Source organism: Electrona antarctica, assembly GCF_951216825.1.
Source record: "Electrona antarctica genome assembly, chromosome: 5".
NCBI classification, from domain to species: domain Eukaryota; kingdom Metazoa; phylum Chordata; class Actinopteri; order Myctophiformes; family Myctophidae; genus Electrona; species Electrona antarctica.
The window spans coordinates 58,228,243-58,300,331 of record NC_136810.1 but is presented as its reverse complement, the minus strand read 5'-3'; the positions used below and the strand labels follow the sequence as shown (position 1 = coordinate 58,300,331).

The window sequence follows — 72,089 nt, the reverse complement described above, 5'->3', positions numbered from 1 at the left end:
CCTTTTCCACCGTGCTTCAACCGGTTCGCTTCCTTCCCCCCCCCCCCCCCGCCCCCCCCTCCGCTTAAACCCATTTAGACCTGACGATTCTACAAATCATGACAGTTTTCTGAACAACCTATGTTTCTATATGTGACTAAATTTGACTGAGGGACTGCCATTGGATTTTTTTGAATTTTCGTTTTTTCATGTCATATGAAAGCAGGGAATCATAGCTTCAAATTGACATATTGGTTGTTCAGTTTGACCCACCAGTTTTGGAGATATGGCTTATAGAGTTAATGTCTTGCAGAAAACAGTGAGTTGAGAAAACAGGCTTGAAAGGTTCACTTCTGTGGTCTCTAACATTACACCTAGCTACATGTTTGGGCATTTATTTCATATTTACATGTCGATTTCAGCTCTGACACTTATTTCAGACATGCTCTAGTATGTGAAGAGTCTGCCTGTGCTATTAACTAATTAAAAAAAAAAAAAAAAAAAAAAGTTTTTCTCTGGTGAAAAGCTGTAATTTGCGCGATGGCAGTCTAATCTGGTCACATATGTCAGTGGTGCTCAACCTTCTTCATGTCAAGGAGCCCCAGAATGATCTGTATTTGGCCGCGGATCCCCACCTGAAAATATATAGTTCCAGGGACCCCCCCAGAAGCAAAGATTTGAGTTAAAAACGTTCACTGTGAAAGAATATATATTAAAAGATTTGCACACATGTTCACGATTTTTCTAAAATATTAGACCTACAAGCTCGTAGCGCGGCACTCAGTGCCGCGCTATGAGCTTGTAGATCTGCTATTTTCCAACGGCTAAAGTTTAAAACAATGGTTAAAGTGGTTAAATGCTATAAGGCGACACATGATGCGACCTCGGGTCTAAATGGGTTAACATCGAACCAGTTCAGAGTGTTTCCACTGAAAATGAATTGATTCAGAACCCTAAAAGCGTTGCTTTCAGAACTGGAACCAAAAACATGGCCGCCAGTTCCGTGAAAGCACCCCGAGGTTCCAAGAATCTAGAGCGGAAGCGGTTCTGGAACCAAAGTTCTTTTTTGGTGGAAAAGGGGCCGTAGATCAGTGCACGTACCCCCATCTGAAAATAGGTTGTGGCAGGGACCCCGAGAAGATAATATTTGTGTTCTAACTGTGAGCTTGTACATCAGCTATTTTTTGAATAGCCAAAGTATAAAATATAGATAAAGTGGTTAAACGTTTTGTTATGCTATATTAACGTTTTTTTCTTGGGGGGGGGGGGGGGGGGGTGATGATGATGAAATAAAAAATAAACAGTGCAAATAATTCAATATCGATCTAAATAAACAAATCCTAACACTTTAGAGCACGTCATGTCATTCATAACTGTGTGTGTGTGTGTGTGTGTGTGTGTGTGTGTGTGTGTGTGTGTGTGTGTGTGTGTGTGTGTGTGTGTGTGTGTGTGTGTGTGTGTGTGTGTGTGTGTGTGTGTGGTGTGGTGTGGTGTGGTGTGGTGTGGTGTGGTGTGTGTGACCACCACCGCAGGAGATCGAGCGTCTGAAGAACGAGAAGCCCACGTGGGAGCGCCACACGCGCTGGGAGGGCATGAGGACTGTGTTCGGGGGCCGGCCGTCTCTGCTGTGGATCAACCCCTTCGCGGGCCTGAGACTGCGCCGCGCCGGACGCTCCAGGAGGAGCGGAGTGGAGTTTGCCGTCTGAGCGGCGCCGGGAACGGAAGCCAGCCGGCCTGGCCGGGCCGGACGGACACACACACACTCACATCCTCATCCTCCTCCAATAGAGCGTCGCAGTCCCGCCCCCTACCATGGACCAGGAAATGAATCCCAATGCATTTTTCCCATAGACATTTCAAAAAGTATTTATTTAAAGACGGTTACGCCACGGACAAAGCCAACTCGAGTCGTGACAACTCATGACGACACAAACAATATTTTGGACCAAACAAATAATTACAAAGAAGAAAAACAACAAAAAAAGTGTTGTAACCTGCCGTTTTGTTCTTCTTTCTAATTATTTGTTGTCATGATTTGTCACGACTCGAGTTGGCTTTGTCCGCGGCGTAAACGTCTTTAAATAAATACTTTCTGAAATGTCTATGAGGAAAATGAACGGAGAATCATTTCCTGGTCCAGGGTAGGGGGCGGGACTGCGACGCTCTATAGCTGCCTGTGTGAGACGTCTTTCTTTGCACCGATTCGAAAGAGGAGAATGTCGTGCACGTCCGTTTGATGCCGCCGGTGGTGCAGGACAGGATGAGCAAACCGGTTTTTAAAAGTGGACAAAAGTCTAGCGCGACAGCTTAGCTCTGAAAAATACTTTTACTGCCGCAAAAAGTGTCAGCACTGCACAGGTACAACAACAACAATGTTTCGGCCTTCCTCAGGTGAGAAAGAATTGTGTTTGGCTGTACTGTACTGTGAAAAAAGTACTGCCCTAGCAGACAACCTGGCACTCTCCCAAGTTAAAACAAAAATCCTTCTAGGTGCAAGGCTCGAAGATATAAGTTGAGGTGAAGAAATTGATTGATTGATTGAAAATGTTATTAACAGTTTGCAGAATTACAGTACATTTCAAGCACAAACTCAATACAAAGGCTGTTAACTGTGAGTGGACGACCCAATTAAGCATTACACTTGTTTACAACAGGGTCCACCATGTTCAATTCATCAAAACATTTAGAGACGTACAAATAGACACTTCTATATAGACAAAGAACAGTACAGGAATTCATCATAATGGAGGTAAAAAGGGAAAAGAAACATATACAGTGAGGGGAAAAAGGGGGGGGGGGGGCGGTGGGGGGGAAAATGCCAGCACTCATTGTATGTCCTTTTGCATGATTTTATGAGTGCTGGCAGTTTCTTCACCTCAACTGTACTGTACTGTACTGTACTGTACTGTACTGTACTGCACCTGTGATGTACTAGGCATTTCTCAGAGCTAAGCTGTTGTGCTTAGCTGTTGTCCTTTTTTTTTTGCACTGATGCCATAATCACACCAAACAGAACCTAAGCCACTGGTATCGTCCTCCGGAGTGGCACTGTACAGATATTTATGCATACGCACTGCAGTTCTGAAACATTTAAAGATGAGCGGTCTTTCGCATTGCTGGTCTCATTCTGCAGGGCAGGGGGGGGCGCGTGGACCGACGCGTCTGGTGGCGTTCACCTTCGCTACAGCTTGGAGTTGTTGACAAATTGTTTGACTTCCACCGTCCTTGTCTTTAGATGGATGGATCAATCAATGGATGCCTGTCTGTGTCGGACAAGAGACGAGGCCGCAAGCGAGTAGCATTTTAACCCATTCAGGCCTGACGTCGAAATTTAAAAAAAAAAAAGTTTTCTAAATCATGACAATTTTCGGAAAGATTTGAGGCACATTTTAACGATTTTTCAAAAATAGCAGACCTACAAGTTCATAGCGCGCCACTCGGTGCCGCGCTATGAGCTTGTAGATCTGCTATTTTTCAATAGCTAAATTATAACAATGTTTAAAACACCAAAACGGGTTCCCGCCCAAAAATGGGTTAATGGTTAATGTGGTTAAACGCTAACGTGACATGGATGCGTTCCAGGTCTCAATGGGTTAAACACGTCTCGCACCAATACATCCAATCACAGTTAAAGACAAGAAGTCGCCTCACCGCATAATGAAGCGTATGTGAACTTTTTACTCGGACAAGAGGCTCCTCAGACAAGCGTCTGATTATTCACTTTAGAAGACACTGGTTTGTGCTTTCTTCGGAATGTGAGCTGAAGTGGCTCCGTTTTGACTGTCTGGCACAATCCCATATTTATACCACCGTGTATTACATTATTATCTCTTATTGCTGGGGAATCATATTGCTCTTATTCAACTTTTTTACCTTATAGGACCACTCCATTTTCAACCCATATCATGCATATAATAGGTACCCGTCATAAGATGGAATAATGTCTGTCTACTCCCTCTGTGTCTCAGAGGAGGTGCTGTGGACAGTTCAGAAACCTGTCTACTCACTCTGTGTCTCAGAGGAGGTGCTGTGGACAGTTCAGAAACCTGTCTACTCACTCTGTGTCTCAGAGGAGGTGCTGTGGACAGTTCAGAAACCTGTCTACTCACTCTGTGTCTCAGAGGAAGGCTGTGGACAGTTCAGAAACCTGTCTACTCACTCTGTGTCTCAGAGGAGGGCTGTAGACAGTTCAGAAACCTGTCTACTCACTCTGTGTCTCAGAGGAGGGCTGTGGACAGTTCAGAAACCTGTCTACTCTCTCTGTGTCTCAGAGGAGGGCTGTGGACAGTTCAGAAACCTGTCTACTCACTCTGTGTCTCAGAGGAGGTGCTGTGGACAGTTCAGAAACCTGTCTACTCACTGTGTCTCAGAGGAAGGCTGTGGACAGTTCAGAAACCTGTCTACTCACTCTGTGTCTCAGAGGAGGTGCTGTGGACAGTTCAGAAACCTGTCTACTCACTGTGTCTCAGAGGAAGGCTGTGGACAGTTCAGAAACCTGTCTACTCACTCTGTCTCAGAGGAGGGGCTGTGGACAGTTCAGAAACCTGTCTACTCACTCTGTGTCTCAGAGGAGGGCTGTGGACAGTTCAGAAACCTGTCTACTCACTGTGTCTCAGAGGAAGGCTGTGGACAGTTCAGAAACCTGTCTACTCACTCTGTGTCTCAGAGGAGGTGCTGTGGACAGTTCAGAAACCTGTCTACTCACTGTGTCTCAGAGGAAGGCTGTGGACAGTTCAGAAACCTGTCTACTCACTCTGTGTCTCAGAGGAGGGGCTGTGAACAGTTCAGAAACCTGTCTACTCACTGTGTCTCAGAGGAAGGCTGTGGACAGTTCAGAAACCTGTCTACTCACTCTGTGTCTCAGAGGAGGGGCTGTGAACAGTTCAGAAACCTGTCTACTCACTGTGTCTCAGAGGAAGGCTGTGGACAGTTCAGAAACCTGTCTACTCTCTCTGTGTCTCAGAGGAGGGCTGTGGACAGTTCAGAAACCTGTCTACTCACTCTGTGTCTCAGAGGAGGTGCTGTGGACAGTTCAGAAACCTGTCTACTCACTCTGTGTCTCAGAGGAGGGCTGCGGGACTGTTCAGAATCCTGCCTAATAGTGGTGACATAATCGGCAGGCAGGACATTTCGAACACTATTTCAAACTCTTATTTTGTACTATTAATATAGTGTAATAATAGAACAATAACTTCTATTTGAGCGTTATTTTCAATGGTGTCATTGGTAGGCAGGTTCCTAAATGTGACCGGGTCTGGCAAATAGGGCCTCATCTCGACCAGAGTAATTTTTCAGTTTTTTACAGATTATTAAAGTACAGAATGTAAGCTTTCATATGATGTATCATTCAATGAAATTGGAGATATGACCATTTTAAAATGATTGTGCCGTTTTACCCAAAGCTGAGAAAATCCCCTTTGAATGTTCACAACATTTCAACACCTAGAGCTGGCTAGCCTACTTTGACTTATAAATGTATACATTTAATTTGCCCAAATCAATAATCTGTTGGAATGAAAACTTTCTTCAACATTCAAGCTGTGTTAATATGAAAAAAAACGAGACGAGGACCATTTTGCTAGACCTGGTCACAAATGTCCATAGCAGCAATGAGACACAGAGCATGGGTAACATGGCAACATGGGTTACCTAAAGATACGTTTGAAATTGGGTGAAGTGCTAAGTCTGCTTAGTGTGTTTTACCTCCAGTGTGTCGACTCGAGTGCTTGTATTAATGTGAAGATCATCATTTCATTAGATCAGTGGTAATAATAATCAATGTAGGGCAGAAGGACTTAAAAGTGTGACCACGATATCTTTACAAACAACAAAATTGCGTGTTTGGATAAGTTATAATGCCATAATTGAGCAATGTACGTACGGTACCCTCCCTGTTTTATGTGTGTTTTATTTAGAACTGAATTGAGGGGAATCGAGGGAGATGAAATCTTTTCCGATTTTCCATTACTGTACCTTGTTGAGTCATATCGGAAATATTTCATATATTTTCTCTTTATCTCAATGTTTCATTTAATGGACCCAGTTTAGAACTCTGGGTACCCCGGACTGGAGTGAAGATCAAGTAAATTGTTTTATTTTTTATTTTATTTTTATGTTAAATTATGTTTTTTTTCTTTTTTTTTAAATGAATCATGATCCAAAACATTATGCTATTGTGATGATCCAGCCGAAAGAGATTGAACCTTGTAGGAATTTGGGGGTTGGCATCAAACCTTAGACGTGTGTTATTTTAACAAACCATTACCTCAGCAAATGAAATCATACAAAGTGCCAGGAGGGACTGGTGTCTCCAAGTCTCTGAGCTCAAAATTAGTGGAATTACGTTATATTCAACATGGAACTCTTTATTTCACCGCGATTCAATTTGTTTTGATACAATGAATCCTGTACAATGATTACTGAATTGTTATTTTAAATAATGCATTTAAAGTTCTGAGCAGATTTACTTTTATGAAGTGCCATACCGTTTTTTGAATTGGCCAAAACTGTATCGACGCTGTTGAATCCTTAATCACCTTAATAGTGATGCAGTTTTACTACCCTAAATGGTAAATGGTAAATGGTGCATTTATATAGCGCCTTTATCCAAGGCGCTTTACATAGATTGTGCATTACATTCACCCATTCACACACACATTCATACACCGATTGCGGCAGAAGCCATGCAAGGTACCAACCAGCACATCGGGAGCAATTTGGGGTTCAGTGTCTTGCCCAAGGACACTTCGACATGTAGACAGGAGGAGCCGGGATTCGAACCGCCGACCCATGGATCATTGGACGACCTGCTCTACCTCCTCTACCTACAGTCGCCCTATACACTGACACCACGGCGCGTAAACAGCGCCTCAAACTGTGACTCCGCCCACAAACGGGGGAAGTTGTGATGTTCGCTCGTTCACTGCAATGCAATTTGCGGCATTTTCAAAACAATATTGAGCAGAGTAGCGATTATCAAACGTATTTGCAATGCCATACGTTGAAAGATCTGTTGCCCGTGGACAAGGCACGCTACCTCCGCAAGTTAGATAGCATCGGCATAGATGTTTGTCCGTATGTGATTAAGGATTAGACCAAGTTGCATTGGCAGCCATAGAAAATTCCGGGGTAAATTCTTACCCCTGATGTGACGTTTTTGGGCGTTCCTGTCTAGCGTTAACCTGACTCCGCCAGATGGGGCAGCAGAGAGTACACTGGGTTCCCCCTCCTGCTCCCATCTGGGAACTCTCAGGCAGACTTGATGCCCGGCCACAAAACGGCCTGGCCAATCAGCTGCCTTGATCCCGCCTATAGCTGCTGCTGATTGGCCAGGCCGTTTTGTGGCTGGGCATCAAGTCTGCCTGAGAGTTCCCAGATGGGAGCAGGAGGGGGGAACCCAGTGCACTCTCTGCTGCCCCATCTGGCGGAGTCAGGTTAGTCTAGCGTGGTGTCAGTGTATTCTTGGGTTGTATTTTCAATCTATCAGCCACTTTGTCCTCGTGGCCTAAACGGTTGTTTTGTTGCCACCCCATGAGCTGTACAATTAAATCACCTCACTGGAACATGTTTATGCCATTAACCCATTTAAGCATTGTGTTATACTTTAGCTATTTAAAAATAGCAGATCTACAAGCTCGTAGCGCGGCACCGAGTGCCGCGCTACGAGCTTATAGGTCTGTTATTTATTTATTTTTAATCGTGAAAATGTGGCACAAATCCTGACAGAAAACTGTCAGGATTTAGAAGACATTTTATAAATTTCGGCGTCGGGCCTTAATAACCTAATTGTAGTCTAGTTATTTCTAACAGCTCAAACAAAACGACTTACATAATACCAGAGAGGGTCGTGTAAAAAAAAAACGTATTGGCACTGATGGTATCTTAGATTAGGTGTGATTCTATTTGATGCAGAAACGACATTGCCTTGTATTTGGTGCAACTACGTAACATTAGCGTCATCTGGACTGTGACACACGCACCTCAGCGGTCCAATTGAAGTGACTGGAGTCACTTGAATATGACATCATGATGTTTACTGTGATTTTGGTAAGATTACATTTAAATATCACAAACACCATGTAGTAGTACAAACTCCTGTAACTTTAATAAGCATTTTTTTTTTTTTGTATTTATTGTGAATCGATTTTGAATAGTTTGAATCGATTTTTTTTTTTCCCCCACACCCCTTACCCAGGGCCCTATACAATAGAGGGTATGCGTGTGACATCATCATCATACCAGGAAGTTATGCGGGAATGCGTAATGTGTGGCAAAAAACTACTTTCTGGCCTTGACAGCCCATACATCCAAACAGAAAAGTCCTATTTCATTGCATGAAATGACTTTAAACAACATTAAATTCACTTTGTCACTCGATCTGCCATTCACTATATGCATGCGCATACCCTCTATACTGTACCTTACCTTTCCCTCTACACCAAAATAATATCCTTTGGCGAAAATAGCCGATCTACAAACTCGCAACGTGTGCGTGCATGTACTGTAGATGTGCTACAGTTGGGTGCCACCGATATTGTCCCTTATCATTTGACCCATTTAGGCCTGACCTCAAAATTTAAAAAAATCCTTCTAAATCCTCCAGTTTTCTGAAATAAATATTTTCACGATTTTTCAAAAATAGCAGACCTACAAGCTCGTAGCGCGCCACTCGGTGGCGCGCTATGAGCTTGTAGATCTGCTATTTTTCAATAGCTAAATTATAATGTTTAAAACACCAAAAGGGGTTCCCGCCCAAAATGGGTTAACTGTCCTTTTGCGCAGATCACGCAAACCTCAGCAAAAAGAAAAGGACAATATCGATGGCCTCCAACTGTATGTTCAGCCCGGAATAAGTGTTCATGTCGGATGGTTATTTCACCCGAGTGTAGAGGAACACTGGAGGTGGTTTTGTGTGCATGTGCTTCTCTCACAGATACTCCATGCTGCACCTTTTACACAAAAGGGGACATGGTAAACTGTCTCCCCCTGGCCAGCCGGGGCACCTGATGGAGGTGAAAGGAACTGGTTGGAATAACGTGTTCCTTCCACGCGCTACGTCCAACCAGGGGAAACTCCCCCCCTGTCAGGTGTAAAGGAGCAACTTGGACACTCGGGCATGAAGGAAGCATGAGTTCAAGTCCGTTGCTCGATCTCCCCATGTCCCCCATATATGGGGACTAGGTTGGCGGAGGGTGTGTAGAGCCCAGGATCGAATTAGATAATTGACACAGGGGTGAAAAATGGGTTACAAAATCGTGGGATAAAAAATTATAAGAAGAAAAAAAAAGGGACATGGTCTGCATTTATCTATCTATCTATAGAGCGTCGCAGTCCCGCACCCTACGAGGACCCAGGAAATAATTCCCCGTTCATTTTCCTCATAGACATTTCAAAAAGTATTTATTTAAAGACCTTTTAAGCGTCGTACAAAGCCAACTCGAGTTGTGACAAATCATGACAACAAACACATTTTATTGGGCCAAACATAATACTTAGAAGAAAATAACGGCAATAACACGTTTTTTTGTTGTTTTTTCTTTTTTGTAATTATTTGTTTGGCCCAAAACATTGTGTTTGTTGTCATGATTTGTCACAACTCCATGTTGGCTTTGTCCGCGGCGTAAACGTCTTTAAATAAATACTTTTTGAAAAGCCTATGGGGAAAATGAATTCACTTCTGGGTCTCTCGTCGTCATGAAAAGGGGCGGGGCTGCGACGCTCTATAGAGCCTTCGTCCGAAGACATTTACAGTGACTGTGCATAACATGCAGTACACCTATGTCGGGGGGCCGGGGGCAACGGTGCATGCATGCAGCATCTATTAGAGGGGTTACGTTTATTCTTGCTCAAGGACACTTTGACAGAAGGCCTGGCCTCGAACCGGGAACCTTCCAGTTCCGAGGAGGCCGCGCTATTCTCTCACACCGATTTGTGTAAAGCATTATTCAACACAGCCGCCAAAGGGGTGTATATGTGTTTGTTTCCGACGTACTCAGTTCGACAGGCATTAGTCCGACACCCTACTACCCCTAACCTAACCGTCACAGGGAAGCCACAGCCGAGTCTTAACCGGCCACGCATGTGTCTTAATCGGCAACGCATAGCGGGAGCCATGGGTGAGTCTTAACCGGCCACGCCCAAATAGACCTGACCGATTCAAAAAAAAAAAACTATTTCATGTCAAGGAGCCCCAGAATTATATGTATTTGGCCGCCGACTCCCATCTCGAAATATGTTGTTCCAGGGACCCCCCCAGAAGCAAAGATTTGAGTTAAAAACGTTAGCTGTGAAAGAATATATTCAAAGATTTGCGCCACATTTAAAAAAAATCAAAAATAGCAGACCTACAATCTTGTAGATCTGCTATTTTTCAATAGCTAAATAACACAATGTTTAAAACGCCAAAAGGGGTTCCCGCCCCAAATGGGTTAACGCATCTGTCGGACTGTTCGTCAGACCGACGGTATGCGCCCCGCCGAACAAGTAACTAATCACAGCAGCTTCTTCTCATTTAATTTCTATCCTAAGGAATTGGAGTTAGGAGACTGGAATAAGACACATTAACCACTTATAAGGCCTATTCATATTCAAAAAAAGAGCAGATCTGGCCCGGACGGTTAGCTCAACCGTCTGGGCACCTAGGCTGCTGAGCCAGCCTGACGGCGTGCCGCAGGCTCGACTCCCGATCCCGACAGCCTTTGCCCTTAGAGTATATATGAATAGAGACGGCACCGGATATCTCCTCCCATCCACTTGCATTAAGTTGCTCAAAAGCGCATGAGGCGATTTCACTAAGGAACAGAGTGCATTCTGGGATGGATTTGCCCCAAACTCATGAACGCGCTGGCCGTTGACTATCATTGCACGCGTTCACGTATGAAACAGCAGCGTTCACGTATGAAACTGCGTTCACGTGTCATCGTGAATGTGCACAATGATAGTCAACGGACCAGTGCGTTCATGAGTTTGGCCCAGCGCTGCAATACCAAATTCGGCCACTATGTCCATTTCTCCTCAGGGTTTCCTCCGGGTGCCGTCTCTATTCATATATACTCTAAGCCTTTGCCGCGTGTCTTCCCCCCCATCTCTCTCCCCATTTCCTGTCAGTCTACTTTCAACCTATCAATAAAGGCAGAAAAAGCCAAAAAAGCCTATTTTGGAAAATATTCATCAGTGAGTGACCCCTCATAGGAAAGGGACGGTCGGGGTCAAAGAAAGTGCTTACAGAATGTACCGGAAATACATGAGTTTAAATTGACCTGTTTGTTTTGAGTCCTTTTCATGCTGTTCTTTGACCGTTTTGTGGGCAGATAATATTAAATGAACTTTATTTCTACCTCTCTAAAATCGGTCTCAGAGATGATTGCTACTGATTGATTGTACAGTTGGAGGCCATCGATATTGTCCTTTTCTTTTTGCTGAGGTTTGCGTGATCTGCGCAAAAGGACAGTTAACCCGTTTTGGGCAGGAACCCCTTTTGGTGTTTTAAACATTATGTTATAATTTAGCTATTGAAAAATAGCAGATCTACAAGCTCATAGCGCGCCACCGAGTGGCGCGCTACGAGCTTGTAGGTCTGCTATTTTTGAAAAATCGTGAAAATATTTATTTCAGAAAACTGGAGGATTTAGAAGGATTTTTAAAAATGTTGAGGTCAGGCCTAAATGGGTCAAATGATAAGGGACAATATCGGTGGCACCCAACTGTATGTTTGTGCGTCACCAGTTTGAAGTGAATGGCTATGAGAACACTACAAGATCCGTTTGAACCCATGAACCCAGTGAATGGCTATGAGAACACGACATGATACGTCTGAACCCATGAACCCAGTGAATGGCTATGAGAACACTACAAGATCCGTTTGAACCCATGAACCCAGTGAATGGCTATGAGAACACTACATGGTCCGTTTGAACCCATGAACCCAGTGAATGGCTATGAGAACACTACATGGTCCGTTTGAACCCATGAACCCAGTGAATGGCTATGAGAACACTACATGGTCCGTTTGAACCCATGAACCCAGTGAATGGCTATGAGAACACTACATGGTCCGTTTGAACCCATGAACCCAGTGAATGGCTATGAGAACACTACATGGTCCGTTTGAACCCATGAACCCAGTGAATGGCTATGAGAACACTACATGATACGTCTGAACCCATGAACCCAGTGAATGGCTATGAAAACACTACATGATACGTCTGAACCCATGGCTATGAGAACACTACATGATACGTATGAACCCAGTGAATGGCTATAAGAACACTACATGATACGTCTGAACCCATGAACCCAGTGAATGGCTATGAGAACACTACATGGTCCGTTTGAACCCGTTTAGACCTGAGGAAGATTCTACTTTAATGTCTTCTAAATCCTGACAGTTTTCTGAAAAACCCTATGTTTCTATGTCAGTGGTTCTCACAGGGTTAAAACCCTATGTTTCTATGTCAGTGGTTCTCACAGGGTTAAAACCCTATGTTTCTATGTCAGTGGTTCTCACAGGGTTAAACCTTATGTTTCTATGTCAGTGGTTCTCACAGGGTTAAAACCTCATGTTTCTATGTCAGTGGTTCTCACAGGGTTAAAACCCTATGTTTCTATTTCAGTGGTTCTCACAGGGTTAAACCCTATGTTTCTATGTCAGTGGTTCTCACAGGATTAAAACCCTATGTTTCTATGTCAGTGGTTCTCACAGGGTTAAAACCCTATGTTTCTATGTCAGTGGTTCTCACAGGGTTAAAACCCTATGTTTCTATGTCAGTGGTTCTCACAGGGTTAAAACCCTATGTTTCTATGTCAGTGGTTCTCACAGGGTTAAAACCCTATGTTTCTATGTCAGTGGTTCTCAAACATTTTCATGTCAAGGACCCCCAAAAATATATGTAATTGGCCGCCAACCCCCATCTGAAAATATGTTGTTCCAGGGACCATTTGGTGTCTCAGCCCCACTCTACCTCAAGTATTAGTATTATTCATGTTATCAAGTACACAGTAGTAGATGATAGTAGTTATCTGCGGTGTTGTTTTTGTCGACTAAAACTAAGACGAAAAATGTCCTTCGACTACCCTTTTTCACTGACGAAAACTAAATGAAAACTAAGCTATAATGACTAAAACTAAGCTACTGTAAATGTATTGACAATTTCGTCGACAGATAGAAACTAGACTAAAATGTTAGGAAGGAACTAGTGTACAAGAGATCCAGTATAAGTCATTTTATACATGGTTGCATGCTGAAAATAGCCGATCGGCTAGTGTAAAAAAAGTGTAAAAATGAGCCATTACGACGGCTTCAAGACCCGCCCAAAATACATTTTAGTCGACTAAATCAACTGTAGATTTAGTCGACTAAAATCTCATGGCATTTAGTCGACTAAAACTAGACTAACACTAAAACATTCCAGGCGACTAAAATATGACTGAAAACTAAATTAAGTTTCGTTCCAAAGACTATGACTAAAACTAAACTAGAAATTTGCTGCCAAAAACAACACTGGTTATCTGCTATACTGTTACTTTGGAAACAACTGCTGGCCCTTCAGACATACAGGACAGGTCTCAGCGGTGGAAAGTAACCATGCAGGCAGTGGCGTGCACAGACATTTAGAGGGGCAGGTGCTCAAGTTAAAAAAGGGCACCTTGTGCAGCGCGTGGAACCGGCCGGTTGCCTTAATCTATTTTGGGCGGGAACCCCTTTTGGTGTTAGCATTATGTTATGCTTTAGCTATTGAAAAATAGCAGATCTACAAGCTCATAGCGCGCCACCGAGTGGCGCGCTACGAGCTTGTAGGTCTGCTATTTTTGAAAAATCAAAAAAAAGAAAGAAAAAAAATGTTTTTTTTTTGTTTTTGTTTTTCAAAAGGGCACATTGCCAAAAGGGCAGGGGGTGCTCTAGCACCCCCTAGTGTCTATCTGTGCACGCCACTGCATGCAGGTATATGTTCACTTAACCGATTTAGCGCCATTCACATGGAACACGAGAACCTATTCTTTAGAACCTCTACGCCAAACACAGCTTTCTCGGGTTTGAATTGTTTAATCGCTTTTTGATCTGTTTCGATCGGTAGCTGATCTTGCTACCGCTAACGATATTCTGGGACAACAACAACAACACACAACCGGCCATTTTGAAGATGCGCGCGTATCCACTTCCATTCTAATCTCAAAAACGACATTGCGGGGACAGAATCTGGGCCAGACAAGCGTTTTCAACGGCCTGTAGCAGGCGCTGTGATACTCGCGGTCGGCTTTATCCACCATCGACCGAGAGAACAACAACCGGTGAAGACACCACACACATCAGTTTGTCACAGGAACACAGAATTACGGATATTTGGATCTTCAAAGTAAGAGTCACGCCCGATAAAACCCTGGCAGTACGCGATCAAGAGATGGATTAATGGTAGCGGTAAATGGGTCACTTAAGTACTGTACTTGAGTACAACTTTGAGGTATAGAGCGTCGCAGTCCCGCCCCCTCGAGAGACCCGGAAAAGAATTCCCCGTTCATTTTCCTCATAGACTTTTCAGAAAGTATTTATTTAGACGCCGCGGACAAAGCCAACTCTTGTCGTGACAAATCATGACAATAAACACAATGTTTTGGGCCAAACAAAGAATTAGAAAGTAGAAAAAAAACGGCAGGTTACAACACTTTTTTTGTTGTTTTTCTTCTTTGTAATTATTTGTTTGGTCCAAAATATTGTGTTTGTTGTCATGATTTGTCACGACTCGAGTTGGCTTTGTACGACGCTTAAAAGGTCTTTAAATAAATACTTTTTGAAATATCTATGGGAAAAATGCATTGGGAATTATTTCCTGGGCCTGGTGTCGTCATGACAGGGGCCTTGACAGCTCGTACATCCAAACAGAAAAGTCCAATATAATTGCATTAAACGACGTTAAACAACGTTAAACTCACTTTGCCACTCGATTTGCCATTCGATTTGCCATTTACTTTATGCATGCCCTCTATAGTCTGACTTTACTTGATTATTTTCCAGTTTGTTCAATACTGTATTACCTGTGCTCCACTACATTGTAATTTTTATTAGTAGCCTGCTTTATTGCACTACACTTTACTTGTAGCTTGTATGAGTATTTTTCTACATTTTGCTATACTTTTACTTTTACTATAGGCTACTTCTATCCACACTGCAAGATTTTAACATGGTTAATTATTCTCCTTGGATTTTTGATATCTCTAAATCAACAGGGGAAAAAAGGGCTGTGTGTTTACTCTCAGCAGCTCCTATATATATACCAGCTCCTCAACCAACCCCACCAGACCAGGCGTACAGTACAGTACAGTACAGTACAGTACAGTACAGTACAGTACAGTACAGTACAGTACAGTACAGTACAGTACAGTAAGCATGCTGCTGCCTTATTCTTACACCGTTATACTGCTGCTTATTAGCATTAGTCATAGTGGCTGGACACGCAAATCTGAGCCCCAGTTGGAGCAGGCGGACCAGGGCCTGTTCAGAGGCTCCGACAGGTACCACTTTGCCATCGTGGTCCCGGCCACACACATGGAATGCTTCTGGCACTTTGCCCACCAGAGTGGAAACTTCTACCTGACTTACATGGTAAGAAAAACTCACTGATATTACGAGGTCGCGGTAAATGGTGGCATTTTATAGTGCCTTTTTATCCAAGGCACACAGCTTAAACAAGTACTGACCTTCAAAGTGAATGCCCTTTCTATGGCTACAACATTTGACGGTTTTGTGTTCCACAGCATTACATGGCAAATGTTTAGTGCATTTACCTCCTTTATATAGGGCTTAAGTTGTTAAACTGTTATACTCCTTTTGCAGCCCCCCCCCCCCCTCCCCCTGGAACCCCCTCAAGGACCCCTGGGGTTCCTCAGACCCCACTTTGATAACCCAAAAAATGTCTTGGACTGCATGGATTTGATGAAAAATCCACAATCGAAGTAATTACACAGTTACAATTTTGTGTGTGTGTGTGTGCGTGTGCGTGTGCGCGTGCATGCGTGCGTGCGTGCAGGTACAGTGGGTGACAGGGATGGCCACGGACCGGCGTCTCATGGTGTCTATCACGTCACCAGATGGTTTCCTAGTAACGACATCCAACGATGCTGTTGGTACGATCAACTTTGAGACCAAAGAGACAGGTAACAGTAGTAGCCTACTAATAGCAGGCGCAGCCGCCTGTTTCATTACAGACAGGTAACAGTAGTACTAATACCAGGCGTAGCCTCCTGTTTCATTACAGACAGGTAACAGTAGTACTAATACCAGACGCAGCCGCCTGTTTCATTACAGACAGGTAACAGTAGTACTAATAGCAGCCTCCTGTTTCATTACAGACAGGTAACAGTAGTACTAATACCAGGCGTAGCCTCCTGTTTCATTACAGACAGGTAACAGTAGTACTAATAGCAGCCTCCTGTTTCATTACAGACAGGTAACAGTAGTACTAATACCAGGCGTAGCCTCCTGTTTCATTACAGACAGGTAACAGTAGTACTAATACCAGGCGTAGCCTCCTGTTTCATTACAGACAGGTAACAGTAGTACTAATAGCAGCCTCCTGTTTCATTACAGACAGGTAACAGTAGTACTAATACCAGGCGTAGCCTCCTGTTTCATTACAGACAGGTAACAGTAGTACTAATACCAGGCACAGCCTCCTGTTTCATTACAGACAGGTAACAGTAGTACTAATACCAGGCGCAGCCTCCTGTTTCATTACAGACAGGTAACAGTAGTACTAATACCAGGCACAGCCTCCTGTTTCATTACAGACAGGTAACAGTAGTACTAATACCAGACGCAGCCTCCTGTTTCATTACAGACAGGTAACAGTAGTACTAATACCAGACGCAGCCTCCTGTTTCATTACAGACAGGTAACAGTAGTACTAATAGCAGCCTCCTGTTTCATTACAGACAGGTAACAGTAGTACTAATACCAGACGCAGCCTCCTGTTTCATTACAGACAGGTAACAGTAGTACTAATACCAGGCGTAGCCTCCTGTTTCATTACAGACAGGTAACAGTAGTACTAATACCAGGCGCAGCCGCCTGTTTCATTACAGACAGGTAACAGTAGTACTAATAGCAGCCTCCTGTTTCATTACAGACAGGTAACAGTAGTACTAATACCAGGCGTAGCCTCCTGTTTCATTACAGACAGGTAACAGTAGTACTAATACCAGGCACAGCCTCCTGTTTCATTACAGACAGGTAACAGTAGTACTAATACCAGGCTCCTGTTTCATTACAGACAGGTAACAGTAGTACTAATACCAGGCGTAGCCTCCTGTTTCATTACAGACAGGTAACAGTAGTACTAATACCAGGCTCCTGTTTCATTACAGACAGGTAACAGTAGTACTAATACCAGGCGTAGCCTCCTGTTTCATTACAGACAGGTAACAGTAGTACTAATACCAGGCTCCTGTTTCATTACAGACAGGTAACAGTAGTACTAATACCAGGCGCAGCCTCCTGTTTCATTACAGACAGGTAACAGTAGTACTAATACCAGGCGTAGCCTCCTGTTTCATTACAGACAGGTAACAGTAGTACTAATACCAGACGCAGCCTCCTGTTTCATTACAGACAGGTAACAGTAGTACTAATACCAGGCACAGCCTCCTGTTTCATTACAGACAGGTAACAGTAGTACTAATACCAGACGCAGCCTCCTGTTTCATTACAGACAGGTAACAGTAGTACTAATAGCAGCCTCCTGTTTCATTACAGACAGGTAACAGTAGTACTAATACCAGGCGTAGCCTCCTGTTTCATTACAGACAGGTAACAGTAGTACTAATACCAGGCGTAGCCTCCTGTTTCATTACAGACAGGTAACAGTAGTACTAATAGCAGCCTCCTGTTTCATTACAGACAGGTAACAGTAGTACTAATACCAGACGCAGCCTCCTGTTTCATTACAGACAGGTAACAGTAGTACTAATACCAGGCGTAGCCTCCTGTTTCATTACAGACAGGTAACAGTAGTACTAATACCAGGCGTAGCCTCCTGTTTCATTACAGACAGGTAACAGTAGTACTAATACCAGGCGTAGCCTCCTGTTTCATTACAGACAGGTAACAGTAGTACTAATACCAGGCACAGCCTCCTGTTTCATTACAGACAGGTAACAGTAGTACTAATACCAGACGCAGCCTCCTGTTTCATTACAGACAGGTAACAGTAGTACTAATAGCAGACGCAGCCTCCTGTTTCATTACAGACAGGTAACAGTAGTACTAATACCAGGCGTAGCCTCCTGTTTCATTACAGACAGGTAACAGTAGTACTAATACCAGGCGTAGCCTCCTGTTTCATTACAGACAGGTAACAGTAGTACTAATACCAGACGCAGCCTCCTGTTTCATTACAGACAGGTAACAGTAGTACTAATACCAGGCGTAGCCTCCTGTTTCATTACAGACAGGTAACAGTAGTACTAATACCAGACGCAGCCTCCTGTTTCATTACAGACAGGTAACAGTAGTAGTACTAATAGCAGCCTCCTGTTTCATTACAGACGGGTAACAGTAGTACTAATACCAGACGTAGCCTCCTGTTTCATTACAGACAGGTAACAGTAGTAGTACTAATAGCAGCCTCCTGTTTCATTACAGACGGGTAACAGTAGTACTAATACCAGGCGTAGCCTCCTGTTTCATTACAGACAGGTAACAGTAGTACTAATACCAGGCGCAGCCTCCTGTTTCATTACAGACAGGTAACAGTAGTACTAATACCAGGCACAGCCTCCTGTTTCATTACAGACGGGTAACAGTAGTACTAATACCAGGCGTAGCCTCCTGTTTCATTACAGACAGGTAACAGTAGTACTAATACCAGGCGTAGCCTCCTGTTTCATTACAGACAGGTAACAGTAGTACTAATACCAGGCGTAGCCTCCTGTTTCATTACAGACAGGTAACAGTAGTACTAATAGCAGACGCAGCCTCCTGTTTCATTACAGACAGGTAACAGTAGTACTAATACCAGACGCAGCCTCCTGTTTCATTACAGACAGGTAACAGTAGTACTAATACCAGGCGTAGCCTCCTGTTTCATTACAGACAGGTAACAGTAGTACTAATACCAGGCATAGCCTCCTGTTTCATTACAGACAGGTAACAGTAGTACTAATACCAGACGCAGCCTCCTGTTTCATTACAGACAGGTAACAGTAGTACTAATACCAGACGCAGCCTCCTGTTTCATTACAGACAGGTAACAGTAGTACTAATACCAGGCGTAGCCTCCTGTTTCATTACAGACAGGTAACAGTAGTACTAATACCAGACGCAGCCTCCTGTTTCATTACAGACAGGTAACAGTAGTACTAATACCAGGCGTAGCCTCCTGTTTCATTACAGACAGGTAACAGTAGTACTAATACCAGACGCAGCCTCCTGTTTCATTACAGACAGGTAACAGTAGTACTAATACCAGACGCAGCCTCCTGTTTCATTACAGACAGGTAACAGTAGTACTAATACCAGACGCAGCCTCCTGTTTCATTACAGACAGGTAACAGTAGTACTAATACCAGACGCAGCCTCCTGTTTCATTACAGACAGGTAACAGTAGTACTAATACCAGACGCAGCCTCCTGTTTCATTACAGACAGGTAACAGTAGTACTAATAGCAGCCTCCTGTTTCATTACAGACAGGTAACAGTAGTACTAATAGCAGGCGTAGCCTCCTGTTTCATTACAGACGGGTAACAGTAGTACTAATAGCAGGCGCAGCCTCCTGTTTCATTACAATTTACAATTACAATTCAGGCATTTTGCGGACGCTCTTAATCCAGAGCGATTTACATTAAGCAAGAACAAAAAGCATGGCGATACATCACATATATAACTAGAAAAAGTGCCCTTCTGGGCACAGGTCTCCACCAGGAGGATAGGAGTGTGTGTGTGATGTTTGGCAAAATGTTTAGGAGCAATATAAACGTGTGTGTGTGACGCGGCTTGGCCTGTTGTAGCGCCACCATGAGGCTGATTTGAAAACTATCAAGTGACATTTCTTCCAAAGCCTAGTGGGAATATGCATGCACAATCGGACGCTGCGTTGAGTAGTTGTGGCGATTTGTACAAGACGGGTACAAAGCGGGCTACTACTGAAACGTTTATAAGCCAATCATAGCCAATGAGGGTGGATTATGAGAAATCAAACAAACCCGTCTTGATCACATGACTATGAAGAGCATGTGTACCGATTTGGATAAAATCTGAAGGAGTGATATTAGAAAATGTGTTTTACATATGTCGGCTTCCTGGTGGCGCTATAAAGAGCAGATGTGAAAAATTCCAGGCAAAGATTTTTCCTTGGCCTCTAGGGAGTTGGCATACAAAGTTATCCACAGATCCGTGCAGTTAGAAGTAAAAACACTTTTCGGCCAGTTATAGCGCCACCATGAGGCTGAGTTGAAACTATTCATGTGGCATTTCCTCCTCGGCCTAGTGGGAATGTGCGTGCACAATTTCACGGAAATCACACGATGTGTTCATGATTTGCAGCATTTTGTTTGAAACTGAGCACTCCTGCGAACTTTGGAAGCCAATCTTAGCCAATCAGGATGGAGTCTGAAAAATCTGAAAGACCCGTTTCGTTGAATGGCTCTAGAGAGACTGTGTACCAATTTGCGTGATGTTTGGACAAAATCTGTAGGTGTACTGTCCAAAAACGTGTTTTGCATAAAGAGGCCTCCTGGTGGCGCTATAACAGGCCATTCTGGAATTTTTGGGGCAGAGGTTCATCGTTGGCATCAAGGGAGTGTGTGTGCAAAATTTGGCATCGACCGGGTTAACGGTGCCGGAGATTAGCTGTTCACAGACGGAAGGACGGACGGACGGACGGACGGACACACGGACGGACGGACGGACACACGGACGGACGGACGGAGTGCAAAACATACTCTCTCCCCATGCCTTCGGCCTGGTGGAGACAAAAAGTAGTTATCATGAAACATGCATAAACTAAGAACGTAACAGTGGAATATCTATATAATGAAACTATATGTATATAAACTATACATATATACTATACTATGCTATACATATAGTACTATGAAGTGCTATGACTACATACAATGCAATTCTAGTGCTGTCTAGTGCTGCTACCGATGAATCAAAATAGTAAAAAATGGCAAATAAGTTTAGGGATAAGGGATAAGGGTGGCGCAAGATGGAGCCCTAGTATCTACAAGCGCTTGTAAATCGCTTATTTACGGCAAAGAGATCTAGTGTGTATAGAGGGGAAAAAAGGGGAGAACATGTACAAACCCCTGGGGTCTGTACATGCAACGTGGTTTAAGTGGTTAAAGTGTCTGCACACTGTCTGCAATCCTGTGTCGGCTGTATTGCTTCAGTGATGTGTAACATTCTGGGTCATTTTGACCCTTTGTCTGACGGCGTCTTCCACCTTCCACTATAGGATTCTACCAGCTGTGCCTTGGTAACTTCCACAACAGGTTCGGGGGCGTGAGGGTCTTCCTGAACTTCGGCGTCTACTACAAGGGCTTTGAGGAGACCAAGAAGCAGACGGAGAAGGAGGGAGCAGAGCTCAACAACACTTTATCCAGTATTGAGGTTTAGTATGTTTATTTACATTGTGTCATTGTGAACTCCAGCAAAGAGTGATTTCTTAATTTGAAGCTCTATAGAGCGTCGCAGTCCCGCCCCCTACCAGGGCCCAGGAAATGACTCCCCGTTCATTTTCCTCATAGTCATTTCAAAAAGTATTTATTTAAAGACCTTTTAAGCGTTGTACAAAGCCAACTCGAGTTGTGACAAATCATGACAACAAACACACTTTTTGGGCCGAACAAATAATTAGAAAGAAGAACACTTTTTTTGTTGTTTTTCTTCTTTGTAATTATTTGTTTGTTCCAAAATATTGTGTTTGTTGTCATGATCTGTCACAAGGTCTTTAAATAAATACTTTTTGAAATGTCTATGGGGAAAAATGCATTGGGAATTATTTCCTGGGCCTGGCGTCATCATGAAAAGGGGCGGTACTGTGACGCTCTATTGTGTAATTTTTTTTGGTAAATACTTGGAAAAATACTAGAACAATCCTGTTTCTATTTTGACACAAATGTTGACCTGAAAAACCTTTAATATGCGGGCCTTGAACTACTTAACCGGTCTTTAATTTTGCCCTTCACTAAATCCCACCCCAAAAAGCGATTGTCCAATGCCAATCCAAATAGTTTAGCAACGGTTGCTATGCAGGTCAAGCTTTCTTTGCTGCTAACGTGCCTATTGGACAAGGATGGGTTGGGGGAGGGACTTAGTGAGGGGGCTAACTGGATGTTATCTGTGTTCATCAGTTGAGCACCGTGAAGCTGCAGTACCAAATCGTCCACATGTGGCGCTACTACAACTACGCTCGGATGAGGAGGGGGTCGGACCACTACCTGCTGCTGTCCAACAACAGCTATGTGATGTGGTGGTCCGCGGCCCAGAGCGCCGCCATCGTCCTGTCTGGATGCCTGCAGCTCTACTGCCTCAAGAGGCTGTTCCACGCTACTACGGACACCCACAGACCCACATGCTGAGGCCACCGGACTGGAGTGGAGTGGACGTGTCGAGGCCTTAAAGGACCACTTCACCACTTAACCTATCTTCATATAATTGGTCCTCACTAATAATCATGATAAAATGGCACGATTGTTTTCTACTCTGTGTCTCATAGGAGGGCTGTGGGCAGTTTAGAATAACAATCTTGTTTTTTTAAACAAGATTGTTTTACAAAAATGTTTAGATTTTCATTATCGTGAGAACGATGGCTTCCATTTTCGCATTGCAACTTTTCAGGACTAGAAAGCCTGCAGTTTCTATTAGCTTGTATTCCCCATCGATGATGTCACTGGAGGACGGTTTCTGAACGGCCCACAGCCCTCCTATGAGACACAGACCGAGTAGAAAAAAATTGCGCCATTTTTTCATGATTATTAGTGAGGACCTATTATATGAAGATTGGTTGAAAAGTGGTGAAGTGGTCCTTTAATTCTTCTTGTCTTCTTGTAGAGCAATGCATGGTCTACTCTAGAATACTACTAAGATGATGATGATGATAACATAACATTGATATTAAAAAGAATGTATGTCAAATAAATTACTTTCAATTCATTCAAGACACATTGTATTATATGTGACCTGCATGGGCACTAAAAAGGCCCGGAAACAGAGCCAGACTGTACGCCACTATAACGATACACACAAGGCAGCATTTAAAGTATGAGGTATAAAGTACAGCAGTTTAGTTTAGTTTAGTTTATTTGCACGATAAAAACAGTACAAAAAAAGGGTAGCATCAATAAAAGAGAAATATGTGCACGTGAGAAAAGAAACCCATGGAGGGCTTATATGTGGTTCTCACCAAAGATAATATACAAATATTAAATAGACAAAGTAATCAAACATAGGTATGAAAAACAACAAAAACTAAATATAGCTACAAAATACATTATTTACACTTGTGAAGTGTGTGTGATGTGTGTGTATGTGTGAGTGCGTGTGAGTGCGTGTGTGCACGTGCACGCTTGCACGCACGTGCAAGCGTGAGTGTGCCTAAGTGAACATGCATGTCTGTCTGTGTCTGAGTATGCACAATAAAGCTACATTATGTTAGAATCAAGTGGAGAAAGTTGCTTTGAGAGACTGGCCCTCAATCTATGTTTAAAGTTACAGAGTGAAGATGAGGAGTTGGCAATAAATATGTGTGAATTAAAGAGTTTAAAGACTTTTATGGAGAACTGGCTAAGAGTGGTACGGCTGAAGGGAGGATGGATATTATCAGATTGTCTAGTATTATAATCATGAACTTGAGAGTTGGTCTTAAAATATTCTTTGAAGGGTGTAGGAAGCATATTTGGAAGGTAAGTGCATTTGTAGATGAAAGAACAGGACTGTACAATGTTAATGTCATAGATAGACAATACATTTAGATCTTTAAACAGAGGAGCAGATGGAGCCAAATAGTCAGAGGTAGCTATTCTTACACATTTCTTTTGAATAATTAATCATTTGTGTAAATTGGATGGATATGTCAACAATATGGCAATACATGAGATATGGATACATCAAACTGTAATAAAGGGTTAAGAGGCCTGATGAACCAGGCCCCTAATTCTTCCGATGATACCAAATGATCTTGAAACTTTGTTGGTTACTGTATGTATGTGTTCTTTCCAAGACAATTTTTCATCCACCAGGATTCCTATAGAACTTGGTGGATGACTGAGGTTATATATCTTTCAGGACCTTTCACTGCTTTGTCTCAACCATTAGTCTATGGCTCTGGTCTCAGCCACCGCGGTAGATATTTTGACATTCGTTTTTTTTTTTTAATGTTGCCACTACTGTTGGAGCAGCCATAAACTACACAGGTTCATCCCGATGTTCTGGGCATCTTTGTAATGTTAGTGTTAGTAAAAAGCAGGTAAAAGAGTAACGTTTGAGGCAGACTAACATCAGTCACTTTTCCATTCACTGTAGTAGAAGGAGGTGCGGGTTTAAACCGCAGATATGTCGTCTCCGCCTACAGGAAATACGTTGTCTGCGACCATGAGACCCGTTTCTGAATAGGTCTATAGGAAAGCTCAACTCACTACATATATTCACAGTTCACACACGCACACACGCACGCACACACACACACACACACACACGCACGCACACGCGCACACACAGGCGCGCAGATAGGGGGGGGGTGATCAACCCCCTCAGTTTCATGAGGAGAGGGGATTTTCGCACACGCAGATAGCCCCTGAATATGTCCCCCCAGTTATAAAATGTTATCTGTGCCCCTGCACACACACACACACACACACACACACACACACACACACACACACACACACACACACACACACACACACACACACACACACACACACACACACAAAAAAAAACATTGTGTGCAGTGCATGTATTTTTGCCCTGTTATTACTGTATGGGGCAGCAGTACGGCGCATTCCAGTGTTATTTGGGTGTAGTTGAATATTTTAGCTTGTTTGTTTGCTTGTTTACTTTAAACCAGTGGTTCACATTACTCAACCAGTGGTTCACATTTTCTCAGACATTTTCATGTCATGGACATGTACGTATACTGTATGTATTTGGCCACAGACCCCCATCTGCAAAATATTTTGTGCCAGGGACCGCACAGTATTACATTCACTTTAATTTGTCTTTGGAAGTATAGCCGATCTACAAGCTCACAACGCCTTGTAGATCGGCCAATTCCAAATTGCCAATGTACAACCATATAATGGGTACTTTGAGTGCTCATGTGGCCCGTTATAATAGTCGCTTCTTTTGGGCCTGGTTGCTTATTTCTCTCACAAAACACTGCTGGTATCCACTCATACACTCCAGTGGTTCTCAACCTCTTTTTTGATTGATTGAAGTATTTATTAACAGTTTGCAGAATTACAGACAGTTTAGGATGACCAGATGTCCCTCTTTGCGTGGGGCAGTCCCTCATTTCCAAGACTTTTCAGCGTCCCACAAATTGAGACCCTGTCCCACATTATGACTGGCAGGCAATTGCATCAGTGTTCAAATGCCCTAATAGTTAGTGCCCTAATAGTTGGCCTTCTGTTGTAAAGCTCTCTCATTGTCTCTTCCTGCAAGATGTGTTTTTAAGCCTGTTAAAATAGCATAAATATATGCAAAAAATATGCAAAATGTGAGACAGCAGAGGAGTTTATAAATGATAGCCAATAGGCCTATGGTCAAATATGACATCAAGGCATTTAATAGCAACTCAAGTAGTAAGTTATAACCCTGTACTCCAGTATCGCTTGTGTGGGACAAGTGGGATGGGGAGACGGTGTCCCCCCATCCCACTTGTCCCACACAAGCGATACTCGCGATACAAGCGATTTCAGTACATTTCAAGTACAACTCAATACGAAAACTGTCAACTGTGAGTGGACGACACCATAAAGTATTACACTTGTTTAAAAGAGGATCCACCATTTTAACACATGTCCACATGTCCATTTTGTCTGAAATGTCTTTATTAGGAACAATCCCTTGAGATGAACCATCTCGTTTTCAAGGGGGTCCGCAATTCACAAAATACATACATAAATAAAGACACCTTTTACAGACAATTCAACCAGACAAAACAAACAAAACAAGAGAAAACAATACAATACATAAAAAAACAAACAAACAAAAACAACTGCAAACAAAACAACATTACACATAACATGGACATGACGTAGAGTAGACATAACACATAGATCATTGCATCATTGATCTGTTACAGTGATGATTAGTGAAAACATGAACAGGTAGTCTCAAGATAAGAGGAACAGCACAGTTTTAAAGTTAAAAGATGTTAGTGAACGAATATGGACAGACAGATTGTTCCAGTCACAAGGAGCTTTAAACATAAATGATTGCTTCATCATCATCATCATCATCATCATCAAACTATAATTAGGCCAATGTCTGAATGTCTGTCTGTGTGTGTCTGTCTGTGTGTCAGAAACAGCTCCACACTGCCTGCACCAAATCACTTTTCACTCATCACTCATCACTCATCACTCATCACTCAAATCACTCAAATCACTCATCACTCAAACTATAATTAGGCCAATGTCTGAATGTCTGTCTGTGTCTAGCCTCGGTCCCAGGCTCACTTAACTGCGAAAAAGAAGAGCCTGGTCACAACCTAGGACAAATAAGCTATCTAAGGCAGGACTTCCGCCGTGTAACCCCCCCCCGGAAGTTAACGTTTTTTGACCAATCGCCGCGTTGTGTTCCCGAAAATGTATTCCCGCTGAAATGATCATTGGGTGGGGACTAGTAAACACAGCCGCACCGCGTGACGTAGTTATCTTACACGCAACACTTCCGCCACTTCCGCTGATAGTCTTTTCAGCGTAGGTCTTGCCCAGGGTGGTCTGTGTCTGTCTGTGTGTCAGAAACACTCACATAGCTCCACACTGCCTGCACCAAATCACTCCCACTTTTCACACATAATTGACCATAATAATATGGAGGTCTTAACGAAGCCCTTTTTCCAATTTAACAAATTATAGATTAATAATGAATTTATTAGTGAATTAAAAATGCGCTCAGGGCGCAGTAACCCCTGCGGCCACAAGGGGGGGGGGGGGGGCAATATCTCACAACGGGTAAGCTCCGTGCCTGCACCAATCACTCCCACTTTTCACACAGGCATTGACCATAATAATATGGAGGTCTTAGCCCGTCTCCTCTGCTCCCACCGCAACACAACAAACAGTGGCCTATACAATATTGCGCCTGGCCCACCGCTCAGACTGCCTATCTGCACACACACACACACACACACACACTGCATCACGCTGGACCCACTGCTGCTTTCACATGTTGACTTCCACCACTTCCGACATCAACAGCCCACGTAAACTTTCAAAACTACTTTCGCTGTGCACTCGCGCGCGCGTGTGTGTGTCAGCGCGTGTGTACTGTGCGTGCACACGTGGACAAGCGCACATTTTCTGTGTAGCGTGCGTGTGTGCGTGCGTGTGTGTACGCCTGGCCAAGTGCACATTTTCAGTGGGGATGCAACCGTCTTCAGTTCGTGCGGCTAAACACAACACAAGATACAATTAACTGTCTTCCCTCCCCCCCCCCCCCCCCCCCCCCAACACACACACACACACACACACACACACACACACACACTCAGCGTGAAGTGGCTACAGCGCACGCTCCGGCGAAAACGGCCAAATCTACAAGCTCACAACATCACAGGTTGCAAAAGCCATGAGTTCTCTCAAGCTCAAAATGTACACCATTTTGGACGCAAATGGTTGCAATTGTATCTGTGCGACTTGCCAAATATATCTGGGAGTACCTGTGCGACTGTCCATACTTTCTGTGGTGCATGTTAAACTGGGGGTCCTTGATACTTTTCAAATAGGGGTCTGTGGGCTAATAAGTGTAAATGTTGCGGTCCTTTCCATGAAAACGTTTCCCTACCATGCATTTGTAAGAATACTTTCATGTTATACTGCTGTTTTTATTCATTACAAAAACACACACAAATATATTATACAAGTTGAAATATATCAGAACGGGTAAGGACTACATTATTTAACTCACGACCATGATCACATGGTTTGGAGCACAGATTCATAAACGTATACAATCAACAGTATACTAATACTATGTTGTGTTTTGGTGCAAAGGGTAACTGGACTAAGCATCAGATACTTAATTGTTTCCAGCCAGGCCCTGCTCATAGAACATTTCATGGTAGTGGTTCAATGCCTTGCTCAAGGGCACTTCAGCGGTGGTAATTTTAACGTGCCAGTCCGGGGATACGAACTGGCGACCTTCCGGTATCAAGACCGCTCCGCAAACCGTTCGGCCACCGCTGGCATGGTGACCAGCTGGTGACCAGCATGAGATGCTGGGATGCTGGGATGCTGGTGCATACTCAAACTCTAGACGAGCCTGCCCCAAAGTTAGTAGTGCAGCCGCGCCCGGCAGCCGGCGAAAAAAGTTCTCAACAGGCCCAAATTAAGGCCTGGCTCTACCCCATGGCCCTTTCTGAAACCAGTCCCTTGACTTGAAGTGCTCTCGGGAGGTTCCCTCGTCAGAAAGTGCCCCTCCAGCTGAATCAAGTTTCCTTGATTAGGGTGCTGGGTATAAAAAACTGTTTGGAAATACACTCGCCCTCCTTGTGCAGAAACAGGAAACAGACACCATCCGTTGCCATGGTTACCATCACGCAATTGTGTTACCTGTTATTTTGTTTGTACAGTTATATTGCATTGTATCGTGTATGTTTGTGACATGTGGATTTCATTAATATGGAAAAAGGAAATACAGCGTGACTGTCAAAAATGACATGTCATATACATCCATGGTGTTTATAAATCATTGTGTTAAAAGTTGTTTTGTTTGTGTGGTTTCATAACTTTCATTTATAGTTTTTTTCACGGTGGGGTAAATAAAGAGCCCTTGTGAACATCAGTTGGAGTGTTGTCTATTCTGCATCAGATGAAGATTGTTTAGGAGGAGTTTATTTATCATTTATTTGTGGTGGTACTTACATTTGTAGGTTGCGGTTTCCATGCGGACAGAGAAGAGGGCTGCACAAGGCAATCGAGTCTAGATCGGCACAGACTCGCTCTTGAGGGCTTTATAAGCCACTTCCACTCAAGGCTGCTTGGTTTCGGACGACACTTAATATGGCGCAGCCTCGCGTGAACGCGCATATCGAGGGCAAGTGTGTAGAGCGAGTGGCGAGGAGCTGGTTTCAGAAAGGGGGCATGGGTGCCATCAACAAACCCTGCACACTCAAGAGAAGGTCCCCGCTACCACCCTTAGATCTACTGTATGGAGCTCACCTGTTCTGACATTCCATATGTTGATCTGACCTTATCAAACCCTGTACACTCAAGACATGCTCCTTATATGGCCAGTATGTGTGTTTCCCCCGCCATATGGCTCCAAATTGCCATTGTAATAGTAATAGTCATTAGAGTGGGGAGTTTGGATAATCCTTTGCTTTGCACTATAAGCACTGCTATATTAGCAATTACATCTGAACCGGCTTTGACGTACAGTGTTTATGTGTCATTTGCACTTAATGTGCCAACACTGAATCTGATTCATGAACTGCTTATAAAGTACAGTACTTCAACTAGAAATGCACTGTCGAGCTGCCAACTTGTGCCTTGCACACAAGTATTATGGCCTACTTGTGTGCAAGCAGAGGGCGCAAGTACTGCTACTAACTAATGTCTAACTAATACAACTGCCGTTCAAAATCCTTTCGACCCGTTATTGACCGTTATTATACCAACCTTGAAACGTACCTTTAGTTACGTCCAGAGCCGGATTTACCTTGCTGAGGGCCCCCGGGCTGGAGCAAATTTGAGGGCCCCCCTTGGGTCTCAAGCTCTCAATGGTTTAACCATAATACAACTAAATACAATAACAATACACACATTTCACTTGAATTGGATTTCACTTTACAATTTTATATTTAAAAAATATATATATATTTTTTAGGGTGGGCCTAGCCCAACGGTAAGTCCGGCTCTGGTTACGTCACCAATCAACAGCCAAAAAGGGACCACTCTTACTACTCCGACATACATACATGAATACATACCCAGCCGATCGCCAAACGTTACGTCATCAAGAATAAAGTACCCCAGCCAATCACCAAACGTACCTTCATCAAGAATGGTGGTCCCTTATTGGCCGGTGGGCAACACCGACATACCCATGCAGCCGATTACAGTACTTGCGCGCTCTGCTTGCGCAAGTAATAAATGTACCTGCTTTACAAACTTGTATATTTCTACATTGCAGTATTGACATTTTTGAGTGGTGCAAACCACTCCAACAACTGGCTTTGTACCCGTGTACCCGTGTTTGTCCGTACCAAAAAAACGAGCATGGTTGCTAAGGGTAGCAACCAAAAAAACGAGCATGGTTGCTATGGTTAGTATGTGACGTCACATAGTAGTTGCACCACTTTTTTACTTATGTACAAAACGTTACTACTTTTTCCACCACGGGTTAAAGTACTCTTCATCATAATTGCCTGTCGAAGCATAGGACCATGGTCTGGATGACATTCAAGCTGTGTGTGTGTCAGTGTGTGTGTGTGTGCGTGCGTGCGTGCGTGCGTGCGTGCGTGCGTGCGTGCGTGCGTGCGTGCGTGTTTGTTAAAGCTGACAGAGAGCACTCACAATTCACGTGGGCATGATATTGCACCATTGTTTAATAACCAAGTTCATTCATATACATGATAACATCAACAACAGATAAACAGAGAAGAGTCATTGTTATACAGTACCTCCCAAACTACTTCTCGGGACAGTCATACCTGTCTAACTACTTCTCCAAAGTGAGTGACACCCACCCACAGCCACAACACCAAGAGGGAGTGCCCGTGCTATGATCATCTGGTAGCACCCAAATTTAGAACGCCCTGACACCATCCATTAAAGCAGGGGTGCCCAAAAGGTAGATCGCGATCTACCAGTAGATCACAAAGGATGTGCAGGTAGATCGCATGACATGCCCCTAAAGAATATTTAATTTCAATATAAAAATATATATATATATTTTTTTGCATCTGCCACTTGAATTAAAATTACTTGATTGATTGACATAAAAAAGAGCCTTTCAGCTCAAACCCACGATGCAATCTTATAGTTTCAAGAGTGTTGCTAAATGCACAAACGGCAGTAGCATTACAAATTAAATACAAAAAACACTACCTATTCCATGACATATTTAGACTATTTTCAGCAATGGTATTCAGCGGGTAGATCTTGTTGAGCTGGTCATTTTTAAAGTAGCTCTCAAGTCCAAAAAGCATGGGCACCCCTGCATTAACCCATTCAGGCCTGACGTCGAATTTAAAAAAAAAAAAGTTTTCTAAATCATGACAATTTTCGGAAAGATTTGAGGCACATTTTAACGATTTTTCAAAAATAGCAGACCTACAAGTTCATAGCGCGCCACTCGGTGGCGCGCTATGAGCTTGTAGATCTGCTATTTTTCAATAGCTAAATTATAACATAATGTTTAAAACACCAAAAGAGGTTCCCGCCCAAAATTGGTTAATGGTTAATGTGGTTAAACGCTAACGTGACATGGATGCATTCCAGGTCTCAATGGATTAAAGGATGTGAAATACTTAGGGATGCACGGACATGGAAACCCTTGGCCGATACCCATTTAAAAAATAACAATTTAGCCGATAGCCGATACCGAATCACAGATTCACCGATATATGTTTATTTATTTGTTGTTGTTTTTATTTCCCCCTTTTGTGCCAGAGAAACAAATACCTCTTCAAAACAACATACAAGAAATAAATGTTCAGAATCTATAGCTTGGTAGGATGCAGATAACAAACACACCGCGACATGTATGTTTATCATCAACAGATAAATATCGGCTACTGCCATCGGTTAATGTCAGTTGTATTTGCCGATATTGACCGATAATGGCAAATGGCCGATATACATCCCTAGAATCACTGGTTTCTTTCAAAACTGGCCTGAAAGACAACTATCAGGTGACCACAAGGGGAGGTAAATGTAATTTCCAACGAGAGAAAAGGCCTTATTATTATACAGTGACTTATAGTATGTCCTGAACCATAACACATGGTAGGCCTACAATATACAGTACATCCATGCATAAACACCATATGCAATTCCTGCTTCTGAGAACCTCTGTGGGCTTACTCCTCCTCGTACAACCACTCCTCCTTCAACTGCTCCACCACCTTGCGTAGGTTGTCCAAGAGCACTGCCAACATAAGAGAGAAATAAATATCATTTAGTTTGTGGGAGGTTTACGACTCGGACTACACCAAAAGGCATAACAGTTGAAATGGCCAAAGGGGACAATAAGGGGCACAACAGCAACAGACAGTGACCAATGGGGTTAAGGCTAGAGAGATAAAACCAGTGTTATTGATGTGAAAAAAAACTAAACTAAAAAAGAAACTGTCATTTAATGCATTTTGCCAGTTGCATTTCCAGGCCTGGAGTGAGTAGACAAGCTGTATAGTCTCGCCTATTCCACAAAAACCCTGAAAGCATTTGGAAATGATGGAAGGCAACTGTCTGGCTTGCAAGACTACCCCCGTTAGAATAGTTTGCCCCTGCAGGCAGGGGTGAGTTTGAAGAGTTGAGTTTTCATTCATTATTTAAAAAGATTAAAAAAATAATAATAATAATAATAATTTCATGTAATTAGAGGATAAAAATACTATACTTCTACAAGATCACAACACTTGTAGATTATTATTTTCACTAGTTTGGGTCCCGTGGAGACATTAAACTTTTCTCTTTTGGGTCTCGAGCAAAAAAGGTTGGGAACCACGTGGTCTATACTCCAGGGGTTCTCAACCCGTGGGTCGGGGGGGGGGGGGGGGTCGCCAAAATATTTTGGTTGGTACCTTGCATGGTTTCCGCCGCAATCAGTGTATGAATGTGTGTGTGAATGGGTGAATGTAATGCACAATCTATGTAAAGCGCCGCTATATAAATGCACCATTTACCATTTACCATGGGATAACACCGATAAGCGATAACACTCAATCTGCTGCGTCCAAAAGAAGATGAACCCAATTACCTCCAGCCGTTGGCCTGTCGAAAGGGTCGTACGCACGACAGGCATTGATCAGTTCCCCCAGCTTTTTAGGACAGTCGTCAGGAAGTGGTTCTAGCACTCGCTGCGCGTCGCACACTCTCTTGAAAATGTCCTCAGCCGTGCCACAATCTGTTATTAAAGAGAGAAATTGTTATAACACGTACTCACATAAAGAAAGTGTACAAAGAAAAGGTGCGGTCTACATAGCGTTATAACCAGGATGTTTTCAGGATGCACACACACCGTGGAGAGGATTCTTACGGGTTGCGATTTCCCACAGGACCATTCCGAGACTGCATGCATGGGAAAAGAAAAGGAAAGAAATGTGGTTGGTTCATTTGTTCGTTTCAGTTCATTGATTATCCTCTGAACCTGAATTGTTTTTATGCATTTTATTTGAACAAATATTACTGTAGAGGACTGACCTGTAAATCTCACATATCTTGCAGTATGGATGGTGGATAGTCTGCAGCTGCTCAGGTGATCGGTAGCACAGCGAGCCCGTTTGGGTCCTAGAGTTCTTCCTCAAGGATGTCTCCGTTTGTGACAGCTCCAAACCACCCAGCTGTAGTCACAAAACAGACGGCCAATGAATGATAATAGTCCTTCTTTCTGGTGTCTTAAAGGGGTGAGAACTGAGTATGTGTGTGCGTTCGTTTCCCAGCAGTGCTTGTAATTAACACTGTATATATAGGCTCCAGTAAGGCCTGCCACTAACTCAACATCCGGGGAGCCACGTACGCCCCGGAGTTTCTGTTGTCTTCTACTCTGCAGTTCCGTCATGGACTTCTAATATGGACCCGCAGCCCCCAACTGACTGTCGAGTGTGACCGTGGACCAGGCCTCTTCACGGAGCCCATTAAAAGACTGCAGCTATCATATTATTACACCACTACACTGTTTGACACTGTCTGTCTGTGTGTCTGTCTGTGTCTGTGTTTCACGCTGTAACACCACCCGCCCGCCACCAGAGGGCAACTGAAATTGGAACGATACATAAGATTGGGAGCAAACCAATACGAACTGAAATAAGCCTATCTCACAGCCCGCTTTCCACGCCCACTTACGGTAGATAGTGGTGTCATTTAACATTAGCATTTACACGTTTTTTTCTCTGGAGAATCTAAGTACATTTTCTAATGTAAAAATGTGACAGACCAATATTATTATGAAGCAAACAAGATGGTAAATCAGCTCGAACAGATAGAACAAACCTTACCTTGAGAAAACAAAAGTTGTAGACTTCTTAAATTACCTCTGTTAACATGTAGCGTCTATGGAGTGACGTCACGCTATCACCACTAACCCCGAAAGGGGGCGTATTAAGGGGGGCGGGGAAATTCTGTGAGATAGGCTTATTGGAAGATACAGAGGTCTGTGTGTGTGTGTGTGTGTGTGTGTGTGTGTGTGTGTGTGTGTGTGTGTGTGTGTGTGTGTGTGTGTGTGTGTGTGTGTCAGACTGCCACAACAGCTTTGTTCGCTTCCCGCGTTTACGCGTCTTACTTGTTACAAAACATAGGCCTACATGACCACTTTAGCCCTTTTAAGTTTAAAGAATGATCACATTATGCATTGAGCAGTGAACAAAATCAACCGAGACAAGATTAATAATTGTATTTCACATCCCCTTAATATGTCCAATTAATGTGCTTTATATTTAACTCAGACATACCTTAACTCTGTAGCCTTCAGCTACCATGAACTTGTCGCTGGTGATGCCTCCATGGACTTTAGATCGTTGTTCTGACTGATGTAGTCTATAAGAGGAAACAATCAGAATCAGAATCCTTTGTATTGAGTTTGTGCTTGAAATGTACTGTAATTCTGCAAACTGTTAATAACATTTTCAATCAATCAATCAATCAATCAACTTGTGAGAGATTTAAAAGGTGTGGCTGATAGTAGAGATGCACCATATTGAAATTATGACCGATATCCGATCTCCGATTATTTGCCGATACAGAGTCCGATACCGATATATTATATTATTATATTATATTTATATTGAACTGTTTTGCTGGTGAAAGTAGATGGTTATAAGCCCCCCCCCCCCCCCCCCCTCCCCACTACAAAGCCATTGACAGTCACATCATTGTTGCATCATCAATATCTGTGAAAATAATATGGATAATTTTGACCGATCCGATACGGAAATAGCATAATTATCTATGATGGCCGATCTCGATACGTTACTGGTTATATCGTTCATCGCTAATAGATAGAAAACTTTATTGGCAGTTAAAAAAAACGGTACCAACAGTGTCATGTGATTTGATTTAAATGACACATGACTCTCTTCTCTAATCATATATTTGAACTGCCCCCCCCCCGCCATGACAAGCACTTGGAATTGTAGGTTGAGGGCATTACATTTAGTTTGACTTGGTCCCACGATACTCCAAATATTGTGAAAATAGCTGATCTACAGGCTCATTGTGAACATCTGTTATTGAACTTATTTGGGTTTTTTTCTCTATATACCAAAGACTTTCCACTTAAAGGAACTCACCTGTAGATGCCCTGCGTAGCATCCAGACACATGCGAGCCTTCTGGCTCCAGGACAGTTTAATCTTGGAGTTGTCCAAGACCTCTCTCAGACCTCCCATCTCGCAGTACTCCATGACGATGAGTCCTGCTGGCAGGGAGAACAGACATATAGTTTAAAAAGCAGGCATGGCTTGCGCACATCCACAGTTCCTTGCTGCTGGTGCTGGACAAAAAGGTAGATACATACAGAGAAGGAGAGGTCCGCACACAGTCTTTGCTCCAACAGTGTTTATTTTGTTAAAACAGCATTTAACTCAGGAAAGCAGACGATGACGTGGTTTCAATAACGCTTCTCAACTATAAACTGGAAGTCTCCAACTTCTCCATGTTTCAAGAGAGATGGCTCAACGAGATGCTCTCCATTGCTAAGCTGGAACAATTAAATCCATCATGGCGGACAGAATACTCCAGCGCCAAGAAATGTGCCAAGTGCCAAGAAATGTGGATGTCATTACTGGCAGTGCTTGACAATAGGGTACTGTAAGTGTATACTGTATGATCTGGCTGCTAGGGTGCAAACGTGCATCTTTCACTAACATACTCATAACTAACTGTCCCATGCTTTCCATCCCACCCAGGTGTCCCCTTGTCTTTTCTCCAAATCAAAATAAGGTATGTACACAATTCTAAAAAGTATACTCACCACCCTGGAAACAGACCCCAAACATCCGCAGTATGTATGGTGATTCGTAGCGCATCATGGTCTCAATCTCCTTCTCGAATATCTTCAACACGTCGCTTTTAGGAAAATAATATAGTACATAGATTAACACCATGAATATCTTCATCACCTCGCTTTTAGGGAAATAATACAGTAGCCTATATAGATTAAAGGACCACTTCACCACTTTTCAACATCTCTTCATATAATTGGTCCTCACTAATGTTCATGATAAAACACCACCATTTTTCCCCTACTCAGTCTGTGTCTCATAGGAGGGCTTTGGGCAGTTCGGACACCCGTCCACCAGTGACATCATCATTAGGCAGATTTGTTTTAAAATATATTTAGATTTTTATTATCGTGAGAATGATGGCTTCAACTTTTGCATTGCAACTTTTCAGGAAAAGAAAGCCTGCCGTTTCTATTAGCTTGGATTCACCATCGATGATGTCACTGGTGGACGGGTTTCTGAACTGCCCACAGCCTTCCTATGAGACACAGACTGAGTAGGAAAAAATGGTGGTATTTTATCATGAACATTAGTTAGGACCAATTATAGGAAGAGAAGTTGAAAAGTGGTGAAGTGGTCCTTTAAGGCCAGCACTAGCTGGCCTACGGAGACGGGTTGGAACAAGATGCTACAAACCCTGTCATAATAGGCTTTGGGCAGAGGTATCTTTTGATGGCCACAGGATATCTCTTGTATTCTCCTTTGTAGACTTCCGAGATGTCAGTTTTCATGACCGCCTTTTTGGGAGTATCAAAGATCAGCTCCTCGGGGATGATCTTCCGGATGTCATTGGGAATGTTCTCAGACTTTTGAACTGGTGATGGCAAAAAAGAACACAAAAGAAAAACATCAGACAGCTGTCAATGAAACTATAAATCCCTCTCTGGAATATTTTTGGAAATTAACATTGAAAAAGTATATATGCAAAGCATAGTGTGGAAAATATCTAACAAATAAATAACTAATAGAAACCTGGAAAAGTCTGGGACAAAACATCGTCCCGACGTATTATGTCTGAAACATCTTTATTAAACCGTTTAAAGTGCCATATAGTTTGCAAACCACAACATGAATCTGCACACTAGATTGTATGAGATGTGCCAACTGACTTTAACGTTGTTCACTTACTCATTTCGATGAGTTGTCTCACATCTTGTTTCATGTTTGCCATATTAGCATCATTTTGCAATGCCAGGGCGTCCAGTTTCTCGTCCATATTATCCTGCTGGTCCACGATATATTCCAGCACTGTGAAACACATCTGATATTAATGCCAGTCACACCATTATAAAGCTGTGCCTATCCAACTATAAATGTACCAAGTCTCTTCTGTGCGTACGTCTGTACGTACATCTGTAATCCAAACTCGAGAACCGTTCGCCCCACCGACTTCAAATTTCGACACACGCGTTCCACACCCCCCACAGGGAGGGCAGTGCCCGGTGTAGAGTCGGTCGTACCCACAGTTGTCCAGAACCGCCACAAAAAGCCTCTGCCCAGTGTCCATATATTTGACTTTACTTTATTTGTTTATTTAGTCGGGACAGTGTATATTAATGAACATTACATTAAAAATGCAGTGTAAATATACCAGATTTAGCAAAACATGCTAATTTCCATCTGCAGTCCCCAGACATCAAACATCAAACAGTACAAACAGGACTGACATACAGGACATAGCATAGAAATACCTAGTGCATTTCAAACGTAATAATAAAAATCACACCCGTGTGAACTGAGTGGTGCAAGGTCTTATATAGCCTGATCAGCTGTGGTCTGACGTAATGTCAGTGACCATAGTAACCATGCTCATTTATTTGGGTCCCATGTACAGGTACACGTACAGGTACACGGGTACAGACAAAGCTGGTTGTTGGAGTGGTTTGCACCACTCAAAAAATAAGAAAAGATTAAACTATTATTAGGGTAGGTTTACTCTATTTTGGACTAAGCGTCATACATGATCACAAGACTGGTTATTTTTTAACCATTGTTTCAATATTATCCTTGACGTGAAAGTGGGGATCTCCCTCAGTGTGAGAGGGAGCTCATTCCAGTATTGACAACCTTGATGATTTATGATATGACAATTTCCTAGCAGACGTCACTGTTGAGGCCTGTTTGCCTGTTTTCATTGCAGCTCAAAATGCTTCACACAGAGAAAACCCCAGACTACAGAAAATCCACTGAAAGTTCAGGTTGTGTGGGTGTAATTGAGGTCGTAAAACCTTAAAAGAAAAACGTCGTATGTATTTGGGTGGGCCTTGATGCCGTCGTAATGGCAGCGACGCATTGTGAGCTTGTAGATCTGCTATTTTCAGCATGCAACCAAGTGTAAAATGACTCGTACTGGATCTCTTGTCCACTAGTCCCTTCCTAACATTACTAGTTTTTATTTATTGACGAAATTGTCGATATATTTAGTCTTTAATCTTAGTTTTCATTCCGTTCCTATTTAGTTTTTGTCAGTGAAAAAAGGTATAGTTGACGAACACCTTTCGTTTCGTTTCATAGTCGACGAAATCAACACAGCCTCTTACTTTTCTGGATCTCCGCACAGTCCTCCGTCCTGTCGGCCTCGTCCTCCTCCTTCCGCAACGCTGCTTGGAACAGCCGGGTCACGTTCTGGTCCATGTGCACCTGCAGGTTCAGCGACAGGATCTGGAAGGCGTCGTTGAGGCGGTCGTTGACGCTCACAAACTCGTCCCCGTACTGGAAGGTGTTCCGCAGTCGCTTGAAGATGTATTGTTTATCGGAGTTGTACTTTTTGATGACCTCCATGGCGGACTCGAGCGTGAGCCGGAGCTCCTCGAGGGCCCTGCGCACCTCGTCAGAGATCTGGGGGGCCCCTTTCTGCTTGGTGGCCCTCAGCACCGTCTCCAGGCCCTTCACGCGGTCTTTCAGCCTTTTGCATCGTTTCCTGTTGGCCTTCACCTCCTCGCAGAGAGCGTAGAGCGCAGTCGCTATGCCCAAGATGGGCTCTATCAAATCCATGACTGAAGAGAGAAAAGGGGAGAAGAGACAATGGGCTGAATCAGACTTCTGCGTGCACATTTGCAACAACATTTTCACCATGCATGTTTTAACGGACCCATTCAAACCGGTGTGTCATTTTGTCATTTTAGATTTGAGCTAAAAAGCATTCTTTTATACTTTGGCTATTCAAATATACAAGGTCACTATTTTTAGAAAAATCTTTGAATAGATATATATTATTTTAAAGCAATATTTTTTAACTCAACTCAGACTTTGCTTCTGGAGGGTCCCAGGAACAAAATATTGTTCCCAATGCATATAATGTTAGGGGTCCTTGACATGAAAATGTTCTGAGCACCACTGAAAACAGAAAACTATTGGGATTTATTTAAGACATTTGTAGCATAGGGTTCATGAGGTCTGTATTATTATGTCATTGCTGTACAACAATAAGGACACACATGCTATCTAACTGCACTGGTCTAGCTCGATCGGCCAGCACAAAGATTGCCACAGAATTTGACGCACACACACACACCAGTTCAAATTAAGGAGCAGCCTCAGGCCACAGGCAACTATGCATGTTATCCTGTTAACACTGTCAAGCATTTAGCTGCATGACACACTATACTTTATTCACTGCATCAAATACAAAGACACCATTGCACACATTGTGCAGACTTCATCATTTGATGTACTTACAAATGTGTATAAAGCATACGTTACAACTATCTGCACTTATCAAGCTCAGCTAACTGTTGTGAGGACAGTCAACAGAGGAAGAGGCGGGCAGTCAGTCATTGTTTTGTAGGCCACAGGTTTTCCCATGTGTCCACTACACCAGCGGTTCCCAAAGTGGGGTCCGTGGACCCCTAGGGGTACGCGACGCATAGCCAGGGGGTACCCGAAATAATTCCCCAATTTTTTGTATTTCTTTTTAAAACTTTTTTTAACATTAAAATTATGTTTATCTACGTGGTCATTTCTGCCAAGTTGCGCAATAAACTTATTTTTTGTGTTGTTCATTGTGTTTCTCCCATGTTTGCTTTGGGCCAATAGCTAACATGATTACTAAAACTACAACATCAGTCAACCTGTCGTGACCCCAAACAGTAAAAGCAGGACGCATGCTGCAGAAACAACAAAAAGACTCAGGACACTTGAAAGGTTTCTGCGGCCGCTTCAGATGAGGGGGTACCTGGAAAAATGTCTACACTGCCAGACTCATGGGGGAGGCAGTGGCTCAGGGGTAGAGTGGCCGGTATCGCAGTGTTGTTTTCACTGACGAAACCTATTTTCACTGACGAAAACTAAAACGAAAAACTAAATAAAAACTAAGCCATGATGAGTCTAAAACTAAGACTAAAATGTTTGTCAACAAATACAAACTAAGTTAGGAAGGGGACTAGTGGACAAGAGATCCAGTATGAGTCATTTTACACTTGGTTGCATGCTGAAAATAGCCGATCTACAAGCTCACAACGCGTCACGCTGCAACGCGGTGTGAGCTTATAGATCGGCTATTTTCAGCAAGTGTAAAATCAGTCATTATGACGGCATCAAGGCCCGCCAAAATAAATTTTAGTCGACTAAATCACCTGTAGATTTAGTCGACTAAAATCTTATGACATTAGTCGACTAAAACTAGACAAACACTAAAACATTCCAGGTGACTAAAATGTGACTAAAACTAAATGAAAGCTATTCAAGAGACTATGACTAAAATAAAAATGTGCTGCCAAAAACAACACTGCTTCCCAGTTGGCAGCAGGCTCCACGTTAGTGTCACAGTGTCCTTGAGCAAGACTCTGATCCCCTAATTTCATCCGAAGAGCATGTTGGTTGGTGCCTTGCATGGTTTCCTCCACCATCTGTGTGTGAATGTGTGTGTGTGTGTGTGTGTGTGTGTGTGTGTGTGTGTGTGTGTGTGTGTGTGTGTGTGTGTGTGTGTGTGTGTGTGTGTGTGTGTGTGTGTGTGTGTGTGTGTGTGTGTGTGTGAATGGGTGAATGTAATGCACAGTCTATGTAAAGGTGTATGAATGTGTGGGTGTGTGTGTGTGTGTGTGTGTGTGTGTGTGTGTGTGTGTGTGTGTGTGTGTGTGTGTGTGTGTGTGTGTGTGTGTGTGTGTGTGTGAATGGGTGAATGTAATGCACAATGTAAAGTGCTTTGGATAAAGGCGCTATATATAAATGCACTTGAATACAACAATATTGTGATAAAATGCGCGTTGTTGGATGTTTATGTAACTTTAATAAACAACCTATATTTACAATAACTACTTTCACGTCCTACTGCATTTCTACACATTTGTCATTGCTATACATACACTCACCCAAAAGGGCGTTGTTTTTTTTCCTTGTGTAAAGAACACTCTAAGAAGGTTGGGGACCAGCACTGTATAACCTCTCTTCCATGCCAAGGCTTTATCCGTTAGAAATGGATTATAATTGCATCTTTGATGTAATTACAAACATTACATTACATTACATTACAGTCATTTAGCAGACGCTTTTATCCAAAGCGACTTACAATAAGTGTATTCAACATAGGTAGGGAACAAAAACTACTAATCACCAGAAGTCTTTAGTGCATTTTCTGCAAAAACAAGCAACCAAGAGTATACCTTGCATATAGCTAAGGTAAAAGTGCAATATATCAGCTACCTATTTCCTTAAACAGATGAGACAGAATAGCTAAATCAAATGAGCATGAGCTATAACAATTAAGTGTATCGACTAAACAAGATCCAATAAAAATACAACAATAGAAAACAAGTGTTCGTACAACTAGTTAACAACAAGTAGGTCAGGCAGAGAGGAAGGGTAGTGTTTCCTGAAGAGGTGGGTTTTCAACCTGCGGCGAAATATGGGCAGTGACTCTGCTGTCCTAACATCAGTGGGAAGTTCATTCCACCACTGTGGGGCCAGAACAGAAAAGAGTCGTGACCGTGTGGATCGGCCAGAAGGACCCTTGAGTGACGAGGCAATCAGTCGCCCCGAGGTGGCAGACCGAAGTGGTCGGGCAGGGGTGTAGGCATCGACCATAGCCCGGAGGTAGGAAGGAGCTGTTCCTTTCACTGCCCTATAGGCTAACACCAGGGTTTTGAACTGGATGCGAGCCGCTACGGGGAGCCAGTGTAGAGAACGGAGAAGGATGGTTGTGTGGGAGAACTTGGGGCGGTTGAACACCAGACGAGCCGCAGCTTTCTGAACAAGCTCCAGAGGTCTGATGGCAGATGCCGGAGCACCAGCAAGGAGGGAGTTGCAGTAGTCCAGGCGGGAGATGACGAGAGCCTGGATGAGCACCTGCAACAAACATGTCACACTACTACTGGCACATGTAACAGCCAGCCATTCACATTCAAGCACTGAAGGCTGGTACTTAGTTCTGTGCACCTGGCAGTGACGACATGCTCACAACACAGCTGAGCTATAGTTAAGGGTTATAGGTTTCATCATGCAGGTCATAATGCCATCAGCACAACAACAACTGTGTTGATTTCGTCAACTAAAACTAAGACGAAAAATGTTCGTTGACTACCTTTTTTCACTGACAAAAACTATTGGAAACTAAATGAAAACTATAAGCTATGGTGACTAAAACTAAGACTAAAAGTACCGACAATTTCGTCAACAAATAAAAACTAGACAAAAATGTTAGGGAGGGACTCCCTAACATGACTTATGAGTATAAGTCATTTTACACTTGGTTGCATGCTGAAAATAGCAGATCTACAAGCCGATCTACAAGTGAGCTTGTAGATCGGTTATTTTCAGCAAGTGTAAAATCAATCATTACGACGGCATCAAGGCCCGCCAAAATGCATTTTAGTCTAAAATGTTGACTAAAATTTAGACTAAAATCTCATGACATTTAGTCGACTAAAACTAAACCAATACTAACACATTCCGGGTGACTAAAATGTGACTAAAAAAAACGAAGTGAAAACTTCATAAGAGACTATGACTAAAACTAAAATAGAAATTTGCTGCCAAAAACAACACTGCACAACAAGTCTATGTTGTCCTATGTTTTTTTCTCTTATTTTCTTTATTTCCTCCTTCTTCGGACTGCACCTCGGGCCAGTAGTGTAATTACTGGGTGCATATTGTAATAACATGGCCCTACAGATTCCCCAACCTATGAACCTTTTAAATGTAGACGAGAAAAACTGGTTCTGCTGTCACCTGTCTCAAACTATTTAAAAAATCCACTGAGCATTTTTGTAGTCTAATAGACGTCTAAATGGCAAAGAAAATGGTCTAAAAACTGGGGTGAAAATAGTTTTTAGGCTAAAAAACTGGGGTGAAAATAGTTTTTAGGCTAAAAAACTCGGCTAAAAAACGTCGTTTCAACGTCTATATATAGACGGTCTACATTTAGACCTTGATTAGCCAGGCTAATCAAAGCCGAAAATTGCTCAGTGGATGATCATGGTGAAACGGTGCCATGTTGTTCTCAACCTTTATCACTATAGTAAGGGCGGACGATTTAACACAACTTGGTAATGCACCTTTTCAACCTCTCCAATGCAACCGTAGATTCAATCACCGTCAAGGTGTTTCTCCAGTTAAAGGGGAATTTCTCCCTAAACCTTTTTTTACAAAAGTAAGAGATAAAAATAAATAAAAAAAAGATATAGGGGAGCTGAGGCTGGAGGGGTCTAACATCAGCTCACGTAGACCAGGAAGAGTGCAGTGTCAACAACTGCGCGATTGAATAGGAGTTCTAGCGTTAGACCCCCCCCAGCCCCAGCTTCATCTCCAGCTGCAGCCCCAGCTCCCCTATATCTTTATTTGTTTTTAATATATTTTCTTTGTCAATATACATAATTATCAACTTACTTTTGTAAAAAAAAGGTTTAGGGAGAAATTCCCCTTTAAAGTGGAAGAGAAACGACAGCATAAAGTGGATCATGAGTCTAAATGTTTTTGATGAATTGAACATTGTGGACCCTATTGGAAACAAGTGTAATGCTTAATTGGGTCGTCCACTCACAGTTAACAGCCTTTGTATTGAGTTTGTGCTTGAAATGTACTGTAATTCTGCAAACTGTTAATACATTTTTCAATCAATCAATCAATCAATATCATGTCTCTATACTAGTAAAGCAGGTCATTTCAAAAGACAGTACTACACATTTCATCTTTATGAATATGCTGAGCCTGCAGTAATCCCTCTATAGCAGGGATGTCAAACTCAAATACACAGTGGGCCAAAATAAAGAAATTGGTACAAGTCGAGGGCCGGACTGTGTTTCAACACACGGGCACCGCGGTCATGAGGACGTCCCAGGCAAACAGAAAAAAGGTAAATGCATTTAAAACTGAAAATGCATTATTATTAAGCTCAGTTTCCTGTTCTATGATCCTCACCAAGCACTGCTTTCATAGTATGTGATATGTGCCAGTGCATTGTGGGACTTGTAGTATTATGGTGGTCCGTGCAATATACCAGAAGGCCAGTTCTAATACTAATTAAATATCATTCCGCGGGCCAAAGATAATTCATTCACGGGCCTGATTTGGCCCCCGGGCCTTGAGTTTGACATATATGCTCTATAGTGTATGTACTTGGTCATTATTTGGAATCAACATATAATATCGTATATCGATATATATCGTGTTGTGGCGTCTGTATCGTGATACGTATCTAATATCGTGAGGCTGCAGTGATACCTCTAGAGGTAAATACATCGGTCATTATTTGGAATCAACGTATAATATCGTATATCGATATATATCGTGTCGTGGCGTCTGCATCGTGATACGTATCTAATATCGTGAGGCTGCAGGCAATACCCACCGCTACTGGGTATCTCCAAGAGGGTAGTCGCTATGGACAAGATGGGGTCTATCAAATCCATGACTAAAGGGAGACAGACAGATAGGTTGATTTGCAATAGGCTGAATCCGAATTCTGCATGCACATTTGCAACGACATTGTCACCATGCATGTTTAACCCATTATAACACTTGGCACTTGGCAGCCAAATGCATATAATTTGTGGGGTCCTTGACATGAAATCGTTCTGAGGACCACTGATATAGAAAACATATGTTTCTTCAGAAAACTGCTGGGATCCAAAACTAATTTTGTAGAATCGGCTTCGGGTCTGCATGTGTTATTATTATGTCGTAGTTGTACACCAGAGAAAGGAATATCCGCACTCTTGAGTAGTTTCTTGAATTTGCTTTATTTTGCCTGGAGAAACAGACGCATTTCGGCACGTCGGCCTTCCTCAGTGTTTGAAACGCAGAGGAAGCTACTCAAGAGAGTGCGGATATTCCTTTCTCTGTATATCTTACAAGAATCTGCACCGTGCTATTGTGAGAGACTATACTCCTTAAGACTCCCCCTGAGTTCAGTGTAGCCTTGCCGAGCCATGAGGCCCATAGGGGCAGGAGCCTATCTCCTGTTTCTGTAGCGTGAGGCAGCTTGATGTACAAGTATACACCCCCTGGACATGACGCTAGTATGTCGCAGGGACTTACCCCCAATCCAACCCTTGATGCTGAGTGTCAAGCAGGGAGGCACTGGGTCCCATTTTTAGAGTCTTTGGTATGACCCGGCCAGGGATTGAACCCCGACCTCCCAGTCTCAGGGCGGACACTCTAACCACAAGGCCACTGAGCTGGTATCTGAGTTCAGTGTGCCTTCTCCTAAACGTTGTTTTGATCCGGTGGGAGAGATGCTATCTAAGTAGTAGCAGGCCCGGACTGGACAGTCTGGCAATTCTGGCAGATGCCAGAAGGGCTGGGAGGTCATGGGTCCATGCAGGGCTGAGCCAAAACCAATAATAAAAAACACATAGTATAGCGCAGGGGTGGGCAACTTTGACGATGGAGAGGGCCACTATATTTCCACACTCACTCCCTAGGGCCATATATTACTGTCGTCGCAAAAATAGCCGATCTACAAGCTCAAAACGCGTCGCAGCGCGACGCGTTTTGAGCTTGTAGATCGGCTATTTTTGCTATATTCAAATTGAAATCTTACATTTTTGCTATTTTTGAATTGGAATCCTGAAGACGAACATTTTTATGTAATTCCAAATGCCTTTTAATTATACGTGTGTTGAGCATTGAGCTACTAATTTAGACTGAAGTAATTAAAGCGGGTCATGTTTGCATGTCGTGGAATTGTAAACAGCTGAAACCAATATTATATCAGTATCCTGACATTAACCTGAGGGCCACATTAAGTGAAGGTGGGGGCCGCATGTGGCCCCCGGGCCGCCAGTTGCCCACCCCTGGTATAGCGTCTTTGGGGCGATTTTTTGGGCTGATTTTCTGTACTGGTCTAACTCGGCCGACACACAGAATTTGTCAATTTGACACCCAGCAGGTCAAAGGAGCAGCCTCAGGCCGCAGGTAACTATGCAAGTTATCCTGTTAACGCTGTCAAGCATTTAGCTGCATGACACATACACTTTACTTCACTGCATCAAATACAAAGACACCATTGCACACATTGTGCAGACTTCATCATTTGATGTACTTACAGATGTGTATAGAGCATACGTTACAACTATCTGTACTTATCAATCTCAGCTAACTGCTGTGAGGACAGTCAACAGAGGCGGTCAGTCATTGTTTGCAGGACACAGACCACAACACTGCCACTGCCCGGTAGAACAGCCAGAGTCGAAGTGTCCTTGAGCAAGACTGCTGAACACACACCCAATTGCTTGCATGGTTTCCTCCGTCATCGGTGTGTGAATGTGTGTGTGAATGGGGTGAATGTAATGCACAATATAAAGCGCCTTGGATAAAAGTGCTATATGAATGCACCATTTACTTGAATTGACTACATGAATACCACAATATCATGATCAAATGCACGTTGTTGGATGTGGATGTAACTATAATAATAAACAACCTATTTGCAATAACAACTATACCATCACTTCTCACTTCCTACTTGCATTTCTACACATCTGTCATTGCTACATGTCATGCACGCACCCCCAAAGAGTGCTTTGTTTTTGTCTTTTGTAAGGTCAGCTGCTTTCTGTAGTGCAGTAGCAGTAGGAAGCCTACGGTGACACAGGCGAAGTAGGCACACACTACTGATGTAACAGCCATGTGCCAATCATACCTCTACTACCTATACTACCTCTACCAATCTAGGAACCCATCTGCAAAAACAAAGGGAAAATAACGCCCTCTTTTTGACTTGAGTCAACAGAGAGAGAGAGAGAGAGAGAGAGACTATACAGCTGACAGGCTTCTTTTGTTTAAAGTGGGAAATTTGGTATCTTTTTTATTGGCCTAAAATATTGTCTATATATGTATACATTCATGAATCCACTTGCTGACCGGCTGTCACTATTGGGCAATTTTTTTTATAGGGGTTTCTTGTGACCCTACCATTAACATCCTAGGGCATGCAAAAATGTCAAACTTTCCTTTTGCTTGAAGTAGCATGTGACATGTCAAACTAGGGGTTTTTCATGATTCTGAATCCATTCCAAGCATTAGTTGTGCACAAAAAACACTCCTTGGGCTAAAAGCAGCCATAGCCACTTGCCCAAATGTGCTCAAAATGTGCTGACCTCATCACATTTGTCATGACGGCTATGGCTATTTTTAGCCCAAGGAGTGCATGTTGTGCAAAACTAATGCTTGATTCAGAATCATGAAAACCCCCTAGTTTGACATGTCACATGCTACTTAAAGCAAAAGGAAAGTTTGACATGTTTGCCTGCCATAGGATGTTAATGGTATAGGGTCACAAGAAACCCCGAATAAAAACAATTGCCCAATAGTGACAGCCGGTCAGCAAGTGGATTCATGAAAGCAGTGATGAAAATAAGAGCTATTAAGTGTCACAGTACTACTGCCATTCACATTCAAGCCCTGGATGCTGGACAAGCTCACAACACACGGGAGATGAGCAATTTAAAAAAAAAAGGGTTATAGGTTTCTTCAGGTCATACTGACATTAGCACAACAAGTCTATGTTGTCACTACAGTATGTAGAACTACAACTACTTCGGACTGCACCCTCGCCCGGTCCAGTGAAATAACTGGCCCTGCAGATTCCAGAACCTATGAACCTTTGAAATGTAGACAAGAAAAACTGGTCCTGTTGGCACAAATCTCATGGTGAAACAGTGCCATGTTGTTTCCCTGCTGCTGTAGTAAGGGCCATATAAGGACGCTTTACTAACACATCACAACTTGGTAATTAACTTTTTTTTTTTAAATAATTGTTTTATCTCACAATTTTGTAACCCATTTTCCACCCCTGTGTCAATTATCTAATGTGATCCTGGGCTCTACACACCCTCCGCCAACCTAGTCCCCATAATGGGGGACATGGGGAGAGCAACAGACCAAGTTGCTCCTTTACACCTGACAGGGGGGAGTTTCCCTGGTTGGACGTAGCGCATGGAAGGAACACGTTATTCCAACCAGTTCCTTTCCCCTCCCATCAGGCGCCCCGGCTGGCCAGGGGGAGGCAGTTTAGAGACCAGGATTACTGCATGTTTTTTGTGAGGGTATACCTACCCTAGGGGACACGGGGAGAACATGGGTAATTCACTTTTCAACCTTTCGAATGCAACCGTAGATTAAATCACCATCAAGGTGTTTATCTCCAGTTAAAAGCGAAAGTGGAAACAAAATCTTGACTCATGACTCATGACTTATGAGTCCAATGTTTCTAGTAAAACAGGTTATTCGGAAATACAGTACTACACATTTCATCTGTATGAATATGCTAAAGACAGTAATAAAATACCTCTGGGGTCTCTTGTATTGTTGAACGCCACAGATGGCCCCGCCTTTTTGGTGTTTTAAACATTATGTTGTAATTTAGCTATTGAAAAATAGCAGATCTACAAGCTCATAGCGCGCCACCGAGTGGCGCGCTACGAGCTTGTAGATCTGCTATTTTTGAAAAATCGTGAAAATATTTATTTCAGAAAACTGGAGGATTTAGAAGATTTTTTTTTATTTATTTCGAGGCCAGGTCTGAATGGGTTAATGTAACTCATATAGAGTGTAAAAGTGAACCGACACTTGGACAAAGCAAACTCCTCTACACTCTGAAATGAACACTGAGGATGGATCATACAGACACACAGTGCACATATAATAGCCTCAAACAATACTGAAGTCAGACACAGTACTATCCAGCCCCTCCACGCCCATGAAAAGAATAAGTGAAACAATGAAAATTCAGGCTGAGTGTCAGGCTATAAGTCAGTAAGTAGGCCGACTGCAGCAGGCCTATACATTCTGCTCTGTAGGCTACTGTAGACAAAAACTGTGTTTGCAGAATGAACAAGGAAGTATAGGGAAAGGAAACAACAATTACACGTAAACTTTAGCAACTATTACAGTTGTTTAAGGAGCTCACTTTACCTGCAGTGAGTGTCGTCGGTGCAGGAGGCCAGCTGTTCACACCCAGGCCAGGAAGACGGAGGACACTGAAGTGAAACCAAACCACAGCTTGTTTTTATGGCAGACTCTGCTCTTCTCCTCCTCCTTTCTCTACTTCCTCTCTGACTGACAGGTCTGACATTATGACTGGTGGAAGGTAACTACCGGTACTTACATTTACTTTACGTACTGTAGCCTATATTTGAGTACAATTTTGAGGTATTTGTACTTTACTTGAGTATTTCCAATTTCCAATAGGACTTTTACCTCACTAAATCTATACTCTTTAAGCCACTTTACAGTGTTGGGCAGCAAGTTACTTTCAAAAAGTAACTAGTAATAGATATATATATAGTTGATGCTCTGATAAACTCCTGGTAGTTACTTTACTATAAAGTACGGTATCTATTCCATAAACAAACAATCAAAAAAGGGAACATGCACAATCAAGAGAGAAGTGTAAATACTGTGGTCTCTGTCCCCTCCACTTGTCAAGGCATTCAACTGTTGTTTATCATGAGAAATTAAATGTTATTGTTCATTGTTTATTATATCTGGGATAGTGTTTTTCATAAGTACTCAAAAAAAGTGAGGGGACCAGCAGGGGAGAGAACGTAGAAAATGTCAACTTTATTAGGAAAAGAAACAAATAAAACTAGAAAAAGTGCCCTTCTGGGCACAGGTCTCCACCAGGAGGATAGGACTGTGTGAGATGTTTGGCAAAATGTTTAGGAGTAATATAAATAAGTAATATGTTTGCCTTTGATGGCAATTGGATGATTTGAGGCATTTTGTTCCAAAAATGTGTTTTGCAAAAATCAACCTGTTGGTGGCGCTATAACAGGCCAATGTGAAAAGGGTGGGATATATTCCTCAGCCTAGTAAGAAAATGTGTGAAAGATTTGACGTAAATTGCATGCTGCGTTCATGATTTGAGGCTTTTGTTCAAAACGGGGCAATCGTGCAAACTGTGAAAGCCAATTATAGCCAATTAGGATGGAATATGAAATAACGGACAGATCCGACTTGAGCACATGACCATAGAGATACTGTGTAACGACTTGTGAGATTTTTGGACAGAATGTGGAGGAGTAATATCCAAAAATGTGTTTTACAAAATTCGGCCTCCTGGTGGCGCTATAAAAGGCAGATGTGGAAAATGCAGGTCAAAGGTTTGTCCTTGGCCTCTAGGGAGTGTGCATGCAAAGTTTCACGCAGATCGGTGCAGTTTTAGGTAAACAATGTGAAAAGCTGCCTCATGGTGGCGCTATAACAGGCCGTTGTGGAAAATGCGGGGCAGAGGTTCATCGTTGGCATCCAGGGAGTGTGTGTGCAAAGTTTGGCATCGACCGGGTTAACGGTGCCGGAGATTAGCTGGTAACGGACGGACGGAAGGACACACGGACGGACACACACACGGACGGACGGACACACACACGGACGGAGTGCAAAACATACTCTCTCCCCATGCCTTCGGCCTGGTGGAGACAATTAGAATGAAAGAATTAAAAGCAATAAAACACTACAAGAAACAAGTTGAAGTAAACTCAGAAAGGCTGGTCTACACAGGTCTTTTCAGGGAGGGAGGGAGGGAGGCAGGGGAGGGGGGCATCTCTGAACTGATGACATGTGTGGGGAGGGGGCACACAGAGGCCCTGTAATGTTTGTCTGTTGTATAAATAACTTGACAGGATCTCCAGACTTTAGGATAGCAGTGAGTCAATCATTTATTGTGTTCTCTCGTAGCATGACATACAACAACTGCCCGGCATCCGGTATCACGTGACCAATGCACGTTCCTAGTACGGGTTCTCTAGCAGCCCAATATACTACATCCCTCTTCTTAAGTTTCTTTCTTTTTTTTCCTTCTTTAACACAGTTGAAAAACAAATTCCCATTCCTTTTCTTTAACACAGTTGAGAAACAAATTTCTTTTTCTTATCCTCCAAACTGGCAAAATCACAGAACAATAGCAAATGTCCCCAAGAAAACAACAAAAAAAACATTCACCAAGTACAGATACAGCTTTTTTTTTTTTTCAACGCAATAACATTTCAAAACCATGCAGTCAATAACAAAAGTTGCAGTGCAAAAAAAAACTCAAGAGTCCACTTTTGTGTCCCTACTCTCTGAATCTCGCTGGAGTTCTGACTTGTCTCCCTGATCTAGTGCGATATGGTTGAGTGGGAGAGCGAGCATTGTCAACGTGTTCCTGCGGAGTGTGTGCTGAGGTGTGTGCATGTGAATTGTCCTGCTCAGAAAGCCTTGGGTTGTCACAGTTCATATCCACATCCACGTTTCGCTCAGCATCAGAAGATGGAAACTCTCTCTCAGCCGTCCCTCTGAGATGTCTTCTGTTCCTTCTGAACATCCTGCCTTCAGGTGTACGCACCATATAGGAACGTTGTTGTTCATGACTCCTCAGAACTACAGCTGGCTTCCAAGTGTTTCCAGACTGAGACTGCATTCTCACATTTTCTCCAGCATGCAGCTCAGGTAGGTGTTTGGCATGACGATCATAGTAGATTTTCTGTTTCGCTTGCTTTTCAGCTTGTTGTGAACTTCAAGCGCACCCTCAGGTGTGAGTAGCGAGGTGGACGTTGGCAGTTTTGTCTTTAGCCGACGTCCCATCAGCATCTGGGCAGGCGACAGGCCCACACCTTCCAGTGGTGTATTTCTGTACTCCAGAAGCGCTATGTATGGGTCACCTGACTTTTTGAGCAGTCTCTTGACGGTTTGCACAGCTTTTTCTGCCAGTCCATTTGACTGTGCATATCGTGGACTTGAGGTGACATGACTGAACTCCCAGTTATGTGCGAAGCTCTTGAATTCCGCACTGGCATACACAGGGGCGTTATCGGAAATCAGAAGGTCTGGTATGCCATGTCTGGCAAACATGGACTTCATGGCTGTTATAACACCCTTACTGGTGGTGTCGCTCAGCCTCATTATCTCCGGGTATTTGGAGAAGTAGTCGACACATAGAAGATATTCAGAGCCACTGCTGTGAAACATGTCGGTGCCAACCTTCTCCCAAGGTCTAGTCGGCAGTGGATGTGAGATCAGCGGCTCTTTTTGATTGTTACTTCTGTGCTCATTGCATACAGCACACTGTGCTACAACTTGTTCAATTTGGGCGGACATGCCTGGCCAATAAAGAACATCTCTGGCCCTTTCCTTACATTTGACCACGCCCAAGTGTGACTCGTGTATCTTGTCAAGCATCTGTGCTCTCAGTTGCTGCGGCACAATGAGTTTCTCAGATTTGAATAGCAGTCCTGAGGCAAAACTGATCTCCTCTCTGAATGTCCAAAACGGTTGCACGCTGTCTGGCACAGCAGACCTGTCTTTTGGCCATCCCTGCATAGTCATGTTCTTTAGCTCCTGCAGTACAGGGTCTTGTGCAGTTGCATTTCTGAACATCTCCTGCTTTTCCTCTGATATAGGCAACTGTGGCGTGATCCAGTTCACCTGCAGTTCCTCTTCCAGAAGATTCTCTTTCTGCTCACGTAGATAAGCGCGGCTCAATGCATCTGCAATGTGAAGCTCCTTTCCTGGCTTGTATGTCACTGCAATGTTGTACTTTTGAAGTCGCAGCAACATCCTTTGCAGCCTCATAGGAGCCTGATGCAGTGGCTTCTTGAAAATGCTTTCCAGCGGTTTGTGATCGCTTTCCACCTGGACTTCTCTGCCATATACATTTTTTTTTTTTTTATAATTCAAAATTTTATTTGTTTTTCAAAATCGTACAAAATCTAGATTCAGTACAAAGCAGCATTACAAACATTACAACATACCTTACAGATAGCCAGTCCAAGAAACAACAGTTAAAAGAAAAAAGAAAAAGAAAAATAACAAGGAAATCATTTAAGGTTCATATACATCCAGAACTCATCCCATGTCTCTTTCATTTTACTTTCTCCATCTACCCTGCCCAACATATATTCATATGATGTTATTTTGATCATTTCTTCATTCCATTCTTTAAGCCCAGGTGTTCTGGGGACCTTCCAATGACGCAACAGTATTCTGGCAGCGGTAACAAGTCCAACCTTTATAATAGTGAAATAATTTTTAGATATGCCAGGGACAGCAGTTCTGTCCCCTAATAGACAGAGCCGCGGATCTCTGGGCAATGTCAATCCCACCCATTTCTCAAGGAATTCCAGTACCCTACACCAGAAAGGGTGTACCATGCGACAGTCCCAAATCATATGCATATATGTGCCAATTTCTTCTTTGCATTTCCAACATGTGTTATTATCCGCGATTCCCATTTTAAGTAATCTAGTTGGTGTAAAATAATATCTATGGATAATCTTATACTGAATAAATTTCCCTCTTGCTTCTCTAATTCCACTTCCTACATTTGCTATAATTCTTCTCCAATGCTCATTTTCAATGTCAACCCCCAAATCATTCTGCCAAATCAATTTGAGACTGTCACATGTACCTCCCAACAGTTCTTTTGACATTTTGTAAAAAACAGATGCAGTATGAGCTTCATGTGGTAATTTTAGATATTCAACTAGTGAATTTGCAACAGTATCAAGAGTACTGCCCAGACAGTGTCTCATTTGTAAATATTTCCAGAATGTACCATCATTTCCAAGGTCAAATTTCTCTTTTAAATCTGAGTAAGTTATAAAAGCTCCATTTTCAAATAGATCACCAATAGTATTAAGTCCTGCTGCTTGCCATTTTTTCCAATATATCTCTTTCCTTCCAATACGTATTTTAGGATTATTCCAGAGTGATGAGTATGGTTGTTTATAATGTAAGATTTTATACTCTTTATGAATTTTCTCCCATACACTCCTTGAGTGTGAAATTATCGGATTCAGATTGGGCTTCCTCCTCACTGACTGTGACAGAACATCAATTGGGCGGAATGGTGAAGCCAAGCTTCTCTCTATGGTTACCCAGTCTAATTCAGAATTTGACCCACTCCAGTGTTTAGACAACTTAGCCATTTCAAAAGATATATTGTATGTCCTCATATCTGGTAGGCCGAGGCCACCTCTATCTTTGGGCATCCACATTTTGCTCAGTTTAATCCTGGGTTTCTTTTTTTCCCAAAGAAAATCCCTAATAATTTTATCATACTCTTTAAAAATCTTGTCTGAGATATTTAGTGGGAGCATCGTTGAGATGTAATTAAACTGGGGTGCAACCACCATTTTGATAACATTCACCTTACCCCATAAGGACAATTTCAGGGCACCTGCCATATACATATTGATGGAATTTCTCACATCCATATACTATGGCTAGGAGCTCTTTTTCAATCTGAGCATACCTTCGTTGACAAATCTGTGAGCGCCCTTGAGCCATATGCCACAGGTCGACCATCCTGCAGCATCACAGCCCCGATGCCCTCCGAGCTGGCATCCACAGACAGCGTCACAGCCTTGTTGACATCATAATATTTCAAAGTGGGAGCTTCAGTAATCAGTTGCTTCAGCTTTCCATAGCTCTGCTGCTGAGGCTCCTCCCAGTGCCATTCTGTTTCTTCCTGCAGCAGCTGCCTTAGAGGTGCAGAGACTTCAGATAAATTAGGAATGAATTTCGCTAGGTTTTGAATCATCCACATCAGGGGTGGGCAACTGGCGGCCCGGGGGCCACATGCGGCCCCCACCTTCACTTAATGTGGCCCTCAGGTTAATGTCAGGATACTGATATAATATTGGTTTCAGCTGTTTACAATTCCACAACATGCAAACATGACCCGCTTTAATTACTTCAGTCTAAATTAGTAGCTCATTGCTCAACACAAGTATAATTAAAAGGCATTTGAAATTACATAAAAATGCTAATTTTCAGGATTCCAATTCAAAAATAGTAAAAAATATTTCAACATTTCAATTTGAATATAGCAAAAATAGCCGATCTACAAGCTCAAAACGCGTCGCAACGCGACGCGTTTTGAGCTTGTAGATCGGCTATTTTTGCGACGACAGTAATATATGGCCCTAGGGAGTGAGTGTGGAAATATAGTGGCCCTCTCCATCGTCAAAGTTGCCCACCCCTGATCCACATGAACCTCATTAAAGCTGGCTTGTCAGCAGGTGGGGGTATTTGTACAATGGCTCTTATCTTCTCATCATCAGGCTTTAGCCCCTCTGCACTCAGTGTATGGCCAATGTACTTGACTTGTGTCATCTTGAACTTGCACTTGCTCTTATTGAATCGCAGGCCATTCTCATCTGCTCTCTGTAGTAGCTTTAACAGCCTCTGATCGTGTTGCTGTAATGTGTCCCCCCACACCAGCAAATCATCAATGATGTTGACCACGCCGTCTAATCCTTCAATCATTTGGGCCACAGCTCTCTGGAACACCTCGCTCGCTGACGAGATGCCAAAGGGAAGCCTCTTGAAGCGATACCGTCCAATGGGTGTGTTAAATGTGCACAGCTTGGAGCTCTCTTCATCCAGTTTTATCTGATAAAACCCTTGGTTTGCATCTAAAACGGAGACATATTTTGCATTAGGCATGCGTGACACCACTTCCTCCACTGTGAGGAGTGGATAGTGCTCTCTTCTAATTGCTGTGTTTAGATCTTTGGGATCCATACAAATCCTGATCTTCTTGGGTGTGACTACTGTCACCATACTGTTCACCCACTGTGTAGGCTCGGATTGCCGCGTGATTACATCCGACTGCTCCATTTTATGAAGCTGCTCAATTACTCTGTCCCTGAGAGCAACTGGGACTCTCCTTGGTGCATGTATCACTGGCCTCACTTCCGGTTCAATCTTTATGCTGTGCTCACCTAGCCTGGCTAATAAGCCAGACTAATATCACACAACACTGTCGCGGTAGGCAACTTTTTTTTGCCAACGGCTGATTCGGTCTGGTTTATTAACCAGGCTAGTGCTCACCTGGTAAGCAGCCAAGTCCAGAGAAGAGATGTTCATATTTCTTCTGTATGTTGTCTTCCTTCTCTGTGCTGTACAGCCTCTTCACCATTTTCAGCTTCGTGCTCGTTTCCCTTCCCAGGATCGCTGGTGCCTCTTTTTCAATGATCTCAAAATCAATCTTGTGTTTTTGGCCCTTGTACTGACAGGTGACTGACGTTTTGCCCAAGGGCTCCATCTTGTGGCCAGAGTATGCCACTAACCTGCACGTGACCAATGCACGTTCCTAGTACAGGTACTCTAGCAGCCCAATATACTACAGGCCCTGCATCGCCCCAGGTTATTAATTTGTGGGGCCGTGGCGACGCGGTGGCGTGAAGAGGTTGAGAACCACTGGTCTACATGCATAGGCGGATCTAGAAATGATGGGCCCCTGGGCCACCGTCATGCAAAAGGGCCCCCCCTTTGACGTGGCGCATACTGTCTGCACACGTAACCATAACAATTATGACATATAGGCCTGCGACATTCATATTACAGCAAGGGATTGCTTGAAAATAATAAACAGCCAAAAACGTAGCCAAATAAATGCAAACTGAGGGTTTAAACACATGCGGTAATGTACCGTATCCGTATCATGATGGTTTAGGACTTCTGGGGTTATTTTATTGACACAAATGAACCCATTGTTGCAGTCACAAGGACCGTGTGCGTCACTGTTATTCACTGTTGCCCCTTTTTTGTGGGGGGCCCCTGAGCTTGAGCTTGAGCCTCTTCGCGGACACTCATGCTCAGGGGCCCCCCCTAGCTCAGGGGCCCCTGGGCCTGGGCCCAACAGGCCCGTTGGATAATCCTCCCCTGTCTACATGTAGTGTATTTGGGTGGGATGGAAAATATACCCACTTCAGTTGCACAGGTGAAGAAAATACTGGACGAATGTGGTATGTCTTACCCAGAAATGGCCCAGAAATGGAATAACATTGACTGGTTGAAGCGAACTGTCGAACAAAGGTTGAAAGACCAGTTTTTACAAAAATGGCAAAGTGAACTCAATAGTATGACATCATGTGACATCTATGTTGAATACAAACAAGAGTTCAAATTAGAAAAATACCTTCTATGTGAAAACCGTAAGTATATTTGCAACTTTAGGCTAAACAACACAAGAATTCCAAAGGTCATCGGTAGATATAAAGGACTGGAAAGAAGTCAGAGGATTTGTAACCTATGTAATGAAGCCAGAATTGGAGATGAGTACCATGTTCTGTTGGAATGTAACTGACTACTAGCAGTAGCATTATGAATTTCAGGCAAAAATACCTGCCAATTTATTTTTTTACCCACCCTTCTATGTTTAAATTAATTACATTACTAAAATCTGAAAAACAAAAAGTAATCTAGATAAATTGGGTGATTTTCTGAAAAAATTTCTTCCACTGTACAAATAGGGAAAGCCTTCCGATATGTCGATGTATAACATGTAATGTATTGTATACTGTTGATTGTATACGTTTATGAATCTGTGCTCCAAACCATGTGATCATGGTCGTGAGTTAAATAATCTAGTCCTTACCCGTTCTGATATATTTCAACTTGTATAATATATTTGTGTGTGTTTTTGTAATGAATAAAAACAGCAGTATAACATGAAAGTATTCTTACAAATGCATGGTAGGGAAACGTTTTCATGGAAAGGACCGCAACATTTACACTTATTAGCCCACAGACCCCTATTTGAAAAGTATCAAGGACCCCCAGTTTGAAATGCACCACAGAAAGTATGGACAGTCGCACAGGTACTCCCAGATATATTTGGCAAGTCGCACAGATACAATTGCAGGTGCATTTGCGTCCAAAATGGTGTAAATTTTGAGCTTTGGCTTGAGAGAACTCATGGCTTTTGCAACCTGTGATGTTTGTAGATTAGACGTTTTCGCCGGAGCGTGCGCTGTAGCCACTTCACGCTGAGTGTGTGTGTGTGTGTGTGTGTGTGTGTGTGTGTGTGTGTGTGTGTTGGGGGGGGGGGGGGTGGGAGAGGGAAGACAGTTGTATCTTGTGTTGTGTTTAGCCGCACGAACTGAAGACGGTTGCATCCCCACTGAAAATGTGCACTTGGCCAGGTGTACACACACGCACGCACACACGCACGCTACACAGAACATGTGCGCTTGTCCACGTGTGCACACACGCACAGTACACACGCGCTGACACACACACACGCGCGCGCGAGTGCACAGCGAAAGTAGTTTTGCAAGTTTACGTGGGCTGTTGATGTCGGAAGTGGTGGAAGTCAACATGTGAAAGCAGCAGTGAGTCCAGCGTGATGCAGTGTGTGTGTGTGTGTGTGTGTGTGTGTGTGCAGATAGGCAGTCTGAGCGGTGGGCCAGGCGCAATATTGTATAGGCCACTGTTTGTTGTGTTGCGGTGGGAGCAGAGGAGACGGGCTAAGGCTTCGTACACACCTTTCGGACACACAGATCTGTCCGACCGACCACTGATTACATTTTTATGATTTGATGCCTCCATGTCCCACAATGCTTTGCGCGATTTGGGCGGTGCTACATACGCGGAAATAGATGCACATATGTTCAGTGTAGTTTTTTCTTGAATGCAGCAGCAGCTAGCGTAGTTTGTCGAGGCCGTTTTTCACACTCAAAGTGCCCTATTAGAAGGTCCGGATCAAGGACCAAGGACCAAATATTTGCATTTTGATTTTGGTCCGTTTGGTGTTCACACTGGACTTTGTAAAGCGGACTGGACTCACTGCTGCTTTCACATGTTGACTTCCACCACTTCCGACATCAACAGCCCACGTAAACTTGCAAAACTACTTTCGCTGTGCACTCGCGCGCGCGTGTGTGTGTGTCAGCGCGTGTGTACTGTGCGTGTGTGCACACGTGGACAAGCGCACATGTTCTGTGTAGCGTGCGTGTGTGCGTGCGTGTGTGTACACCTGGCCAAGTGCACATTTTCAGTGGGGATGCAACCGTCTTCAGTTCGTGCGGCTAAACACAACACAAGATACAACTGTCTTCCCTCTCCCACCCCCCCCCCCCCCAACACACACACACACACACACACACACACACACACACACACACACACACACACTCAGCGTGAAGTGGCTACAGCGCACGCTCCGGCGAAAACGTCTAATCTACAAACATCACAGGTTGCAAAAGCCATGAGTTCTCTCAAGCCAAAGCTCAAAATTTACACCATTTTGGACGCAAATGCACCTGCAATTGTATCTGTGCGACTTGCCAAATATATCTGGGAGTACCTGTGCGACTGTCCATACTTTCTGTGGTGCATTTCAAACTGGGGGTCCTTGATACTTTTCAAATAGGGGTCTGTGGGCTAATAAGTGTAAATGTTGCGGTCCTTTCCATGAAAACGTTTACCAAATATGAAAACGTTTACCAAATATGTAAACAAATGACACGTGGACATGTTAAGCGAACCAAATAGTGAAAAAAGAGGTCATTTTACGACGGAGGGAAAAATAACATGAGGGGGTGCGGGAAATCACTGTACAATTTTTGGGCGCAACCTTCAGTCACAGAGAGAAGAGAACAGCAACATGAATCATGATTGCAGCAACAACTTGAAATTGCATTAATTCTTAATAATTATTTTATTAGCCAAATAAGACAACAGATGAACAGAGGAGCAGGTGTTTGAACAATAATGTGCTTGCTGCTGCTGGTGCATAGACGTATAGCCTATACAACAAAGTATCCCCGAATCCCGATAAAAAGGACTTTTCTTCCATGTGTGCACCTTAACCTGATTCGATATAGGCCTGTTATTTCTGCGCATCAAATCGACGGGCATTTCCATGTCATCTTATGGTTTAAACTTGAAGCCGTGCTGGTCAGTTAAGCTTCAAGTCAGAACAGCTCCGCTGCAGTTGACCTATATCACGTCTTTTGCTATAGTGATGTAATCAATGAATCATTTAGGACCACCTGTGTAGCTTATTTAACATTTGCTCCATTGGCTCTTTATGTGTGCGGCCGTGCGCTAGAGCGAGACAGCATGATTTTAAATATTTCTCTGCCTGCGTCTCTCCCATAGAGCTATAAAATATATTATCGGGTCTCTCCCCCCACATGTGCGCGCGTCATAACTTTGCGTGGTGGCGGTGGCGCATGCTTAAAATAAACAGATCTACAAGCTTACATCGTGTACCATACCGTAAGTACCATTCGTGTCGATAACTTGTACATCTGTTATATTTGCGCATGTGAACCTCGTACGCTGCCATTACATTTCTACTCTAGGCTACTCATAGACATATATGCGTCTACTATTAAAATCAATAGTGATCCCCGTAAAAAAGACATGCTTTTAGAACTAATTATTAATGCAGCCTCACAACTGCCGAGGCCCGACGGCTATTTTGGCTATCGTCCTGTATTTCTGTATATAGAATAGAACTTAGTACCAGTCACTCACTGGAGACAGCCGTGCGCAACTTGGACTCTCCAAGTTACGCACGGCCGTAGCCAAAAGAAGACATACAAACAAGCGATATAATAGTCTGTGTCACGTAACTCAGAAGACTACAGCCTAAACCCCACCCAGTGCTGTCAAGAACGGAAGTTCTCTCCTATTAGTTGGCGGTTAAAAACCACCCTTCTGTCCGATCTGAAGTCCCACCCTGTTCGTTGGCTGTTTTGACTACAAGGTGTCCGATGTGTTTGTTGTGCCCTCCGCCCCCACATCGGACAGGTTTGTCCGATCAAACGACGTGACTCCCATTGAAAATGAATTGGAGCAGCAATCAAATAGCAATCAGGCATCGCACACGGACCGAACATTTGTTCTTTAGGTGTGTACGCAGCCTAAGGCCTCATTCACACGTACCAAACACCAATCAAGCAATGTTTGGTCGTTTTTTTGTTTTTTTGGGCCACCACAATGCTTTTCCAATGGGAGTCACATGGTTTGATCAAACATTTGTGTTTGATCGCTGATTAATGATTGCTCCCCCCTCATCAAACAAAAATGTTTGGTCAAACCATGTGACTCCCATTGAAAATGAATTGGAGCAGCAATCAAAAAGCAATCAGGCATCACACACGGACCAAACATTTGTTGTGTAGGTGTGAACTAGGCCTAAGACCTCCATATTATTATGGTCAATGCCTGTGTGAAAAGTGGGAGTGATTGGTGCAGGCAGGGAGCTTACCCGTTGTGAGATATTGCCCCCCCCCCCTTGTGGCCGCAGGGGTTACTGCGCCCTGAGCGCATTTTTAATTCACTAATAAATTCATTATTAATCTATAATTTGTTAAATTGGAAAAAGGGCTTCGTTAAGACCTCCATATTATTATGGTCAATTATGTGTGAAAAGTGGGAGTGATTTGGTGCAGGCAGTGTGGAGCTATGTGAGTGTTTCTGACACACAGACAGACACAGACAGACATTCAGACATTGGCCTAATTATAGTTTGAGTGATGAGTGATTTGAGTGATTTGAGTGATGAGTGAAGTGATGAGTGATTGAGTGATGAGTGATGAGTGAAAAGTGGGAGTGATTTGGTGCAGGCAGTGTGGAGCTATGTGAGTGTTTCTGACACACAGACAGACACACACACACAGACAGACATTCAGACATTGGCCTAATTATAGTTTGATGATGATGATGATAATGATGATGAAGCAATCATTTATGTTTAAAGCTCCTTGTGACTGGAACAATCTGCCTGTCCATATTCGTTAAATAACATCTTTTAATTTGTTTAAAACTGTGCTGTTCCTTTCACTAATCATCACTGTAACAGATCAATGATGCAATGATCCATGTGTTATGTCTACGTCATGTCCATGTTATGTGTAATGTTGTTTTGTTTGCAGTTGTTTTTGTTTGTTTGTTTGTTTTTTCATGTATTGTATTGTTTTGTTTTGTCTTGTTTTGTTTGTTTTGTCTGGTTGAATTGTCTGTAAAAGGTGTCTTTATTTATGTATGCAGTGTATTTTGTGAATTGCGGACCCCCTTGAAAACGAGATGGTTCATCTCAAGGGATTGTTCCTAATAAAGACATTTCAGACAAAATGGACATCAGTGTGAAATGGATACCATGTGTTAAAATGGTGGATCCTCTTTTAAACAAGTGTAATACTTTATGGTGTCGTCCACTCACAGTTGACAGTTTTCGTATTGAGTTGTACTTGAAATGTACTGAAATCGCTTGTATCGCGAGTATCGCTTGTGTGGGACAAGTGGGATGGGGGGACACCGTCTCCCCATCCCACTTGTCCCACACAAGCGATACTGGAGTACAGGGTTATAACTTACTACTTGAGTTGCTATTAAATGCCTTGATGTCATATTTGACCATAGGCCTATATTTGGCTATCATTTATAAACTCCTCTGGTGTTTAAAATCATACTTTATTTTAATTTGTATGCTATTTTAACAGGCTTAAAAACACATCTTGCAGGAAGAGACAATGAGAGAGCTTTACAACAGAAGGCCAACTATTAGGGCACTAACTATTAGGACATTTGAACACTGATGCAATTGCCTGCCAGTCACAATGTGGGACAGGGTCTCAATTTGTGGGACGCCTGAAAAGTCTTGGACTGTCCAAGCAAAGAGGGACATCTGGTCACCCTAAACCAGGGGTGCCCACGCTTTTTTGACCTGAGAGCTACTTTAAAAATGACCAGCTCAACAAGATCTACCCACTGAATACCATTGCTGAAAATAGTCTAAATATGTCATGGAATAGGTAGTGTTTTTTGTATTTAATTTGTAATGCTACTGACGTTTGTGCATTTAGCAACACTCTTGAAACTATAAGATTGCATCGTGGGTTTGAGCTGAAAGGCTCTTTTTTATGTCAATCAATCAAGTAATTTTAATTCAAGTGGCAGATGCAAAAAAAAATATATATATATTTTTTTATATTGAAATTAAATGTTCTTTAGGGGCATGTCATGCGATCTACCTGCACATCCTTTGTGATCTACTGGTAGATCGCGATCTACCTTTTGGGCACCCCTGCTTTAATGGATGGTGTCAGGGCGTTCTAAATTTGGGTGCTACCAGACGATTGCACGGGCACTCCCTCTTGGTGTTGTGGCTGTGGGTGGGTGTCACTCATTTTGGAGAAGTAGTTAGACAGGTATGACTGTCCCGAGAAGTAGTTTGGGAGGTACTGTATAACAATGACTCTTCTCTGTTTATCTGTTGTTGATGTTATCATGTATATGAATGAACTTGGTTATTAAACAATGGTGCCATATCATGCCCGTGCACGTGAATTGTGAGTGCTCTCTGTCAGCTTTAACAAACACGCACGCACGCACGCACGCACGCACGCACGCACGCACGCACGCACGCACGCACACACACACACACACACACACACACACACACACACACACACACACACACACACACACACACACACACAGCTTGAATGTCATCCAGACCATGGTCCTATGCTTCGACAGGCAATTATGATGAAGAGTACTTTAACCAGTGTGTCACGTGGACTGCGGTCACGTGTGTGTTATGATTTGTTATGATTAGTTTTGTTATGATGTAGTATAGATATATATATTTATTGGTTAATATTATGTATATATCTATATGAGGTAACTGGTGGTATTGTTATAGTTATATTGTATATGTTTAGACCAGCTATCTTTGATATCTCTTATTATATATATATATATAGCTATACATCCAGTAGACTTGTTATGAACCATATATTGGAATAGAGGGCGCCTTCTATTATATATGTGTTCTTCTCCACTCCAGGTTGGATTGGCTGTGTTTGCCTTGTAGTTCCATCAACGAGGGGCCGGCTCTAGCCCAGCGTCTGATCAACGCTTGGCTTCCTGATTGGCTGCCGGTCGCGTGCACTCGCTGCAGCAGTGCACTGTGTTCTCTACTTAGCCAGTTCATGTCTGACAGCTCGCCGGGGGAACGTCACTAGGATCTTCCCCCGACCCGCTGCTACTGATACGTGTAACAACTAGAGTACTAACTGTCAACTATCTAAAACCTTATTGTTTAAACCCATGTTGTGTCCGCCCTTCGGAAAGGCGTTGTTTGTTTCTTTTGTTTGTTTATTATCGAGCCTTATTGTAAATATATCTTTTGAGTTATGTTTTATTATATATATAGTTTTATAATAAAATGTCCCATTTGAGCACGGTTTCCTTGTTCTTCAGTCATATGTTACCTACCTACTACCCCTAGACTTATGATTGCGGTGGGAGCAGAGGAGACGGGCTAAGACCTCCATATTATTATGGTCAATGCCTGTGTGAAAAGTGGGAGTGATTGGTGCAGGCAGGGAGCTTACCCGTTGTGAGATATTGCCCCCCCCCCCCCCCCTTGTGGCCGCAGGGGTTACTGCGCCCTGAGCGCATTTTTAATTCACTAATAAATTCATTATTAATCTATAATTTGTTAAATTGGAAAAAGGGCTTCGTTAAGACCTCCATATTATTATGGTCAATTATGTGTGAAAAGTGGGAGTGATTTGGTGCAGGCAGTGTGGAGCTATGTGAGTGTTTCTGACACACAGACAGACACAGACAGACATTCAGACATTGGCCTAATTATAGTTTGAGTGATGAGTGATTTGAGTGATTTGAGTGATGAGTGAAGTGATGAGTGATTGAGTGATGAGTGATGAGTGAAAAGTGGGAGTGATTTGGTGCAGGCAGTGTGGAGCTATGTGAGTGTTTCTGACACACAGACAGACACACACACACAGACAGACATTCAGACATTGGCCTAATTATAGTTTGATGATGATGATGATAATGATGATGAAGCAATCATTTATGTTTAAAGCTCCTTGTGACTGGAACAATCTGCCTGTCCATATTCGTTAAATAACATCTTTTAATTTGTTTAAAACTGTGCTGTTCCTTTCACTAATCATCACTGTAACAGATCAATGATGCAATGATCCATGTGTTATGTCTACGTCATGTCCATGTTATGTGTAATGTTGTTTTGTTTGCAGTTTTTTTTGTTTGTTTGTTTGTTTTTTCATGTATTGTATTGTTTTGTTTTGTCTTGTTTTGTTTGTTTTGTCTGGTTGAATTGTCTGTAAAAGGTGTCTTTATTTATGTATGCAGTGTATTTTGTGAATTGCGGACCCCCTTGAAAACGAGATGGTTCATCTCAAGGGATTGTTCCTAATAAAGACATTTCAGACAAAATGGACATCAGTGTGAAATGGATACCATGTGTTAAAATGGTGGATCCTCTTTTAAACAAGTGTAATACTTTATGGTGTCGTCCACTCACAGTTGACAGTTTTCGTATTGAGTTGTACTTGAAATGTACTGAAATCGCTTGTATCGCGAGTATCGCTTGTGTGGGACAAGTGGGATGGGGGGACACCGTCTCCCCATCCCACTTGTCCCACACAAGCGATACTGGAGTACAGGGTTATAACTTACTACTTGAGTTGCTATTAAATGCCTTGATGTCATATTTGACCATAGGCCTATATTTGGCTATCATTTATAAACTCCTCTGGTGTTTAAAATCATACTTTATTTTTATTTTTATGCTATTTTAACAGGCTTAAAAACACATCTTGCAGGAAGAGACAATGAGAGAGCTTTACAACAGAAGGCCAACTATTAGGGCACTAACTATTAGGGCATTTGAACACTGATGCAATTGCCTGCCAGTCACAATGTGGGACAGGGTCTCAATTTGTGGGACGCCTGAAAAGTCTTGGAAATGGGGGACTGTCCAAGCAAAGAGGGACATCTGGTCACCCTAATGGATGGTGTCAGGGCGTTCTAAATTTGGGTGCTACCAGACGATCATAGCACGGGCACTCCCTCTTGGTGTTGTGGCTGTGGGTGGGTGTCACTCATTTTGGAGAAGTAGTTAGACAGGTATGACTGTCCCGAGAAGTAGTTTGGGAGGTACTGTATAACAATGACTCTTCTCTGTTTATCTGTTGTTGATGTTGTGGTATATTTTGGAACCACATTTTATCAATATAGCCTAAATCATGTTAAAACTAGACAGACTAAATTCACATCTAAAATAGTAAGCCTGATAATACTATGGTCTCACCTACAGGACCAAAAGGCTAGACATTCAGTCACCATTCTTCACAGCTGGCACCTATGCTAAATAGCCAGGCCTACTTTGATCTAGGAGCATTCAGACCAGAGGTCTCCTGTTGTGCCTCCTAGCCCTGTCCTTCCTGGTGACCAATACCTTATTTAGACATGACCATTTTGGTATAGGGGGGTAGGGTAACCTGAGACCACCTTTGCATTTCCTGTTGTTGTCTCTGTATCTGTATAAGGTCTACTGAAAATGCTTGTGTTAGAGAGTGTTAGTCTGGAAGCCGAGAGGCTGAAGGATCCATGGGGCTCTGTCCCCATGGCTGATGCTGTACTGAACTCTGCAAATAAAATGGAACTCCGAAACCTTCATTCATCTGTCTGCCTCTGCGTTTATCCTGAGTACTTTGCCTAAGTATTAGAGGTTTGTTCATGAGCTTTACAGAGAGGAAAAGCAGTCTCTCTTTGGAGTTTTTATACTTCAATTGGTGCGACGTAACCGGTGTCTTTGATGCATTTTTTTTGCGTCAGGCAGCAGGGAGCCAGCGGGGGCTTTTTGGATATTTCAGTCTAATTTTGGCGGTTGGAGGTTAGTTTGATTTTTCGGCGATACGGCGTTCGTCTACAGCGGGAAGGAGTGGTCTTCTCTTCGGCGAGTATGGAGGACAGCGCTGGCGGTGCGCTCCGGATCTCCGATGTGAACGGCGACCTGGACTCGGGGAGGGGGGGGCCCTCCACAGCGCGTTGACGGGAACCATGCTTCTCTTCACGTCTCGGCGGGGTACAGCGAGTCTCCTACCAGAGGGGCGGCGATGCTCAGCGGCGATTCGAGGGGGATCCTTGGCTTCATCTACTCGGCGGTCAGCGGTCGGAGGGAGGCGGAGGACCCGCTTCTTCGGCTCGGCTCTGCTTGGCGGGGCGAGGCAGTTGCTCTACGGGCTACGGTCTGCTTTGGTGACCATCTGCGGTTCTCGTGATTTCGCTTTGTCAGTCATGTGTTGTGATTCATGACTGAAGGGAGGAGGAGGTGTGTGGAATTCATTTCGAAATGGACAAGAGGACAGTGTCAAACAGCGGCCGTACGATGCAATGTACTGATCACACATTATACACGACACGGGCCGAAAAAGGACACATCTCCGTGGCGGTGCGTCGAGGAACTGCAGCCTTGACTGCCCGTGCGTGGTGACTGATGGACAAAGAGGTTATAGGTATTGTTGTGAAAGTGATTTTAATTGCATACTAGACAAATTGGAAGAGAAGATATATTGTTTTCAACATGAATTAGTAGGCATTATGTTGATTGTATGTTTTTGTCGTATAATTTGATAAGTTGAGTCATGAGTAGCCTACTTATGGAACAATGAGGTAATTTCCTAGAGACGTGTAGAGAATATTAGTTGAATATTGCTTAGACTCTGGCCTGTCAACGTATTTTTACCTGCGTTATCAACTGGACGTGATGCGTAGTACTACCTTAGTAGAGCAGAATTTTATTTCAAGCATTATAAACGTATATGTTATAGCATGTCCTAAATTAAGCAGTGTAGTATAGGATGTTTTTTCGCTTTATAGTGGTGTCTAATATTTAATGTGTTGATTAGCAGGGTTGGGCCTGGCGGTCCCAAGCCATAAACACGCCCGATCTCGCTTATTTGTAATCAAGCAACATTTCAGATTAGATTTTAATAGAACACTAAAAGATTCTACTGATGCTGAACCGAAATTTAGTTATGTGTAAAGTATGTAATGAGAATTGCCTGAAGAAGTTATGTAACCTTGATTCCGTTTGTCTCTGTAACCATTTGAATTCTAATGTAATTGTTTGTTTGTCTTAGGCCTATCTGTTGTTTTTAATCTTATCTTTTCTTAGTGTCAAGGGAGGAGGTCCAAATGTGGTTCCTTTTATTTTGTGATAAACGTGTAGTACGTTTAGCAAGGGAGGAATGTGGTATATTTTGGAACCACATTTTATCAATATAGCCTAAATCATGTTAAAACTAGACAGACTAAATTCACATCTAAAATAGTAAGCCTGATAATACTATGGTCTCACCTACAGGACCAAAAGGCTAGACATTCAGTCACCATTCTTCACAGCTGGCACCTATGCTAAATAGCCAGGCCTACTTTGATCTAGGAGCATTCAGACCAGAGGTCTCCTGTTGTGCCTCCTAGCCCTGTCCTTCCTGGTGACCAATACCTTATTTAGACATGACCATTTTGGTATAGGGGGGTAGGGTAACCTGAGACCACCTTTGCATTTCCTGTTGTTGTCTCTGTATCTGTATAAGGTCTACTGAAAATGCTTGTGTTAGAGAGTGTTAGTCTGGAAGCCGAGAGGCTGAAGGATCCATGGGGCTCTGTCCCCATGGCTGATGCTGTACTGAACTCTGCAAATAAAATGGAACTCCGAAACCTTCATTCATCTGTCTGCCTCTGCGTTTATCCTGAGTACTTTGCCTAAGTATTAGAGGTTTGTTCATGAGCTTTACAGAGAGGAAAAGCAGTCTCTCTTTGGAGTTTTTATACTTCAATGTTATCATGTATATGAATGAACTTGGTTATTAAACAATGGTGCCATATCATGCCCGTGCACGTGAATTGTGAGTGCTCTCTGTCAGCTTTAACAAACACGCACGCACGCACGCACGCACGCACGCACGCACGCACGCACGCACGCACGCACGCACGCACACACGCACACACACACACACACACACACACACACACACACACACACACACACACACACACACACAGCTTGAATGTCATCCAGACCATGGTCCTATGCTTCGACAGGCAATTATGATGAAGAGTACTTTAACCAGTGTGTCACGTGGACTGCGGTCACGTGTGTGTTATGATTTGTTATGATTAGTTTTGTTATGATGTACTAGTATAGATATATATATTTATTGGTTAATATTATGTATATATCTATATGAGGTAACTGGTGGTATTGTTATAGTTATATTGTATATGTTTAGACCTATCTTTGATATCTCTTATTATATATATATATATATAGCTATACATCCAGTAGACTTGTTATGAACCATATATTGGAATAGAGGGCGCCTTCTATTATATATGTGTTCTTCTCCACTCCAGGTTGGATTGGCTGTGTTTGCCTTGTAGTTCCATCAACGAGGGGCCGGCTCTAGCCCAGCGTCTGATCAACGCTTGGCTTCCTGATTGGCTGCCGGTCGCGTGCACTCGCTGCAGCAGTGCACTGTGTTCTCTACTTAGCCAGTTCATGTCTGACAGCTCGCCGGGGGAACGTCACTAGGATCTTCCCCCGACCCGCTGCTACTGATACGTGTAACAACTAGAGTACTAACTGTCAACTATCTAAAACCTTATTGTTTAAACCCATGTTGTGTCCGCCCTTCGGAAAGGCGTTGTTTGTTTCTTTTGTTTGTTTATTATCGAGCCTTATTGTAAATATATCTTTTGAGTTATGTTTTATTATATATTTAGTTTTATAATAAAATTTCCCATTTGAGCACGGTTTCCTTGTTCTTCAGTCATATGTTACCTACCTACTACCCCTAGACTTATGATTCGTAACACAGTGGTGGAAAACGTAGTAACGTTTTGTACATAAGTAAAAGTGTCAATACTGCAATGTAGAAATACTCTGTTACAAGTTTGTAAAGCAGGTACATTTATTACTTGCGCAAGCAGAGCGCGCAAGTACTGTAATCGGCTGCATGGGTATGTCGGTGTTGCCCACCGGCCAATAAGGGACCACCATTCTTGATGAAGGTATACGTTTGGTGATTGGCTGGGGTACTTTATTCTTGATGACGCAACGTTTGGCGATCGGCTGGGTATGTATTCATGTATGTATGTCGGAGTAGTAAGAGTGGTCCCTTTTTGGCTGTTGATTGGTGACGTAACTAAAGGTACGTTTCAAGGTTGGTATAATAACGGTCAATAACGGGTCGAAAGGATTTTGAACGGCAGTTGTATTAGTTAGACATTAGTTAGTAGCAGTACTTGCGCCCTCTGCTTGCACACAAGTAGGCCATACTTGTGTGCAAGGCACAAGTTGGCAGCTCGACAGTGCATTTCTAGTTGAAGTACTGTACTTTATTTATTGCACATTAAGTGCAAATTACACATAAACACTGTACGTCAAAGCCGGTTCAGATGTAATTGCTAATATAGCAGTGCTTATAGTGCAAAGCAAAGGATTATCCAAACTCCCCACTCTAATGACTATTACTATTACAATGGCAATTTGGAGCCATATGGCAGGGGAAACACACATACTGGCCATATAAGGAGCATGTCTTGAGTGTACAGGGTTTGATAAGGTCAGATCAACATATGGAATGTCAGAACAGGTGAGCTCCATACAGTAGATCTAAGGGTGGTAGCGGGGACCTTCTCTTGAGTGTGCAGGGTTTGTTGATGGCACCCATGGGGTAGAGCCAGGCCTTAATTTGGGCCTGTTGAGAACTTTTTTCGCCGGCTGCCGGGCGCGGCTGCACTACTAACTTTGGGGCAGGCTCGTCTAGAGTTTGAGTATGCACCAGCATACCAGCATCCCAGCATCTCATGCTGGTCACCAGCTGGTCACCATGCCAGCGGTGGCCGAACGGTTTGCGGAGCGGTCTTGATACCGGAAGGTCGCCAGTTCGTATCCCCGGACACGTTACCACAGCTGAAGTGCCCTTGAGCAAGGCATTGAACCACTACCATGAAATGTTCTATGAGCAGGGCCTGGCTGTAAACAAGTATCTGATGCTTAGTCCAGTTACCCTGGGTAAATATAGTAACTTTGCTTTGCACCAAAACACAACATATGCTTGTTTTGCTGTTATGCTGGTTATTCTGGTCATGCATGCTGTTTTTTCCAGCAGGGGGGCCTGTTAAGAACTCTAGCTTTTGCCGGCTGCCGGGCGCTGCTGCACTAATAAGTTAATAACTAACTTGTATTAACATTTGGAATGGGTACAGTTCAAGGGTAGTACAGGTCAATACAAAAAACAACTGTAATTTAGTAACCATGAATGACCATGTCGACTTTAACCAAAACAATATCAAATGTAAGAAAACAAACAAACAAGAGAGAAAACACTATTTAAATTGACATATTAATATGACCCACGCAACGTAGGGGGCGGTAATGACCATAAAGTTGTTTGGCGGGTGCCACAAATGGTACAGGCAGAAGCAGTGTTGCCATGCCCGCTTATTATAAGCGACTTTGTGCTTGTTTTCTGTAATGTTGCGTATACATTTTGGTAGTTAAAGTTGAGGTTTGCGTCGTTTTTGGGGAGCTTGTTTCTAAAGTGTGGTTGCTTATTTTGGGCTTGTTTTATAATGTTGTTCTCAAACATTTTCATGTCAAGGACCCCCCACATCTGAAAATATGTTATGCCTATATAAAATATGTTATGCCTATATATATAT

The 72,089-nt window shown here is 43.0% G+C and overlaps 3 protein-coding genes across 6 annotated transcripts in view; 2 read left to right on the top strand and 1 right to left on the bottom strand.

Moving 5' to 3' along the window:
- Window positions 1–1,744, top strand: part of LOC306923549 (palmitoyltransferase ZDHHC7-like) — a gene marked incomplete at its 5' end in the record, with an annotated part of 7,355 nt that extends 5,611 nt beyond the window's left edge. For both annotated transcript variants that reach the window (XM_079501723.1, XM_079501722.1), the window contains one exon: window positions 1,512–1,744. In XM_079501723.1, coding sequence (XP_079357849.1) covers window positions 1,512–1,685 — 174 coding nt within the window. In that variant the 3' untranslated portion in view covers window positions 1,686–1,744. The remainder of the gene's footprint in view (window positions 1–1,511) is intronic.
- A 13,614-nt stretch (window positions 1,745–15,358) lies between these two features.
- Window positions 15,359–22,552, top strand: LOC306923223 (transmembrane emp24 domain-containing protein 6-like; the record flags this gene model as incomplete). The annotated part of the gene is made up of 4 exons (XM_079501249.1): window positions 15,359–15,574; window positions 15,999–16,125; window positions 21,427–21,581; window positions 22,325–22,552. The coding sequence occupies 4 exons, from the start codon at window positions 15,359–15,361 to the stop codon at window positions 22,550–22,552; spliced, it is 726 nt and encodes a 241-aa protein (XP_079357375.1).
- A 9,033-nt stretch (window positions 22,553–31,585) lies between these two features.
- Window positions 31,586–49,768, bottom strand: LOC306923546 (mixed lineage kinase domain-like protein). Of its 3 annotated transcripts, none has more exons than XM_079501716.1 (12): window positions 49,713–49,768; window positions 45,145–45,207; window positions 38,903–39,358; window positions 37,491–37,610; window positions 36,999–37,176; window positions 36,332–36,426; window positions 35,650–35,776; window positions 34,813–34,897; window positions 33,566–33,705; window positions 33,384–33,433; window positions 33,123–33,269; window positions 31,586–32,291 (listed from the first exon to the last, which is right to left on the bottom strand). In XM_079501716.1, exons 2-12 carry the CDS (start codon window positions 45,203–45,205, stop codon window positions 32,224–32,226), a joined length of 1,527 nt encoding a protein of 508 aa, XP_079357842.1. In that variant the 5' UTR covers window positions 45,206–45,207; window positions 49,713–49,768; the 3' UTR covers window positions 31,586–32,223. The 3 variants fall into 3 exon arrangements, with proteins under 3 accessions (XP_079357842.1, XP_079357843.1, XP_079357844.1); XM_079501717.1 differs by having other exon boundaries at window positions 35,650–35,773; XM_079501718.1 differs by lacking the exon at window positions 45,145–45,207.
- Window positions 49,769–72,089: the final 22,321 nt, after the last annotated feature.

Coding starts and splice junctions, on each gene's coding strand:
- LOC306923546 (XM_079501716.1), bottom strand. CDS start 45,205: ATGGATTTGATAGACCCCATCTTGTCCATAGCGACTACCCTCTTGGAG. Junction 39,359..45,144: donor CTTGGAGATACCCAGTAGCG/GTGGGTATTGCC, acceptor TTCTCTCTTCAG/TCATGGATTTGATAGAGCCC. Junction 37,611..38,902: donor CTGTGCGGAGATCCAGAAAA/GTAAGAGGCTGT, acceptor TGTGTTTCACAG/TGCTGGAATATATCGTGGAC.